Source organism: Oncorhynchus mykiss, chromosome 17 (assembly GCF_013265735.2).
Source record: "Oncorhynchus mykiss isolate Arlee chromosome 17, USDA_OmykA_1.1, whole genome shotgun sequence".
In the NCBI taxonomy this organism is placed as follows: domain Eukaryota; kingdom Metazoa; phylum Chordata; class Actinopteri; order Salmoniformes; family Salmonidae; genus Oncorhynchus; species Oncorhynchus mykiss.
In genome coordinates, this window is record NC_048581.1 from 65,758,541 (window position 1) to 65,830,629 (window position 72,089).

The 72,089-nt window shown below is 46.1% G+C and overlaps 2 protein-coding genes across 6 annotated transcripts in view; both read right to left on the bottom strand.

The window, feature by feature from the left end:
* Nucleotides 1–7,985: 7,985 nt before the first annotated feature.
* Nucleotides 7,986–52,100, bottom strand: LOC110494413 (myoD family inhibitor). Of its 4 annotated transcripts, none has more exons than XM_021569421.2 (5): nucleotides 51,989–52,100; nucleotides 50,223–50,373; nucleotides 23,228–23,365; nucleotides 9,317–9,643; nucleotides 7,986–9,141 (listed from the first exon to the last, which is right to left on the bottom strand). In XM_021569421.2, the coding sequence occupies exons 2-5, from the start codon at nucleotides 50,359–50,361 to the stop codon at nucleotides 8,885–8,887; spliced, it is 861 nt and encodes a 286-aa protein (XP_021425096.1). In that variant the 5' UTR covers nucleotides 50,362–50,373; nucleotides 51,989–52,100; the 3' UTR covers nucleotides 7,986–8,884. The 4 variants fall into 4 exon arrangements, with proteins under 4 accessions (XP_021425096.1, XP_021425095.1, XP_021425094.1 ...); XM_021569420.2 differs by having other exon boundaries at nucleotides 51,538–52,094; XM_021569419.2 differs by having other exon boundaries at nucleotides 50,223–50,402; nucleotides 51,538–52,094.
* A 14,887-nt stretch (nucleotides 52,101–66,987) lies between these two features.
* LOC110494414 (forkhead box protein P4) overlaps nucleotides 66,988–72,089 on the bottom strand; it is a 167,968-nt gene continuing 162,866 nt past the window's right edge. For both annotated transcript variants that reach the window (XM_036950464.1, XM_036950475.1), the window contains one exon: nucleotides 66,988–72,089. This exon is cut by the window's right edge and continues 1,468 nt beyond it. The gene's annotated coding sequence lies outside the window, so the exon portion shown is untranslated.

Consider the following 72,089-nt stretch of genomic DNA (forward strand, 5'->3'; position numbering starts at 1 on the left):
CATAGGGGGTTAGAGGTAGAGAGAGAAGCATGAGAGATGGGATTAAAAAGAGGAGAACAGAGTGAGATCCCCTCTTACTTTCTAACAGAAAAAATGTCCCAGCGTTTCTCCACATAGTGATGCATTGGCCCAAACAGGCATTCCTACTCAACGACTGTGGTCTGTTCTGCATGAGCCCAGTTGTTGATCTGTTTTCTCCACAAAGACAAGGAAGGGGGAGGAGGGAGGTGAACAGAACAGTGCAAAGACAAGGAAGGGGGAGGAGGGAGGTGAACAGAACAGTGCAAAGACAAGGAAGGGGGAGGAGGGAGGTGAACAGAACAGTGCAAAGACAAGGAAGGGGGAGGAGGGAGGTGAACAGAACAGTGCAAAGACAAGGAAGGGGAGGAGGGAGGTGAACAGAACAGTGCAAAGACAAGGAAGGGGGAGGAGGGAGGTGAACAGAACAGTGCAAAGACAAGGAAGGGGGAGGAGGGAGGTGAACAGAACAGTACAAAGACAAGGAAGGGGGAGGAGGGAGGTGAACAGAACAGTGCAAAGACAAGGAAGGGGGAGGAGGGAGGTGAACAGAACAGTGCAAAGACAAGGAAGGGGGAGGAGGGAGGTGAACAGAACAGTGCAAAGACAAGGAAGGGGGAGGAGGGAGGTGAACAGAACAGTGCAAAGACAAGGAAGGGGGAGGAGGGAGGTGAACAGAACAGTACAAAGACAAGGAAGGGGGAGGAGGGAGGTGAACAGAACAGTGCAAAGACAAGGAAGGGGGAGGAGGGAGGTGAACAGAACAGTGCAAAGACAAGGAAGGGGGAGGAGGGAGGTGAACAGAACAGTGCAAAGACAAGGAAGGGGGAGGAGGGAGGTGAACAGAACAGTACAAAGACAAGGAAGGGGGAGGAGGGAGGTGAACAGAACAGTACAAAGACAAGGAAGGGGGAGGAGGGAGGTGAACAGAACAGTACAAAGACAAGGAAGGGGAGGAGGGAGGTGAACAGAACAGTACAAAGACAAGGAAGGGGGAGGAGGGAGGTGAACAGAACAGTGCAAAGACAAGGAAGGGGGAGGAGGGAGGTGAACAGAACAGTGCAAAGACAAGGAAGGGGGAGGAGGGAGGTGAACAGAACAGTGCAAAGACAAGGAAGGGGGAGGAGGGAGGTGAACAGAACAGTACAAAGACAAGGAAGGGGGAGGAGGGAGGTGAACAGAACAGTACAAAGACAAGGAAGGGGGAGGAGGGAGGTGAACAGAACAGTACAAAGACAAGGAAGGGGGAGGAAGGAGGTGAACAGAACAGTACAAAGACAAGGAAGGGGGAGGAGGGAGGTGAACAGAACAGTGCAAAGACAAGGAAGGGGGAGGAGGGAGGTGAACAGAACAGTGCAAAGACAAGGAAGGGGGAGGAGGGAGGTGAACAGAACAGTACAAAGACAAGGAAGGGGGAGGAGGGAGGTGAACAGAACAGTACAAAGACAAGGAAGGGGGAGGAGGGAGGTGAACAGAACAGTACAAAGACAAGGAAGGGGGAGGAGGGAGGTGAACAGAACAGTACAAAGACAAGGAAGGGGGAGGAGGGAGGTGAACAGAACAGTGCAAAGACAAGGAAGGGGGAGGAGGGAGGTGAACAGAACAGTACAAAGACAAGGAAGGGGGAGGAGGGAGGTGAACAGAACAGTACAAAGACAAGGAAGGGGGAGGAGGGAGGTGAACAGAACAGTACAAAGACAAGGAAGGGGGAGGAGGGAGGTGAACAGAACAGTACAAAGACAAGGAAGGGGGAGGAGGGAGGTGAACAGAACAGTGCAAAGACAAGGAAGGGGGAGGAGGGAGGTGAACAGAACAGTGCAAAGACAAGGAAGGGGGAGGAGGGAGGTGAACAGAACAGTGCAAAGACAAGGAAGGGGGAGGAGGGAGGTGAACAGAACAGTACAAAGACAAGGAAGGGGGAGGAGGGAGGTGAACAGAACAGTACAAAGACAAGGAAGGGGGAGGAGGGAGGTGAACAGAACAGTGCAAAGACAAGGAAGGGGGAGGAGGGAGGTGAACAGAACAGTACAAAGACAAGGAAGGGGGAGGAGGGAGGTGAACAGAACAGTACAAAGACAAGGAAGGGGGAGGAGGGAGGTGAACAGAACAGTACAAAGACAAGGAAGGGGGAGGAGGGAGGTGAACAGAACAGTACAAAGACAAGGAAGGGGGAGGAGGGAGGTGAACAGAACAGTACAAAGACAAGGAAGGGGGAGGAGGGAGGTGAACAGAACAGTGCAAAGACAAGGAAGGGGGAGGAGGGAGGTGAACAGAACAGTACAAAGACAAGGAAGGGGGAGGAGGGAGGTGAACAGAACAGTACAAAGACAAGGAAGGGGGAGGAGGGAGGTGAACAGAACAGTACAAAGACAAGGAAGGGGGAGGAGGGAGGTGAACAGAACAGTACAAATACAAGGAAGGGGGAGGAGGGAGGTGAACAGAACAGTGCAAAGACAAGGAAGGGGGAGGAGGGAGGTGAACAGAACAGTGCAAAGACAAGGAAGGGGGAGGAGGGAGGTGAACAGAACAGTGCAAAGACAAGGTTATGGGGAAAACAAGATGAAGTAATCATTAAAAAAAGAAAGATGTTAAGATTATTGGCACCCCTGTTTCAATACTCCAGTAACCTCCCCTTGTGAGAATAAAGACACTGGGCATTTAGTTTTTAAATCATGAGATTGGAGAACACATTAGGAGGAATTCTGTATGGCGGAATGGTCTAAGATCCCTCCCAATGTGTTCTCCTATCTTATAAAACATTTTAGAAATGGCTCAGTGCCGTTATCCTCAAGGGGAGGGTACCAGAGTATTGAAAACAGAGGTGACAATTTTGACGATATATATTTTTCAAAACTTGTTAAACAAAATATTTTTCTGAGCAATTGCATTAGTATAAAATAATATAATTTCCTTTTTTCCCCATACAATATAGCTCATTATTTGTATTATTTATTTGAGTCTGTTTTGGAAAGACGTGGAGGGTGCTCAACCAACGTGAATTGAGATGCTCACCCTAAAAAAACATGTTTAATTTAAGCAAGGTTAAAAGATGAACGTTTCAGCATTCAATACATCAGAACAGTCTTTTTTTGCTCATCGTCATCAAGGGTGCCAATAACTCCCTTCAGGACTGTACAGTCGTGGCCAAAAGTTTTGAGAATGACACTAATATTAATTTTCACAAAGTCTGCTGCCTCAGTTTGTATGATGGCCATTTGCATATACTCCAGAATGTTATGAAGAGTGATCAGATGAATTGCAATTAATTGCAAAGTCCCTTTGCCATGCATTTCAGCCCTGCCACAAAAGGACCAGCTGACATCATGTCAGTGATTCTCTAGTTAACACAGGTGTGAGTGTTGATGAGGACAAGGCTGGAGATCACTCTGTCATGCTGATTGAGTTTGAATAACAGACTGGAAGCTTCAAAAGGAGGGTGGTGCTTGGAATCATTGTTCTTCCTCTGTCGACCATGGTTACCTGCAAGGAAACGCGTGCCGTCATCATTTCTTTGCACGAAAAGGGCTTTACAGGCAAGGATATTGCTGCCAGAAAGATTACACCTAAATCAACCATTTATTGGATCATCAAGAACTTCAAGAAGAGTGGCTCAATTGTTGTGAATAAAGAATGGTACCAACACATCCTCCGAGAACTTCTCTCAACCATCCAGGAACAGTTTGGTGACGAACAATGCCTTTTCCAGCATGATGGAGCACCTTGCCATTAGGCAAAAGTGATAACTAATTGGCCGGGGGAACAAAACATTGATATTTTGGCCAGGAAACTCCCCAGACCATAATTCCATTGAGAACTTGTGGTCAATCCTCAAAAGGTGGGTGGACAATCAAAAACCCACAAATTCTGACAAACTCCAAGCATTGATTATGCAAGAATGGGCTGCCATCAGTCAGGATGTGGCGGTCTTGAAGAGGAGGTCTTGAAAAAGAAGGGTCAACACTGCAAATATTGACTCTTTGCATCAACTTCATGTAATTGTCAATAAAAGCCTTTGACACTTATGAAACACTTGTAATTATACTTCTGTATTCCATAGTAACATCTGACAAAAATGTCTAAAGACACTGAAGCAGCAAACTTTGTGGAAATGAATAATTGTGTCATTCTCAAAACTTTTGGCCACGACTGAAGATACTCTATTTAGGGCCTATCAAAATAAAGTGTTACAATACACCATGATTGAATCTTAAAGGCAATATTCCAGTGTTAAATGGAGACTGTATTCATGGTAAAAGCTGCATATGTTGGCTCAATCAGAAATGACTTTTACATTTCTATGGTGCAATCTGTTACACTTCAGCGATACAGACGGAATAGAGCCCGTAGTCTGTTCAGAGAAGAGGCATTTCAGTAAATATGGACATCATGGTAGATACATAGAGGAAAGACCAGTCTGCATTGGTGCCTGATGACAAAAATATTGACACCGTTTCACTTCTAACACGGTCATTTTATTACACATGGTCCTGGGTAAACACTAAACACATGTATTGGACATAATGCTTGTATCAACTACTTTCACCAGAGCAAGCTAAGATTTCATCTTGACACCCATGAGATGTCTCAAGGCCCATTTCACGAGACAAGACATGAAAAAGGAAAAAGAGAGAGATTGTAGTGGAGCGGAACCTTGCACTGTCAGGGAATGCAAAATGTCACTGTTCACTTGGGCAGTATCAAGTTGATTATGTTCCAGTTCTATCCTAACTATTTAAGAGTTAACACCACAATTTGACTACATTAGATACGGTTCCTGTTTGATCCAGAGTGCATCCAAAACAACAAACATTATTACGGCTTCCTATACGTATACAGTTGAAGTCAGAAGTTTACATACTCCTTAGCCAAATACATTTAAACTCAGTTTTCACAATTCCTGACATTTAATCCTAGTAATAAAATCCCTGTTTTAGATCAGTTAGGATCACCACTTTATTTTAAGAATGTGAAATGTCAGAATAATAGTAGAGCGAATTATTTATTTCAGCTTTTATTTCTTTCATCACATTCCCAGTGGGTCAGAAGTACATGCTACCAAAAACGAATTGAGTGTATTGCCTTTAAATGGTTTAACTTGGGTCAAACGTCTCCGGTAGCCTTCAACAAGCTTCCCACAATAAGTTGGGTGAATTTTGGCCCATTCCTCCTGACAGAGCTGGTGTTACCGAGTCAGGTTTGTAGGCCTCCTTGCTGGCACATGCTTTTTCAGTTCTGCCCACAAATATTCTATAGGATTGATGGCCACTCCAATATCTTGACTTTGTTGTCCTTAAACCATTTTGCCACAACTTTGGAAGTATGCTTGGGGTCTTTGTCCATTTGGAAGACCCATTTGCGACCAAGCTTTAACTTCCTGACGGATGTCTTGAGATGTTGCTTCAATATATCCACAAAAAGTAAAACTTCCACATAATGCCATCTATTTTGTGAAGTGCACCAGTCTCTCCTGCAGCAAAGCACTGCCACAACATGATGCTGCCACCCCCATGCTTCACGGTTGGGATGCTGTTCTTCTGTTTGCAAGCCTCCCCCTTTTTCCTCCAAACATTAACGATGGTCATTATGGCCAAACAGTTATATTTATGTTTCATCAGACCAGAGGACATTTCTCCAAAAAGTACAATCTTTGTCCCCATGTGCAGTTGCAAACCGTAGTCTGGCTTTTTTCTGGCGGTTTTGGAGCAGTGGCTTCTTCCTTGCTGAGCGGCCTTTCAGGTTATGTCGATATAGGACTCGTTTTACTGTGGATATAGATACTTTTGTACCTGTTTCCTCCAGCATCTTCACAAGGTCCTTTGCTGTTGTTCTGGGATTTGCACATTTTGCACCAAAGTAGAGTTTGAAGATAGGCCTTGAAATACATCCACAGGTACACCTCCAAATGACACAAATTATGTTAATTAGCCTATCAGAAGCTTCTAAAACCATGACATCATTTTCTGGAATTTTCCAAGCTGTTTAAAGGGACAGTCAATTTAGTGTATGTAAACTTCTGACCCACTGGAATTGTGATACAGTGAATTATAAGTGAAATAATCTGTCTGTAAACAATTGTTGGAAAAATTACTTGTGTCATGCACAAAGTCCAAAGTCCTAACCGACTTGCCAAAACTATAGTTTGTTAACAAGAAATTTGTGGAGTGGTTGAAGAAATGAGTTTTAATGACTCCAACATAAGTTAATGTAAACTACTGACTTCACCTGTATCTCTCAAATTCCCACTTCTGATTTCCAGTTTTATTTTCCATTAAAAACAGTCTACATTGTTAAGACTAGGCATATTTCCAGGGCTTTACTCAACAATGACTTGGATGTACAATATGACACCTCTCTCTACATCATTTGTAATCCGGAATAAAACTTTAATGCATTTTTTCAATCTTACCTTAATCTCCATGTAGATGTACAGTTAGCTCTTTCATCAGAGATTCCTAGTATTCCCAATAAGGCATGTCTTTCATTACTAGTTACACCCAGTAATACAATACAGATTATCTATCTGTAAAGGCTGTAGTCTTTGGAATCAAGCAATTGGCTAGTTTGATTAGCCATAGCCTACAACCAAGTTTAAAACCTTCCACAGAATATAGGATATAAAGATTCAGCAAACTCTTTGATTTGCTTTGGTGTTTCTGAGAGACAAAGGGCCCTGTTCAATCTGCATCGCGGAAGTTCAGCTCTACAGCATGATTGACTACATTCACGGTAAACGCTGCAAATGTGGGCCCAATCAGAAATGACCTTAAAATGCATAGAGCTGAATCTGTAGCGCTTCAGAGTTTCAGATTGAATAGACTCCAAAGTCATAAGAGGAACAACACAGTTTTTGCTGAGGGCAATCAGGACCCACTGGGTATAAAATATACAAACATAATCATAAGTAGAAAAATACATTATATCTCGTGAGTTGCTGGGCAGAAAAGGGTATGTGTTGGAGTGTGCAGGATCTATTCTATTATGATAAAACTAATATACTTACCATTCCAAATGCTAGCATATGGATCATACTTAGCATAATATCCGCAGATATTCTAAATGAAATGACATTTTGAAGAACGACTGCTTTGCAGCGAGAGACGTTGGAACTGATAACATAGAAATGTGATTTCACATTGGAAGAGAAATGCAAATATCTAAACTAAAATCTACACAAAATAAGATGGATTAATAGAATTTTTGTTGCAAGGAGAGACAATCCAGGCCTGGAGTAAAGCAGAGGCCTTCCGTTCACATAATGTACAGTACAAGAGAATGAGCAGATCAGGTAAAAGCATTGAGAGTTTGAATGATCTCTTCCAGTCTATCAGTTAGTAACCATCTGTAATCCGTTTACAGCCAGACATATAGACAGTTACAGAAAGATGAAAGACGAGCTCTCCTTTCACATGTTTGAGTCAGATGGAGGCTGTGTCGATTATTTGGTCGGTCAACAACGCCCCTACAAACACTGCAGACTTTGGTTTCAGCCCAGCGCTATTCAACTCATCAACTAACCATAAGATCTCGATTAGCTGAATCAGGTGTGCTAATGCTGGCTATGGAACAAAATGTTTGTAGCAGTAGCTAGGTTTCCATCCAATTAGAGACAGATGCTCATGCAAATATTCTAGAATTCGCATTAAGAAAATATGCGCATATAAATCAGTGCCTGATAAAGCAGTGACACAAAATGTACTTTTCCGCTCCAGTTTTCATGTACCAAATATAAATCCAAATCTAACATCTAAAGTAAATCTAAAGTGTTTCCATTGCATTTTCAACTCTACCAATAGTTTAGTCACAAAAACTGCTGTGTTAAATAACTCTGGTCTTGGCAGATGAGCTCCAGCCACCAGCTCTCAGATACCGTGCAGGTAGGCTCGTCTACATGATACGATTATAATGGATAAGAGGGAGAATGTTTGTACTTGTCAAATAGCAGTCAAGCGTCGATCATCACTTCACCATTTCTCGCATAATACATTTTACCGCCACAAAAAGATCCCACCATGTCGGCATTTTTGTATTTTTTTTTTTACAAATCTTCACAGCTATCCTGATTTTTGTTAATACGGTATGACTTCACTCGCATAAACTTTGGATGGAAACGTAGTTAGTGTTGACGTGTTTCCATTGGTTTGTAGCCAAGCCCCCTACTCCCAGTCCTAGTCATCTACAGTAGACACACCTTCCACACAGGACCGTGCACGCTGAGAAAAACGCTTAGCACTAAAACTGGAAGCCTTTAACCTTGCCAAGGACAAACTAGGGTTCTGCTCCGATCTGAGCGACCATTTTCCTATTACTCTGCTGTCTTATCTACAGAAACACTGAAATCCTGTTAAATGGAGCCATTTTCTCATTTGCCTGCAAGGTCATTTTCATGCATGGAGAGATCCATTCATTGTGCTGCTGAGCCTCTGGAGAGAGGGGGTTCTGCTGTAAGAAGAGACAGCTCACTGAGACAGATCACTGAGGGTCCAAAGGAAGTCCAGAGAGAGAAGCCGTTCAGAACCATCACTGGAGCACAGCTAGCATGGTGTATACACATCTGCTTAGCAATGGGAGATATCCATAATTCTCCTTAACAAACTGACAGGCAACACATAAGAGAGGTGAGCAGGACAAGCCAAAGAGTAGTCCATGTCCTTTGATTGGTCAATTCCAATGGATTGTCCAAAACATTGACCAATGCCAGCACTTGATCTTGGTCAAAGCCAATGATATGTCCTTACATGGACCAATGGCAACTCTCAATATGTCCTCAATATTGGCCAATGATCCTGCCCCTCCACTACCCTGTCTACTGAGCCTGGGCTTTGTCTGTGTGAGACAGAGAGATATCACCCACTGCAGTTTGGGAGGCTCAGGAGGAGAAACAGAGACCACAGCACTCCATACAGATCTCCAGGCAGTCTGCAGACTCGCAGCACGCGTCGATGATCCCACAGTCCATGTCACATGGCAGCTCACAGTCGCCGCACTCCTCCGAGGCGCAGCAGCAGCAGAAGCACGCCGAGTTGTCCCCCGCACACGAACCACAGGTGGCACAGTCCAACACGATGTTACACAGAGTCAGGAACTCACAGAACAGACAGGCCAGGATACAGTGAACACAACAGTCTGAGGGAGAGACGGGGAGTTATTCATCTTTATTTGGCCTGCTAAGTTGGTTGGGAATGCATACTGTTTGGGAGAGGATGGGGGAGACGGGATGGAGAATAATAGGAGATGAGACATAGGAGGAGGGAGGAAGTGCAGGATACAGTGAGATAGACTAGATCAGGTAGCAACTCACCTTCCTGTACCTCTGTAGGTATCTGGGAGCTGTTACTCTTGGAGGAGCTCTTGCTCCTCTTGCTGCTCTGAGAGGTGATGGAGGGGTTGGACTGGAGCTTCTTGGAGTTCTTCATCCCCGACGAGGAGGAGGAAGAGGCTGCTTTAGGGAGGGAGCCAGGGGCAGGCCGATCACAGGGGCCTCCGTTCCTCACTCCGTTGGTGTGAGGGGCGTGCGTGCAGTTGGGTCCGTGTGTGTGAAGCTTGGCTCCGTCTCGTGGCTGGCTGGTTGGCTGTGTTAGGCAGGGTTGGGCAGGGTGGATGTGGGTGGATCGAGCCTGGGGCTGACCTGAGGACAGGAACAAAGAAATAAAATAAAAACATTTACAATAGTTGCTTTCGTTGTAATAGCGGGACACATTGGAAACGTAGTCATTGATACAGCAGGCCCCAATGGCTCCTGGGAAGGGCCATGTGTATTATGATGACTTCTGACCCGGCTCGTCTAGATGCTTACACGACAACCCACAGACAGACACTCTACGCTAATGTCCTCCTCCTCTCCTCTCCTCTCCTCTCCTCTCCTCTCCTCTCCTCTCCTCTCCTCTCCTCTCCTCTCCTCTCCTCTCCTCTCCTCTCCTCTCCTTGGACACAACATCATTACCGAGAATTCCCCTAAGAAATAGGCCTTCAGTTTGGCCAGGTCAAATTCACAGAACATTAAGAACCTATTCAAATCATTCACCAAGGACAACTGGTACTTCATGGTCTACCACTGGCAGCTGCACATTGCTAGGTGCACCCTGCATTCATATGTCACTCATGACTGTGATGCATATATGGTTGCTAGTTTTAGGGTTTTGATTTATGTGAACAGAGGGGCTGAAATGGCTTGGTTTTCTCTCCTCACAGTCTCAAATGTAGGCTACACACACACACACACACACACACACACACACACCCTGGTGTGTTTACAACCTACAAACCCTCTACTGTTCCTCCTTTAACTCAGACCAGGGTTGATCTTGGCTGTCCAACGTGCACCTCTTCGTATATTTTACTCTGAGCAGTGCCACCAATACTCATTTCCTGAGGTGTGAAAGCACACCACCTCTGTCAAAAGAAACACCTTGAAAAATATATGATATATTATGATAATATTTAATACCATCCTTTCGAGGCCCTAAATATTTTCTTGACCTGAACACACAGATGGAGAGAGGTGTGACTTCACAGGGTAGAAAACCACTGCAGGACATCCAGAGAGAAACACACACACAGACACACACACCGGGGGCTGAGATGCAGTGAGGCCTAGCGGGCAGTAAAACCGTCCATTAGACAATCATTCAGAGACAGATAACCCTGCTAGGGCTGTTTTGATTGGCCCATGGCCGGGGTCACACAACCAATCGAGTGTGATTAAAGATTCTTTCATTCAGCGTTTTCTAACCCCATTCCAGATGTCTGGCAACCCACGGGGTAGTGTGTGTGAGTGTGTGTGTGAGTGTGTGTGTGTGTGTGTGGGGAAAAAATATTGCGTCTTCTGAAGTATGTCATAAGTCAATACCTGCTGCTCTGCTGTTATGTCTCCTTTCTCCTTTTTCCTCCTTCTCTCCCCCACTCTCGCCCCCACTCTCGCTCTCCTTCTCTCTCCCTCGCTCCTTCTCTCTCCCCCACTCTCTCCCCCACTCTCGCTCTCCTCTCTCCCTCGCTCCTTCTCTCTCCCCCACTCTCTCCCCCACTCTCGCTCTCCTTCTCTCTCTCTCTCCCCCACTCTCTCTCCTTCTCTCTCCCCCACTCTCTCCTTCTCTCCCCCACTCTCTCCCCCACTCTCTCTCCTTCTCTCCCCCACTCTCTCTCCCTCGCTCCTCATCTCTCTCCTTCTCCCTCGCTCCTTCTCTCTCTCCTTCTCTCTCGCTCCTTCTCTCCCCCACTCTCTCTCCCTCGCTCCTTCTCCCTCGCTCCTTCTCTCGCTCCTTCTACCTCGCTCCTTCTCTCTCTCGCTCCTTCTCTCTCTCTCCTTCTCTCTCGCTCCTTCTCCCTTGCTCCTTCTCTCGCTCCTTCTCCCTCGCTCCTTCTCTCTCTCCTTCTCTCTCGCACTCTCTCCCCCACTCTCTCCCCCACTCTCGCTCTCCTTCTCTCTCCCTCGCTCCTTCTCTCTCCCCCACTCTCGCTCTCCTTCTCTCTCTCTCTCCCCCACTCTCTCTCCTTCTCACTCCCCCACTCTCTCCTTCTCTCCCCCACTCTCTCACCCACTCTCTCTCCTTCTCTCCCCCACTCTCTCTCCCTCGCTCCTCATCTCTCTCCTTCTCCCTCGCTCCTTCTCTCTCTCCTTCTCTCTCGCTCCTTCTCTCCCCCACTCTCTCTCCCTCGCTCCTTCTCCCTCGCTCCTTCTTCCTCGCTCCTTCTCTCTCTCCTTCTCTCTCGCTCCTTCTCTCTCCCCCACTCTCTCCCCCACTCTCGCTCTCCTCTCTCCCTCGCTCCTTCTCTCTCCTCACTCTCTCTCTCTCCTCTCTCCTCTCCCCCACTCTCTCTCCTCCTCTCCTCTCTCTCCTCCTCTCCCCCACTCTCTCTCCTCCTCTCCCCCACTCTCTCCCTCTCTCTCCTTCTCTCCCCCTCTCCCCCCTTCTCTCTCCCCACTCTCCTCCTCTCCCCCACTCTCCTTCTCCCCCCCTCTCCCCCCTTCTCTCCCCACTCTCCTTCTCTCCCCCCTATCCCCCTTCTCTCTCCCCACTCTCCTTCTCCCCCCCTCTCCCCCCTTCTCTCTCCCCTACTCTCTCTCCTTCTCTCTCTCCCTCTCCCCCACTCTCCTTCTCTCCCCCCCTATCCCCCCTTCTCTCTCCCCACTCTCCTTCTCCCCCCCCCCCTTCTCTCTCTCCTCTCTCTCCTCCTCTCCCCCCTTCTCTCTCCCCACTCTCCTTCTCCCCCCCCCCTCTCCCCCTCGCTCTTTGTCTCTCCTCCTCGCTATCCCCCGGTCTTTCACTTTAACCATTCGTACATTTTAAAGATACAGTACAATGCTGTGTAGTACATTACAGCATAACGGTTTGGTTCTGTCTAGAGGAGGAGAAGAGAGAGCGAGGGATGGTGAGTAGAGGAGGAGACAGGATGTGTGGCCACCATTGTTCTCCAAATGATCAGTAAGGAGGAACAGTCAGACCCATCTATAAACCCTGGACCCCAGAGAGAGAGAATCTGCCCTAAAAACCATGTCTCTGCTTTTCACTTCACTAGAAGACATGCACATGCACACAGACACGCACACACACAGAGAGAGAGACATAATTGCAGCCACCAACCCTAATCAGAGTCAGTTTTAGTGAAACCACACAGAGCGATGCCTTTACCCCACATCTCTCTGCTAGTCATTCTCTAAGTAGCACAGTGAAATGCCGTCCATGTCTGGTCACCAGTACATTCCTCTGGTTGGTAAAGACAACATCAGCAGGAATACAATATTGTTTGTTTACTGAAGGCCATTGGAGTCTTTAAAAAAGGATTGCTAGAAATGGAACAAGGGATAACTTCCTTCTAACTGGACAGAGAGAGTTTAAATGGTGTCTGGATATTATTAAGAGTGGTATGAGAGTTCATTCACCCCTCTCCCCTGTGTGTGGGTGTCGGTGGGGGTGTGTGTGGGCAGTAAACAGGCGGGTCTCTTGGGCATCTAGCAGCCAGACAGACAGACTGACTAGGTTTCAGAGGAGTCATGACTGTCTCCATATAAAGCCTAAGGACAAACAACAAGGCTGGCACACACACACACAGAGAGAAACAGCTCTTTGTGCAACACACCCTGCGATAGAGAGTGTGTGTCTATGTGTTTGTGAGATAGAGAAACAGACGACAGTGTGTGAGAGAAAGATCCGTTCTGCGGATATACACCCCTAAGCTTTGGCTGTCTTGTCTATTTTGGGTCAGGAGTGATGTAAGGGCGTGCCACACAAACACAATGATTCAGCAGCACATAGTTAAAAATAAGAACAAATAAAAAGCCAAATGACTGTGGGCTTAGCATGATGAAACTGGCACACCACAAACTGAAGGAGAAGGGGGAGAAACACAGAGCAGGAAGGAGGGTGAGTCAATAGTGTAGCCTGGGCCGGAGAATGCAAGAATATGTACAAAACAGTGTGTGAGAGAAACAGAGCGAGACATAGAGTGTTAATTTGATTGTTTATTTCACTTTTGTTTATTATCTATTTCACTTGCTTTGGCAATGTAAACTTATGTTTCCCATGCCAATAAAGCCCTTGAATTGATTTGAGAGAGAGAGACAGGGTGAGACTGGGAGAGGAAGAGAGGCCCAGTGTAGGCCCAGCCTGTTGCCTGCAGCGATGGGGGTGTGGTATGCCTGGCTTGAGAGAGGGTGAATCACAGTCGGCTGAATGCTCACCTCTACCTCCCCTCCCCTCCCCCCTCCCTCTCTCCCCAAATCCCTCCATTCACTCACCTCCCATTACCCTCCAAACTGCCAACCTCCTCCTCACCCCCCCCCCTCCCTCCAAATCCCACCACCTCCCTTCAGTCACCTCCCTCCCACCACCTCCCCTTCAGTCACCTCCCTCCCACCACCTCCCCTTCAGTCACCTCCCTCCCACCACCTCCCCTTCAGTCACCTCCCTCCCACCACCTTCCCTTCAGTCACCTCCCTCCCACCACCTCCCCTTCAGTCACCTCCCTCCCACCACCTCCCCTTCAGTCACCTCCCTCCCACCACCTCCCCTTCAGTCACCTCCCTCCCACCACCTCCCCTTCAGTCACCTCCCTCCCACCACCTTCCCTTCAGTCACCTCCCTCCCACCACCTCCCCTTCAGTCACCTCCCTCCCACCACCTCCCCTTCAGTCACCTCCCTCCCACCACCTCCCCTTCAGTCACCTCCCTCCCACCACCTCCCCTTCAGTCACCTCCCTCCCATCACCTCCCCTTCAGTCACCTCCCTCCCACCATTCTAGACTTGAGGCTATGATTACTACTGATCACTGCACCTCTCTACCTTTCCAACCTCCCTCCTCCTACCTCCCTCTTTTCCTCCCTCTCTCCTTCAGTGACTCAGCAGTCTGACCAGTAGACAGTAAACAGAGTGCTGTTGATGCCAGGCCAGCTGAACTCGGTCAGAGCTGTGAGGGACATGTTGGGAACCTGTTTTCCCTCCCTACATATAGAACAGAAACACCTGAGTGAAGCCCAGAACTGTTACTACAGATCACAGCTAATCACAACTAAGTGCTTTACATGGTAAGTACTGTCACCTTGTCCTTCCACTGTCACCTCATTCACCACCAATGGGACTTGATGAGGACTGGGAGGTGGGGGGTGTTAAAATGTGTGACCCCTCAAAAACACTGACCTCATAAGCCCCTGGCTGCTTCAGCTCATTTCAATAACAATCTCTACAGGGATGGGGACTCTAATCTCAGAAGAGCAGAGTGTGGTATTTCTAAAGAGTGGTATTCCAATGGAAGTGTGGCTTATTTCCCTATATAGAGTGGGCAATGGGGGCTGAGAGAGGATAAACGCCCTACTTAACTGGGAGAATGGGGTGAAAATATGGAGAGAGGGAGGGAGGAGAGAGGAGAGAGGGAAGGAGGAGAGAGGAGAGAGGGAAGGAGGAGAGAGAGAAGGAGGAGAGAGGGAAGGAGGAGAGAGCAGAGAGGGAAGGAGGAGAGAGGGAAGGAAGAGAGAGCAGAGAGGGAAGGAGGAGAGAGCAGAGAGGGAAGGAGGAGAGAGCAGAGAGGGAAGGAGGAGAGAGGGAAGGAGGAGAGAGCAGAGAGGGAAGGAGGAGAGAGCAGAGAGGGAAGGAGGAGAGAGTAGAGAGGGAAGGAGGAGAGAGCAGAGAGGGAAGGAGGAGAGAGCAGAGAGGGAAGAAGGAGAGAGCAGAGAGGGAAGAAGGAGAGAGGGAAGGAGGAGAGAGCAGAGAGGGACGGAGGAGAGAGGGAAGGAAGAGAGATGGAAGGAGGAGAGAGCAGAGAGGGAAGGAGGAGAGAAGAAAGGTGGAAAAGGTGAAAGGTAAGACAGAGGAGAGAGGGAAGGGGAAAGAAGGGGTCAGAAGTAAAGTTGGGGTTAGGTGTCACTCTTTCCAGGCTGTGTGTGTGTGTGTGTGTGTGTGTGTGTGTGTGTGTGTGTGTGTGTGTGTGTGTGTGTGTGTGTGTGTGAGAGAGAGAGAGAGAGAAGCAAGAGAAGGATGAGGAAAAGGAGAGATTAATCACAGACTACTGTGTGGGTGTGTGAAGGAGGAGGAAGAGGAGGATGAAGACAGATCAATCTCAGACTGGTGTGTAATTAAAGGCACTGTGTCACGATCCTGTTACATTTTACACCAGCGACACTCTAACCTGGTCCACATCCCCTTTAACGAGCCCATCATACTGACCTCACCAAGCTGTCAACTCAGCCTTTCCACTGCACTGTGGTGTGTGCGTGATTGTACGCCTTACAACTAAAACGTTAACTAAATATTGCTCCATTTCAGCTGTTATTAACTTGTCTGTATGGAGCATTTTCTGACTGAAGTTGTACAAATGAGTCATGAGGACTGATGAATCCCTGTGGGTCCTTAACTCTCTGTGTTCCACTGTGGCACCAGACAAAGGGAGTGAGTGAGTGAGGGTCTGACAGAGAGGTAGGTGGTGGTGATGGTGGTTAGAGTAGCAGCAGAGCAGACCTGAGGTTTGGATGAAAACAGTTAAAAACATACAAGAGTACCCCCAAAGGAGAGGTCATGAGTCAGACAGCTTTTCACCCCTCCCATGCTACTTACTGGCAGGGTGTATAGGACTGTGACAGGCCACTCACACTGACGTAAGAGCTTGACTGATGCTTTACTGAATCAATGTGCTAGAGACACAGAAACAAACCACTCAACTACTGAAGAGAACAGCATACACACACATGCAGGCACAGCACACACAAACCTGTGCACACACTCGTGCATGCACTGACGCACTTGTGCACACATGCGCCACATTAACACACACCCGTTAACGGCTCTCTCTGCACATTAGTCTCAGACAGCTTGTCAGAGGCCCAGCGCCAGACACATGCTACAGCCATGATGTCATCACTGTGAGACAGAGCATCTGGGTTGCAGAATGCAATCTCGCTTCTGTTTTCCTCCACACACGTGTCATTTACATGATGACATCACGGCACATACACACAGACATCTAGTCAACTAGTAGCAGCAAGAACCACAAGTTGATATTTGATATAATCAGTAGACAGGCCAAACTCTCCCTCTCTTTATGGCTGTGGTTGTAGCAGAGTAAGAGGATCTAGAAAGTTAGTCACAGTGTTGCTGATGATACAATAGTGTTCAATTTACGACTTCGACACACACGCATGCACAAAAACACACATACACACACACACTCACATAATACGAGCCCCCAGACTGACTCACCAGCCATCTGCATCAGCAGAGAAAAGCGGGCGTAACAGAGATGACATTGCTTTTAGATGCTGATCTAAGGTCTGTTTTGATTTCTTCCCCTAATGGTTAAGGTTAGGCTTGGGGAAGGGAAAGCTGATCCTAGATATGTACACCAGAGTGGGAGGAGGGTTTGAAAGGAGGTGTAGAGATGGATTGAGGGAGGTATAGGGAGGGAGGTATAGGGGGGTTGAGGGAGGTATAGGTGGATGGAGGAACGTATAGGGGGATGGAAGGAGGGAGATATAGGGGGAATGAGGGAGGTATAGGGGGATGGAAGGAGGGAGATATAGGGGGATGGAAGGAGGGGTAGAGGGGTATGGAAGGAGAGAGGAATAGGGAGATGGAAGGAGGGAGGTATAGGGGGATGGGAGGAGGAGGGATAGGGGGATGGAAGGAGGGAGGTATAGGGGGATGGAAGGAGGGAGGTATAGGGGGGATGAGGGAGGTATAGGGGGATGGAAGGAGGGAGGTATAGGGGGATGGAAGGAGGGAGGTATAGGGGGATGGAAGGAGGGGTAGAGGGGGATGGAAGGAGAGAGGTATAGGGGGATGGAAGGAGGGTGGTAGGTATAGGGGAGATGGAAGGAGGGCGGTATAGGGGGATGGAAGGAGGGCGGTATAGGGGGATGGAAGGAGGGCGGTATAGGGGGATGGAAGGAGGGAGGTATAGGGGGATGGAAGGAGAGAGGTATAGGGGGATGGAAGGAGGGAGGTATAGGGGGATGAAGGAGGGAGGCATAGGGGGATGGAAGGAGGGAGGCATAGGGGGATGGAAGGAGGGCGGCATAGGGGGAGGGAAGGAGGGAGGTATAGGGGGATGGAGGGAGGGAGGTATAGGGGGATGGAGGGAGGTATAGGGGGATGGAAGGAGGGAGGTATAGGGGGATGGAAGGAGGGAGGCATAGGGGGATGGAAGGAGGGAGGCATAGGGGGATGGAAGGAGGGAGGCATAGGGGGATGGAGGGAGGGAGGTATAGGGGGATGGAGGGAGGTATAGGGGGTGGAAGGAGGGAGGTATAGGGGGATGGGGCGTGGTATAGGGGGTTGGTAGGAGGGAGGTATAGGGGGGATAGAGGAAGGTATAAGATGGATAGAGGGAGGTATAGGGGAGAGGGAGGTATAGGGGGGAGGGAGGTACAGGGGGAAGGAGGTAGGTATAGGGGGGATGGAAGGAGGGAGGTATAGGGAGGTATAGGGGAGATGGAAGGAGGGATGTATAGGGGAGATGGAAGGAGGGATGTATAGGGGGATGGAAGGAGGGAGGCATAGGGGGATGGAAGGAGGGAGGCATAGGGGGATGGAGGGAGGGAGGTATAGGGGGATGGAGGGAGGTATAGGGGGGTGGAAGGAGGGAGGTATAGGGGGATGGGGCGTGGTATAGGGGGTTGGTAGGAGGGAGGTATAGGGGGGATAGAGGAAGGTATAAGATGGATAGAGGGAGGTATAGGGGAGAGGGAGGTATAGGGGGGAGGGAGGTACAGGGGGAAGGAGGTAGGTATAGGGGGGATGGAAGGAGGGAGGTATAGGGAGGTATAGGGGAGATGGAAGGAGGGATGTATAGGGGAGATGGAAGGAGGGATGTATAGGGGGATGGAAGGAGGGATGTATAGGGGGATGGAAGGAGGGAGGAACAGGGGATGGAGGGAGGTAAAGGGGGGATGGAAGGAGGATGGAACGAGGGAGGTATAGGGGAATGGAAGGGGAGGGGTATAGGGGAATGGAAGGAGGGGGTATAGGGGGATGGAAGGAGGGGGTATAGGGGGATGGAAGGAGGGAGGTATAGGGGATGGAAGGAGGGAGATATAGGGGGATGGAAGGAGGGAGCTATAGGGGAATGGAAGGAGGGGGTATAGGGGAATGGAAGGAGGGGGTATAGGGGGATGGAAGGAGGGGGTATAGGGGGATGGAAGGAGGGAGGTATAGGGGAATGGAAGGAGGGAGGTATAGGGGATGGAAGGAGGGAGGTATAGGGGGATGGAAGGAGGGAGGTATAGGGGAATGGAAGGAGGGAGGTATAGGGGGATGGAAGGAGGGAGGTATAGGGGGGATGGAAGGAGAGAGGTATAGGGGGATGGAAGGAGGGAGGTATAGGGGGAAGGAAGGAAGGAGGGAGGCATAGGGGGATGGAAGGAGGGGGTATAGGGGGATGGAAGGAGGGAGGTATAGGGGATTGGAAGGAGGGAGGTATAGGGGATGGAAGGAGGGAGGTATAGGGGGATGGAAGGAAGGAGGTATAGGGGGGATGGAAGGAGGGAGGTATAGGGGGATGGAAGGAGGGAGGTAGAGGGGAGATGGAATTAGAGAGGTATAGGGGGGATGGAAGGAGGGAGGTAAAGGGGGTTGGAAGGAGGGAGGTATAAGGAGATGGAGGGAGGTATAGGGGGATGGAAGGAGGGAGGTATAGGGGAATGGGAGGATGGAGGTATAGGGGGATGGAAGGAGGGAGGTATAGGGGGATGGAAGGAGGGAGGTATAGGGAGGTATAGGGGAGATGGAAGGAGGGATGTATAGGGGAGATGGAAGGAGGGAGGTATAGGGGGATGGAAGGAGGGAGGTATAGGGAGGATGGAAGGAGGGAGGAAAAGGGGGGTGGAAGGAAGGAGGGAGGCATAGGGGGATGGAAGGAGGGATAGGGGGATGGAAGGAGGGAGGTATAGGGGGATGGAAGGAGGGAGGTATAGGGGGATGGAAGGAGGGCGGTATAGGGGGATGGAAGGAAGGAGGGAGGCATAGGGGGATGGAAGGAGGGAGGTATAGGGGGATGGAAGGAGGGAGGTATAGGGGGATGGAAGGAAGGAGGGAGGCATAGGGGGATGGAAGGAGGGAGGTATAGGGGGGAGGTATAGGGGGGATGGAAGGAGGGAGATATAGGGGGATGGAAGGAGGGAGGTATAGGGAGGATGGAAGGTGGGAGGTATAGGGGGGAGGTATAGGGGGGATGGAAGGAGGGAGGTATAGGGGGATGGAAGGAGGGAGGTATAGGGGGATGGAAGGAAGGAGGGAGGCATAGGGGGATGGAAGGAGGGAGGTATAGGGGGGAGGTATAGGGGGGATGGAAGGAGGGAGATATAGGGGGATGGAAGGAGGGAGGTATAGGGAGGATGGAAGGTGGGAGGTATAGGCGGGAGGTATAGGGGGGATGGAAGGAGGGAGGTATAGGGGGATGGAAGGAGGGCGGTATAGGGGGATGGAAGGAGGGAGGTATAGGGGGCTGGAAGGAGCGAGGTATAGGGGCATGGAGGTATAGGGTGATGGAGGGAGGTATAGGGGGGTGGAAGGAGGGAGGCATATGGGGATGGAGGGAGGTATAGGGGGGATGGAAGGAGGGAGGTATAGGGGGATGGAAGGAGGGAGGCATAGGGGGATGGAAGGAGGGAGGCATAGGGGGATGGAAGGAGGGAGGCATAGGGGGATGGAGGGAGGGAGGTATAGGGGGATGGAGGGAGGTATAGGGGGGTGGAAGGAGGGAGGTATAGGGGGATGGGGCGTGGTATAGGGGGTTGGTAGGAGGGAGGTATAGGGGGAAGGAGGTAGGTATAGGGGGGGATAGAGGAAGGTATAAGATGGATAGAGGGAGGTATAGGGGAGAGGGAGGTATAGGGGGGAGGGAGGTACAGGGGGAAGGAGGTAGGTATAGGGGGGATGGAAGGAGGGAGGTATAGGGAGGTATAGGGGAGATGGAAGGAGGGATGTATAGGGGAGATGGAAGGAGGGATGTATAGGGGGATGGAAGGAGGGAGGAACAGGGGATGGAGGGAGGTAAAGGGGGGATGGAAGGAGGATGGAACGAGGGAGGTATAGGGGAATGGAAGGGGGGGTATAGGGGAATGGAAGGAGGGGGTATAGGGGGATGGAAGGAGGGGGTATAGGGGGATGGAAGGAGGGAGGTATAGGGGATGGAAGGAGGGAGGTATAGGGGGATGGAAGGAGGGAGCTATAGGGGAATGGAAGGAGGGGGTATAGGGGAATGGAAGGAGGGGGTATAGGGGAATGGAAGGAGGGGGTATAGGGGGATGGAAGGAGGGGGTATAGGGAGATGGAAGGAGGGGGTATAGGGGGATGGAAGGAGGGAGGTATAGGGGAATGGAAGGAGGGACGTATAGGGGATGGAAGGAGGGAGGTATAGGGGGATGGAAGGAGGGAGGTATAGGGGAATGGAAGGAGGGAGGTATAGGGGGATGGAAGGAGGGAGGTATAGGGGGGATGGAAGGAGGGAGGTATAGGGGGATGGAAGGAGGGAGGTATAGGGGAGATGGAATTAGAGAGGTATAGGGGGTTGGAAGGAGGGAGGTATAAGGGGAGGGAGGGAGGTATGGGGGGATGGAAGGAGGGAGGTAAAGGGGAATGGGAGGATGGAGGTATAGGGGGATGGAAGGAGGGAGGTATAGGGGGGATGGAAGGAGGGAGGTATAGGGGGGATGGAAGGAGGGAGGTATAGGGGAGATGGAAGGAGAGAGGTATAGGGGAGATGGAAGGAGGGAGGTATAGGGGGGTGGAAGGAGGGAGGTATAGGGGCATGGAGGGAGGGAGGTATAGGGTGATGGAGGGAGGTAGGTATAGGGGAGATGGAAGGAGAGAGGTATAGGGGAGATGGAAGGAGGGAGGGAGGTATAGGGGGGTGGACGGAGGGAGGGAGGTATAGGGGGAAGGAGGGAGGTATAGGGGGAAGGAGGGAGGGAGGTATAGGGGGATGGATGAGGTATAGGGGGTGAAAGGAGGGAGGTATAGGGGGTGAAAGGAGGGAGGTATAGGGGGATGGAGGAAGGTATAGGGGGATGGAGGAAGGTATAGGGGGGTGGAAGGAGAGAGGTATAGGGGGATATAGGGGGATGGAGGGAGGTAAAGGGGGGTGGAAGGAGGGAGGTATTTGGGGTGGGGCGTGGTATAGGGGTTTGGTAGGAGGGAGGTATAGGGGGAAGGAGGTAGGTATAGGGGGGATAGAGGAAGGTGTGAGATGGATAGAGGGAGGTATAGGGGAGAGGGAGGTATAGGGGGGAGGGAGGTACAGGGGGAAGGAGGTAGGTATAGGGGGGATAGAGGAAGGTGTGAGATGGATAGAAGGAGGTATAGGTGGATGGAGGTATAGGGGGTAATGAGGAGCAGGGGGATGGAGGAAGGTGTGAGATGGGGCTTGTACATTTTGTCCGTAGTCTAGTAACTCTTGCAGCACAGTGTATGGAGCTGGTTTTATGGGGGACATAAAATAAGAGAAGAATGTTGAATACAGACCCAGACTAATACGCACACGCACACACAAAAATCCCACAGAAACCTGTCTCATAAGTATTTCAACATTACCCGGCCCAATTCCCCCATAACCCTAAATACTGTCCTAGTATTACCCAATCTCTCTCTCTCTCTCTCTCTCTCTCTCTCTGACACAGCCTCTTAAACACACCATCATTACAGCTCCTGGATTTACTTTGTGGTAGCTCAGTAACTATCAGGAAGTAGCTCACGTTGCTTGGAGCAGAGGACCCCTGGCCGGACTACAGTGGGATGATGTGTGTGTGGATATGGGTTTTGGGGGAGACAGGAAGGTATGTGTGTATCAGTATATTTGTGTACAGTATCTGTATGTTATTGATGCCAGGGCTGCTTCTCCAGCAGGAAGTGAATGCAGTACTGTATTGGGGGACCATATGGTGTTAGGGGGTCAGTGAAGGACATTTGTTCAGCTCTGTGAACCACCTTTACCGTTTGGACTTCTTGTGACCCATCAACGAAAAACAAACCAGTGTTTCTAGCCAGGACCAGGCCTTGAACTGTGACCCCCCTAATCAGGTCTGACGATACACTGTAAGCCCAGGTCTATATTACTACATAAACTGTGGTTCATACTTCACAAAGATGCCCAAGAGAATACGGGGGAGAGACGGACACGTCCAAAAACTATACTGTCAGAGTCACCTGGGTACAGTAGTCATAGCGACTCCCAGCAATCACAGTTACCACCAAACAGAGAGGAAATAGTCAAATGGAGGAGAGGTGTTTCATTTGGCTGCAGCATGTGGCGTATTGAATGTAGACACGTGTGCTTTAGAAATTTGGAAACTAACAGGCAGGTATCCTAGTGGTTAGAGCGTTGGACCAGTAACCGAAAGGTTGCTAGATCGAATCCCTGAGCTGACAAGGTAAAAATCTCTTGTTCTGCCCACTGCTACCCAGTAGACCATCATTGTAAATAAGAATTTGTTTGACATGCCTATTTAAAAATAAAAAATATTTAAACTTTATTTTTAATTTTTAAATCCCTCTGTTGACAATTCAATTCACAGGCATGAGAGAGTGTGTATCTAACCTATTTCTTAGGGCTGTGTGTGTTCATTCAGGGTCCAGACGGTGTGACTCACAACACCGGGGCACAGTAATGGAGCCCAAACATTCAAAGCCATTTATGTATTTGTATGTGTGTGCGTGAGAGAGCGTGTACATATGTGCAGACAGACGTATGTGTGTGCGTATGCTTGTGTATGTACGTGTGTGTGTAACTCACAGGTAATGCTCTTGCTAGGTGTCGTCAGGTCCGGCTGTGAGAGACTGTTGTTGTTGTTGCCGTTCTCCGCGTCTCCTAGCAACCCCTCTGGTTTAACCTTTGGCCTCTCGATGAGGGGCTCCATGCTCCTGTCCAAATCTGGAGGTAACAGAGAGAGAGGAGAGACAGACAGAGGGACAGGACCAATGTTCCCTCTAAGCTGCGTGGGCGCACAGCTCCCCTCAGACTGCCACACTGAAGAAATGACGCGCAGAGAAGCACAAGATTGAACTTCACTCAACTTTCTAGAGTTTTCCCCATTAGTTAACACTATCACCGTTTCCCCGTTAGTTAACACTATCACCGTTTCCCCGTTAGTTAACACTATCACCGTTTCCCCGTTAGTTAACACTATCACCGTTTCCCTGTAACACTATCACCGTTTCCCCGTTAGTTAACACTATCACCGTTTCCCTGTTAGTTAACACTATCACCGCTTCCCCGTTAGTTAACACTATCACCGTTTCCCAGCTAGTTAACACTATCACCGTTTCCCCGCTAGTTAACACTATCACCGTTTCCCTGTTAGTTAACACTATCACCGTTTCCCTGTTAGTTAACACTATCACCGTTTCCCCGCTAGTTAACACTATCACCGTTTCCCCGTTAGTTAACACTATCACCGTTTCCCTGTTAGTTAACACTATCACCGTTTCCCTGTTAGTTAACACTATCACAGTTTCCCTGCTAGTTAACACTATCACCGTTTCCCTGCTAGTTAACACTATCACCGTTTCCCTGTTAGTTAACACTATCACCGTTTCCCTGTTAGTTAACACTATCACCGTTTCTCTGCTAGTTAACACTATCACCGTTTCCCTGCTAGTTAAAACTATCACCGTTTCCCTGTTAGTTAACACTATCACCGTTTCCCTGTTAGTTAACACTATCATACGTAATTTCCGGTCACAACTTGCAGACTTGTTTACGTGTTGCTGTGCGCTTGTGCGTTTTGTTGCCAACCTTACTTTGCTACCTGACAACTTTACGGTTTTTATTTTTTAATTATCGTTTACATTTTAGATTTTTCCCTCAACTTTTTTACTCCGGACGCTTTATCTGGACGTGATTCGTCAGGACCTCCACCAGCCGAAGCTAAGTAGTAACATTAACATGATGCTTTATCTGGACGTGGTTCGTCAGGACCTCCACCAGCCGAAGCTAAGTAGTAACATTAACATGATGCTTTATCTGGACGTGGTTCGTCAGGACCTCCACCAGCCGAAGCTAAGTAGTAACATTAACATGATGCTTTATCTGGACGTGGTTCGTCAGGACCTCCACCAGCCGAAGCTAAGTAGTAACATTAACATGATGCTTTATCTGGACGTGATTCGTCAGGACCTCCACCAGCCGAAGCTAAGTAGTAACATTAACATGATGCTTTATCTGGACGTGGTTCGTCAGGACCTCCACCAGCCGAAGCTAAGTAGTAACATTAACATGATGCTTTATCTGGACGTGATTCGTCAGGACCTCCACCAGCCGAAGCTAAGTAGTAACATTAACATGATGCTTTATCTGGACGTGGTTCATCAGGACCTCCACCAGCCGAAGCTAAGTAGTAACATTAACATGATGCTTTATCTGGACGTGATTCGTCAGGACCAGCCGAAGCTAAGTAGTAACATTAACATGATGCTTTATCTGGACGTGATTCGTCAGGACCTCCACCAGCCGAAGCTAAGTAGTAACATTAACATGATGCTTTATCTGGACGTGGTTCGTCAGGACCTCCACCAGCCGAAGCTAAGTAGTAACATTAACATGATGCCTTCTAATTGCAGTCGCTGTACTCATAATATACAGGAGAACGATCGCCTTATGGTGAGGATAGCTGAGCTGCAAGCCCAGCTTCAGAAGTCATCGTTAGGCAAGGGTAATTTCAAGGGTAATTTCAGTGTAGGAAAGGATGAAACGGCGTCTGTGCCACCAGTAAGTACAGATAGCAATATAAATCCCCTCTCACGGTCCCCGCAGCCGGACAACTTTCTCATGGTTTCTGGAGGGAAATGCTGTAGGAATGCTCAACTGGTGTTGCTCTTTCAGCCAACAGAAACTTTCAACTGGTTTTCCCCATTAAGCAGCGAGTCGGAGTCTGAGGCCGAGCCTTCTCTGGTCTCTACTCCTCCCGTTACAGGGTCTGAGACGCCGAAGCTTCCCACCATTAGCTCTGACAAATTGAAAACTCTAGTCATTGGCAACTCCATTACCTGCAGTATTAGACTTAAAACAAATCATCCAGCGATCATACACTGTTTACCAGGGGGCAGGGCTCCCGACGTTAAGGCTAATCTGAAGATGGTGCTGGCTAAAGCTAAAACTGGAGAGCGTAGAGAGTATGGAGATATTGTTATCCACGTCGGCACCAACGTTGTTAGGATGAAACAGTCAGAGGTCACATAGCTTCAGCATGTAAATCAGCTAGAAAGATGTGTCGGCATCGAGTAATTGTCTCTGGCCCCCTCCCAGTTAGGGGGAGTGATGAGCTCTTACAGCAGAGTCTCACAACTCAATCGGTGGTTGAAAACTGTTTTCTGCCCCTCCCAAAAGATAGAATTTGTAGATAATTGCCCCTCCTTCTGGGACTCACCCACAAACAGGACCAAGCCTGGCCTGCTGAGGAGTGACAGACTCCATCCTAGCTGGAGGGGTGCTCTCATCTTATCTACCAACATAGACAGGGCTCTAACTCCTCTAGCTCCACAATGAAATAGGGTGCAGGCCAGGCAGCAGGCTGTTAGCCAGCCTGCCAGCTTAGTGGAGTCTGCCACTAGCACAGTCAGTGTAGTCAGCTCAGCTATCCCCATTGAGACCGTGTCTGTGCCTCGACCTGGGTTGGGCAAAACTTAGCAATCTCACTAGGATAAAGACCTCCTCCATTCCTGCCATTATTGAAAGAGATCGTGATACCTCACATCTCAAAATAGGGCTAATTAATGTTAGATCCCTTACTTCAAAGGCAGTTATAGTCAATGAACTAATCACTGATCATAATCTTGATGTGATTGGCCTGACTGAAACATTGCTTAAGCCTGATGAATTTACTGTGTTAAACGAGGCCTCACTTCCTGGTTACACTAGTGACCATTTCCTTCGTGCATCTCGCAAAGGCGGAGGTGTTGCTAACATTTACGATAGCAAATTTCAATTTACAAAAAAAATTGCGTTGTCGTCTTTTGAGCTTCTCGTCATGAAATCTATGCAGCCTACTCAATCACTTTTTATAGCTACTGTTTACAGGCCTCCTGGACCATATACAGCGTTCCTCATTGAGTTCCCTGAATTCCTATCGGACCTTGTAGTCATAGCAGATAATATTCAATTTTTTGGTGACTTTAATATTCACAGACCCACTCCAAAAGGCTTTCGGAGCCATCATCGACTCAGTGGGTTTTGTCCAACATGTCTCTGGACCTACTCACTGTCACAGTCATACTCTGGACCTAGTTTTGTCCAATGGAATAAATGTTGTGAATCTTAATGTTTTTCCTCATAATCCTGGACTATCGGACCACCATTTTAATATGTTTGCAATCGCAACAAATAATCTGCTCAGACCCCAACCAAGGAGCATCAAAAGTCGTGCTATAAATTCACATACAACACAAAGATTCCTTGATGCCCTTCCAGACTCCCTCTGCCTACCCAAGGACGTCAGAGGACAAAAATCAGTTAACCACCTAACTGAGGAACTCAATTTAACCTTGCGCAATACCCTAGATGCAGTTGCACCCCTAAAAACTAAAAACATTTCTCATAAGAAACTAGCTCCCTGGTATACAGAAAATACCCGAGCTCTGAAGCAAGCTTCCAGAAAATTGGAACGGAAATGGCGCCACAACAAACTGGAAGTCTTCCGACTAGCTTGGAAAGACAGTACCTTGCAGTATCGAAGAGCCCTTACTGCTGCTCGATCATCCTATTTTTCCAACTTAATTGAGGAAAATAAGAACAATACGAAATGTATGTTTTATACTGTCGCAAACTAACTAAAAAGCAGCATTCCCCAAGTGAGGATGGCTTTCACTTCAGCAGTAATAAATTCATGAACTTCTTTGAGGAAAAGATCATGATCATTAGAAAGCAAATTACGGACTCCTCTTTAAATCTGCATCAGTTTGTTATATCTGAAGTACTTCTCTTGTCTTATCCGGTGTCCTGTGTGAATTTAAGTATGCTCTCTCTAATTCTCTCTTTCTTTCTCTCTCTCGGAGGACCTGAGCCCTAGGACCATGCCTCAGGACTACCTGGCATGATGACTCCTTGCTGTCCCCAGTCCACCTGGCCGTGCTGCTGCTCCAGTTTCAACTGTTCTGCACGCGGCTATGGAACCCTGACCTGTTCACGGGACGTACTACCTGTCCCAGACCTGCTGTTTTCAACTCTCTAGAGACAACAGGAGCGGTAGAGATACTCTGAATGATCGGCTATGAAAAGCCAACTGCCATTTACTCCTGAGGTGCTGACTTTCTGCGCCCTCGACAACTACTGTGATTATTATTATTGGACCATGCTGATCATTTATGAACATTTGAACATCTTGGCCATGTTCTGTTATAATCTCCACCCAGCACAGCCAGAAGAGGACTGGCCACCCCTCATAGCCTGGTTCCTCTCTAGGGTTCTTCCTAGGTTTTGGCCTTTCTAGGGAGTTTTTCCTAGCCACCGTGCTTCTACAGCTGCATTGCTTGCTGTTTGGGGTTTTAGGATGGGTTTCTGTACAGCACTTTGAGATATCAGCTGATGTACAAAGGGCTATATTTAATTTGATCAACATTTCCGTGTTAGTTAACAGAGGCAACGTTGCCCTGTTAACACTATCACCTTTTCCCTGTTAGTTAACAGAGGCAACGTTGCCCTGTTAACACTATCAACGTGTCCCTTTACTGTGGAAATCCTGATTAAATCAATATTAGCCACTTTTAATGCAACATACCAAAACAAAATGAACTATGCAAGACTTAGTATGCAAAACTAACTATGCAAGGGATTTTGTTGTAGGTAGAACACATCGGAGTAGGATTCTATTGCATTGACATGCCCTTACTCTACACAGACTGGTGCAGCATAACCAATCAGAGCTGCAGTAGGCCTATATACAAATGGATCATTGCCATATGGATCTGTGCCATTTACTTTGAACTGGACTGTGTTACAGCATGAGCAATAGTGAGTAGATGCACTTGTTTTGAGATCAAAGCCAGAGCTTAATTTCACCACGTGTGCACATTTAGTTCATATCCTTTGCTAGTTGGAGTTATTAGCCCAGTTATAGATAGTTTGTAGTCAGCAATAAGGGAGTGATTACTTCCTACAAGATTACAAAAGTGTACATTTCTAGACATTATGAAAATCAAGTTAGGTAAAGAGCTTTTTTTGTCTTAAAGGGACAGTGCTGTATTTTGAGACGACTGTTAAAATACTGTTAAACTAATTTAAACAGGTACAGCAGTAAACACGTGCCGGAAGTTACACTGAAGCTCAGCAGACCTGAAAATTGCTCAGTGATTAACATTTTTTTGAGGGAACATTGGACAGGACACACATTCATCTTGAGGTAACAGAGAGAGAAGAGAGAAACTGGGACAGGACACACATTCATCTGGAGGTAACAGAGAGAGAAGAGAGACTGGGACAGGACACACATTCATCTGGAGGTAACAGAGAGAGAAGAGAGAGACTGGGGCAGGACACACATTCAACTAGGGGTAACAGAGAGAGAAGAGAGAGAGAAGAGAGAAACTGGGACAGGACACACATTCATCTGGAGGTAACAGAGAGAGAAGAGAGAAACTGGGACAGGACACACATTCATCTGGAGGTAACAGAGAGAGAAGAGAGAAACTGGGACAGGACACACATTCATCTGGAGGTAACAGAGAGAGAAGAGAGACTGGGACAGGACACACATTCATCTGGAGGTAACAGAGAGAGAAGAGAGACTGGGACAGGACACACATTCATCTGGAGGTAACAGAGAGAGAAGAGAGACTGGGACAGGACACACATTCATCTGGAGGTAACAGAGAGAGAAGAGAGAGACTGGGATAGGACACACATTCAACTAGGGGTAACAGAGAGAGAACAGAGAGAGAAGAGAGACTGGGACAGGACACACATTCAACTAGGGGTAACAGAGAGAGAAGAGAGAGAGAAGAGAGAAACTGGGACAGGACACACATTCATCTGGAGGTAACAGAGAGAGAAGAGAGACTAGGACAGGACACACATTCATCTGAGAGAGAGAAGAGAGAGAAGAGAGCGAGAAGAGAGAGAAGAGAGAGAGAAGAGAGAGAGAAGAGAGAGAAGAGAAAGAGAAGAGAGAGAGAAGAGAGAGAGAAGAGAGAGAGAAGAGAGAGAAGAGAGAGAGAAGAGAGAGAAGAGAGAGAGAAGAGAGAGAGAAGAGAGCCTGGGACAGGACACACATTCATCTGGAGGTAACAGAGAGAGCAGAGAGACTGGGACAGGACACACATTCATCTGGAGGTAACAGAGAGAGAAGAGAGAGAGAGAAGAGAGAGAAGAGAGACTGGGACAGGACACACATTCATCTGGAGGTAACAGAACGAGAAGAGAGACTAGGACAGGACACACATTCATCTGAGAGAGAGAAGAGAGAGAAGAGAGCGAGAAGAGAGAGAAGAGAGAGAGAAGAGAGAGAGAAGAGAGAGAAGAGAAAGAGAAGAGAGAGAGAAGAGAGAGAGAAGAGAGAGAGAAGAGAGAGAAGAGAGAGAGAAGAGAGAGAAGAGAGAGAGAAGAGAGAGAGAAGAGAGAGAGAAGAGAGCCTGGGACAGGACACACATTCATCTGGAGGTAACAGAGAGAGCAGAGAGACTGGGACAGGACACACATTCATCTGGAGGTAACAGAGAGAGAAGAGAGAGAGAGAAGAGAGAGAAGAGAGACTGGGACAGGACACACATTCATCTGGAGGTAACAGAGAGAGAAGAGAGACTGGGACAGGACACACATTCATCTGGAGGTAACAGAGAGAGAAGAGAGAGACTGGGATAGGACACACATTCAACTAGGGGTAACAGAGAGAGAACAGAGAGAGAAGAGAGACTGGGACAGGACACACATTCAACTAGGGGTAACAGAGAGAGAAGAGAGAAACTGGGACAGGACACACATTCATCTGGAGGTAACAGAGAGAGAAGAGAGACTAGGACAGGACACACATTCATCTGAGAGAGAGAAGAGAGAGAAGAGAGCGAGAAGAGAGAGAAGAGAGAGAGAAGAGAGAGAGAAGAGAGAGAAGAGAAAGAGAAGAGAGAGAGAAGAGAGAGAGAAGAGAGAGAGGAGAGAGAAGAGAGAGAGAAGAGAGAGAGAACAGAGAGAAGAGAGAAGAGAGAGAGAAGAGAGCCTGGGACAGGACACACATTCATCTGGAGGTAACAGAGAGAGCAGAGAGACTGGGACAGGACACACATTCATCTGGAGGTAACAGAGAGAGAAGAGAGAGAGAGAAGAGAGAGAAGAGAGACTGGGACAGGACACACATTCATCTGGAGGTAACAGAACGAGAAGAGAGACTAGGACAGGACACACATTCATCTGAGAGAGAGAAGAGAGAGAAGAGAGTGAGAAGAGAGAGAGAAGAGAGAGAGAAGAGAGAGAAGAGAAAGAGAAGAGAGAGAGAAGAGAGAGAGAAGAGAGAGAGAAGAGAGAGAAGAGAGAGAGAAGAGAGAGAGAAGAGAGCCTGGGACAGGACACACATTCATCTGGAGGTAACAGAGAGAGCAGAGAGACTGGGACAGGACACACATTCATCTGGAGGTAACAGAGAGAGAAGAGAGAGAGAGAAGAGAGAGAAGAGAGACTGGGACAGGACACACATTCATCTGGAGGTAACAGAACGAGAAGAGAGAGAGAAGAGAGACTGGGACAGGACACACATTCATCTGAGAGAGAGAAGAGAGAGAGAAGAGAGACTGGGACAGGACACACATTCATCTGGAGGTAACAGAACGAGAAGAGAGAGAGAAGAGAGACTAGGACAAAGGCAATACACATTCACAAAGCCTTTATGAAGGCTACTTAAAAAGGCTATAAACTGTTCTACTTGATTTCTTCTGAAGTTATTGAATGTCTCCTCTTCCTCCAGACATGTTGCTGAGAACAGCTGAAACATCAATATTTTATCACTGTAGCTGCTTTGTTCTGTCTTTGATAGAGTTGCCAATGTACTCAAGGACTACCACATATAATACTCATACACATGGACCGAGAACACACACACACACTCTGTTTCATACTGTAGATTCCACTAACAGGACATATCCCTTCTGCCATTGGACGTCTACTGCTAGCCATTTCCAACCTTCAAGCTGTTCACTGGATGGGACAGACTGTATAATTACTCCTGTGTGATGTGTGTGTGTGTGTGTGTGTGTGTGTGTGTGTGTGTGTGTGTGTGTGATGTGTGTGTGCATCTGGAGACAGTAAAATCCAACCCCTTTTGACTGTTTAGTGGTGTATGTGAAACCTGCATTGTGTTTGTGAGGACATATATAGTGCATTAAATATATGTGAGGACATATGTATATAGTGCATTAAATGTATGTGAGGACATATGTATATAGTGCATTAAATGTATGTGAGTATACATGTTTTATATGCGCCTGCTGGAGCCAGGCGGTCCATAATGAAGCTGTAATTATGCAGGGCAACACGCACAGGTTGTGGGCCTCTGAGAGGTGCAGACTCATTCCTGGGCAAATGGGAGCCAGCTGGGTTTGATCTGCCATCACACACACACACACACACACACACACACACACAGACACACACACACACACACACACACACACACACACACACACACACACACACACACACACACACACACACACACACACACACACACACACACACACACACACACACACACACACACACACACACACACCATCTCCTGCGGAAGGCCTCAACCACCCCAGCTCTGTTTATTTACTCTACTCTCTCTTCTCTTCTCTATCCTGTCTCTTCCTCCCTCCTGCTTCTCAGTCTCTCACTCTTCTGTCCTCAACTCCTTTCCCTCTATTTTACCACTCTTTCCCCTATCTTTCTTCATCCTTCCCTCACTCCCTCCCATTGTGGTGAAGTAGGTATACATGGACTCCCCTAAGCAGTCAGCCGCTGCCTGCTAACAGTGACCACAGCAGCAGTTCTGATCTACTGCACCTCTACTCACTATTTATCATCCCCATACATTTAGTTCTCACTTAAGATACACAACTTCAAGCCACACACTTCATGACCCCCTCTTCTCTTTCTTTCTCTCTCGCTACTCTTCCTCCCATCTGGACCATAAGACTCCTACTCTCATCAGAAACACACAGGGAAGGGGAAACACATTAGACTACATTATAGAGTGAGACAGATCCTGTTCAAACAGCTTTTCAGAGTGTTTGTTTGTAGAGGAGCCAGAAGGTCCAGGAGAGAGTTCTGAGCAAAGATGCCACGTCTCTACCGCAGACGCCACGTCTCTACCTCAGGCGCCACGTCTCTACCGCAGGCGCCACGTCCCTACCGCAGGCGCCACGTCCCTACCGCAGGCGCCACGTCTCTACCGCAGGCGCCACGTCTCTACCGCAGGCGCCACGTCCCTACCGCAGGCGCCACGTCCCTACCGCAGGCGCCACGTCTCTACCGCAGGCGCCACGTCCCTACCGCAGGCGCCACGTCCCTACCACAGGCGCCAAGTCCATACCGCAGGTGCCACGTCCCTACCGCAGGCGCCACGTCTCTACCGCAGACGCCACGTCTCTACCGCAGGCGCCACGTCTCTACCGCAGGCGCCACGTCTCTACCGCAGGCGCCACGTCACTACCACAGGCGCCACGTCTCTACCACAGACGCCACGTCTCTACTACAGGCGCCACGTCACTACCACAGGCGCCACGTCTCTACCGCAGGCGCCACGTCTCTACCACAGGCGCCACGTCACTACCACAGGCGCCACGTCTCTACCGCAGGCGCCACGTCTCTACCGCAGACGCCATGTTGTTTCTCTGTGGTTTATAAAAACCCAAGGTGCCTCACTCGCTAATATTTTCTACTTTTTTAACAGCTTATTTAAAACTGCTGTTGGGAGAACTTTAAAAGCCATCTTTAAAACTACTGTAAACGTCTGCTTTTACGGAAAAGATTGGTTCCTTTGTCCGTAACCACATGTTGCAGTATATTCTTTACCTGTGTTGTTGCAAAATCAAATGTATTACCACACTCTCATTGTGTGTTAACTTTGCTAAAAAAAGTTTCTGGGAAGCGGTGTCTGTCATGACTTCCGCCGAAGTTGGCTCCTCTCCTTGTTCGGGCGGCGTTCGGCGTCACCGGCTTTCTAGTTGGCTCCTCTCCTTGTTCGGGCGGCGTTCGGCGTCACCGGCTTTCTAGTCGGCTCCTCTCCTTGTTCAGGCGGCATTCGGCGTCACCGGCTTTCTAGTTGGCTCCTCTCCTTGTTCGGGCGGCGTTCGGCGTCACCGGCTTTCTAGTCGGCTCCTCTCCTTGTTCGGGCGGCGTTCGGCGTCACCGGCTTTCTAGTCGGCTCCTCTCCTTGTTCGGGCGGCGTTCGGCGTCACCGGCTTTCTAGTTGGCTCCTCTCCTTGTTCGGGCGGCGTTCGGCGTCACCGGCTTTCTAGTTGGCTCCTCTCCTTGTTCGGGCGGCGTTCGGCGTCACCGGCTTTCTAGTCGGCTCCTCTCCTTGTTCGGGCGGCGTTCGGCGTCACCGGCTTTCTAGCCATCGCCGCTCCATTTTTCATGTATCCATTTGTTTTGTCTTGTTCCCTGCACACCTGGTTTTCATTCCCCAATCAATCTGCATGTATTTATTCCTCTGTTCCCCATCATGTCTTTGTGTAAGATTGTTTGTGTTACATTTGTATTGTTGTTTTTTCTGTGTTATTTTTCACTAAGATGTTTATTGTTAGACATAATTCTTGTGACTGTTTTGCACGTTTTGCACTTTTGCCTAAATAAAGTGTGCGCCTGTTCTCAAATCTCTGCTGTCCTGCACCTGACTTTGCTACCAGTACGCACACATCTGACAGTGTCCTTACAAACAGTACACATGAACTACAACACTGTAGCCATTTTCAAGGTGAGAATGCCTGCACTGTTATTTCCTCTTTCCTTTATATTTTAGCGAGCAAAATCCAATCTCTCAGGTAAAGAAGCCGGATGTGGAGGTCCTGGGCTACCATGGTTACATGTGGTCTGTGGTTGTGATGCTGGTTGGGCATACTGTCAAATTCTCTAAAATGACGTTGGATACGGCTTATGGTAGAGACATTAGCATTCAATTATCTGGCAATAGATCTGGTGGACATTCCTGCACTCAGCATGCCAATTGCACGCTCCCTCACAACTTGAGACATCTGTGGCATTGTGTTGTGACAAAACTGCATATTTTTATTGCCTCCAGGACAAGGTGCACCTGTGTAATGATCATGCTGTTTAATCAGCTTCTTGATATGCCACAACTGTCAGATTATCTTGGCAAAGGAGAAAGGCTCACTAACAGGGATATAAACAAATGTGTGCACAAAATTTTAGCAAAATAATATTCTTGTGCCTCCAGAAAATTTCTGGGATCTTTTATTTCAGCTCATGAACTATGGGACCAACACTTTACATGTTGTGTTCATATTTTTTGTTCAGTATAGATAGAAAGAATGATACAACAATAGAGTGAACAATAGATGCCACTGATTTTCAGACACACATACTTCAGAACCACACACACACTCACACACAGAGAACAGTCAGTGTATTGACGGCGGCTCCCCTGGCTAGTGCTTTAATATCTGGTTCAGGCCCTGATTGACTATAATGGAAGCAGCATGGCGGCCGCTGCTTTTGAAATGTCTTCCACATGCGGAGGAGGAACACAGGGAGTGTGTGTCTCTGTATATGGGGCAGTGTGTGAGTGGGGGAGAGACAGGGTGTAGAGGAAGCATTTCCCCTCTTCTATGATCCTGCTCACATCCAGGTCAACACTCGCAGTGAGAACACACACACACACTTTTCCTATTTATCCTAGCGTGTTGTTTTGCTGGCTTTGATATTAATAATAATGATGATGATTAGTTTCTCTGTGTAAACATGTTTACTTCTACCATGTTGTTTGAGGGTTTTTGATGTCTCAAAAGTCAAATATGGATTTAGTTGAGTGTATTGTCTGAGACCAGCCACCCGGACAGCTGATGAAACTGAGGAGTATTTATGTCTGTAATAAAGCCCTTTTGTGGGGAAAAACTAATTCTCAAAAACCCCTGCCCAGTCATGTGAAATCCATAGATTAGGGCCTAATGATTCTATTTCAATTGACTGATTTCCTTATATGAACTGTAACTCAGTAAAATCATTGAAATTGTTGCATTTATATTTTTGTTCAGTATATCAGCATTATATCAATAATTATATCATTCAATATCTTGTTCTATCGTTCTTTTTATCTATCCTGTACCAGTTCTTATGGTTTCTCGTAGACATGAGGGTTAAACACCAAAACAAGTGGGTTGTGCCTCCAAGCCCTTGTCTGCCCTTAGTAAGCCACCACCATTGGACCAAAACAAATCTGAACCAAATATCAAATGTGACTAGAGCCAATTCTATGCTTGCACTCATGCCAAACCACCAAACCGTGAAGTGATTTCCGAGATCTGAGAATGATGAATCTCTAATTCAAATCAGACCAAAGTAATCAAGCAATGCTGGAGCTAGCTGTGTATACACACACATGTTGGTGTGTGTCTGTGTGTGCGTGTGTGTTCGCGTGTGCGTGCATTAGTGGGAAAAATCAACACAGATACATATCGGGATATTATTTTTGACTCGATGGGGAGGAGGATGGGGTGGTGATGGGTCATTGGATCAGCACAAACTTCCAGTACGGACTGTTTGTTATGTAGATGTACAAAGGAGTGAAGATGGACGCCGTTTAAATACTATGAGGGTGGTTGATTAATCAAGAGTGAGGCGGACTTGTGGTTAATGAAGATTGGATGCAGGTGAGCAAATTAGAGAGTGACCGATAATCGGTTGGGCCAATATTTGTTACCGATATTAGCCTTTCCTTGACTATCGATGCAGCCGATGTCCCCTACGTAGTATGAGCACACTAGCCCCTTGTGTAAAATGTTGCAAACTGGTGAGGAACATCTGGCTGGACTGCATCTTGTTAGCTAACCACTCATGCTGGATATATTTTATCTTAAGGACACTTGATTGATGACACACGACATGTATACATTTTGAAAGTGTTCAAGGAACGGTTCAAGGAACAGAACCGAAAAGTAGAATATTTTTAAAGGACCAGTGATCCATACTGTTCTGGAAAAGAACCGTTATTTTGATGGGAACCGGTTAGTAATGTTCCTTTATGTAACAGACATTTTTTTCTAGTCCCACAACAAAATGCAGTAAAGCGCCTATGCAAAGCCCTCACTGAAACCTGTGTGTGTTTAAGCACAGAGAAGAATGGATTAACCTTTTCAATGCTAGTTAGGGATACTATAGGCCTAGTTATCACGTAGGATTTATTAACTACAAAAAGGTAAGATGTATTTTACATTTTGGTACCACTCTGCACACACACAAGCTGGTTAGCTAGCTGCTCAAAAGGACATTCAAAGTTCCTCCATATAAGCCAATCCTCCTAGGTATAATTCTGTGTAACTAATTCATATAATGCATGTGATAACTAGATGCCCAGTGATTCAAGCCTCCTCAACCCTCTCTCGCTCTCTCCACACTTGTACAATTTCAGTTGCATCTTGCGCCATAGGCTACACTTGTCTGTCCATCACACATGTAAACAACTAGCTTGCCTGCTCTATCCACACTGATTGGTGAAGTAATTCAATTAGCTAAAAATGTTTAAAAAAATACTTTACTTCATAGGTTAAAAAACAGAAAATAACAATATAAACCTGTACTTTTTTGGGGTTCAAACCCGTTCAGAACTTTATTTTGCTGGTCGGAACTGTGGAACGAAACAAAAAAGATTGTGGTTCTGTTCAGAACTAAACTATTGGAAAATGATTTTGCTTCCAACCCCTGATGTCCATATATAGGCTACAGGACATTACAAAACAACATACTGGCCGCCAGATAGCTAGAAAATTTGAGGCTAAGGTCAGCTCAACTACTTTATTTGTTATAACACATAGCAAGCAAGCCGATTTTCTCCAAAAATGTTCACTGGGTTAAATGACTTGTATTCTCTTAGTTGACAAATTGTTGCGTGTAAGAGAGGAGTGTCTTGAGAGTGACTGGTCTGAGACCGTCTTAAAGAGACAGCACACTTTATGAAAAAAGAGATCAGGCTGCTTCTATGCAAATGTTGTTGAGGCAAATATAATAGGCTAATATAAGTCCCAAATTGAAGGGAAACTGTGTGATTGTTTGTCATCTGTAGCACCATAGATTCCACTGAAATCAGCCAAGACAAGCTCAATAACTCAATGCATGCACACACTCCTATTGAATATGCATTCACCTGTATTGTGAGTAGGTCTATGGCATCTTGATTTCACCCAGCTCTCACAGCCTCACGTCACAATGAGACGTCCAGCCATGTTTCTCAAAAGTCACATTTTATAAGTTGTTCCAAACATAAAATGTTGAAGTATTTAAAGTTAGGTTTAGGCATTAACTCCAAATTCTTAAGGTTAGGAATTCACTCCGGATGGTTAAGGTAAGGGTTAAGGATTGGGATAGGCTTCAAACAAAAATATCAAAAATAACTTGCAATCTGCCATCATCGTCCGCAATGCCCTAGCAAAACTGAAACCTACTTGAAGGTAACAGCGCTCACTGTTGCCCAGTGGCCAGTTTCCACGTCATCTCCCGACATCCTCAGACATGGATGGACGTCCAATACTGACTTGTGTCAGTTGTATCCTGTGCACGTGGCGAATACACTTAGAAACTTATGTAGTTAGATTGTCTCAGCCCATATATGGAGTTCCTGCTCCAGGCCACATTCCAATATGACTGTCTAGGCCCATATATGGAGTTCCTGCTCCAGGCCACATTCCAATATGACTGTCTGGGCCCATATTTGAAGTACCTCCTGTAAGGATGCATCCCAATAAGGAAAGACAATGCCTATATATAAGTTCCTGCTGTGTCGTCTGAAGCTTAAAGCTCCCCTCCCCAAAACTGCGTTATAAACTACACTCATGAGCGGCAATACACAGGAATATCACCATATCACAATAAAGCTGGACCATGTGGATGATAGAAACATGAGCTAGCAAACTCTGTAACGTGTCAAATTTGGCCAAAGAAGAGAGAGACGCTATTACTCTGACTCCATGAGGGGTCTATACTGATGTATAGACAGGTAGGTTGTTACTCTGACTCAATGTGTGGTCTATCCTGATGTATCAATGGGTAGGTTGTTACACTGACTCCATGAGGGGTCTATTTATTTTTTATTTTATTTCACCTTTATTTAACCGGTTAGGCTAGTTGAGAACAAGTTCGCATTTACAACTGCGACCTGGCCAAGATAAAGCAAAGCAGTGCGACAGAAACAACAACAGCCTTGTCTCAGGATGGTAAGTTGGTAGTTGAAGATATCCCTCTAGTGGTGTGGGGGCTGTGCTTTGGCAAAGTGGGTGGGGTTATACCCTTCCTGTTTGGCCCTGTCCAGGGGTGTCCTCGGATGGGGCCAAAGTGTCTCCTGACCCCTCCTGTCTCAGCCTCCAGTATTTATGCTGCAGTAGTTTATGTGTCGTGGGCTAGGGTCAGTTTGTTATATCTGGAGTACTTCTCCTGTCCTATTCGGTGTCCTGTGTGAATTTAAGTGTGCTCTCTCTAATTCTCTAATTCTCTCTTTCTCTCTTTCTTTCTCTCTCTCGGAGGACCTGAGCCCTAGGACCATACCTCAGGACTACCTGACATGATGACTCCTTGCTGTCCCCAGTCCACCTGGCCGTGCTGCTGCTCCAGTTTCAACTGTTCTGCCTTATTATTATTGGACCATGCTGGTCATTTATGAACATTTGAACATCTTGGCCATGTTCTGTTATAATCTCCACCCGGCACAGCCAGAAGAGGACTGGCCACCCCACATAGCCTGGTTCCTCTCTAGGTTTCTTCCTAGGTTTTGGCCTTTCTAGGGAGTTTTTCCTAGCCACCGTGCTTCTACACCTGCATTGCTTGCTGTTTGGGGTTTTAGGCTGGGTTTCTGTACAGCACTTTGAGATATCAGCTGATGTACGAAGGGCTATATAAATACATTTTATTTTATTTGAACACAGAATTACACATGGAATAAACAAGCATACAGTCAATAACACAATAGAAAAAAAGAACGTCTATATACACTGTGTGCAAATGGCGTGAGGAGGTAAGGCAATAAATAGGCCATAGGAGCAAGTGATAGATGAGCAGATGATGATGTGCAAGTAGAGATACTGGTGTGCAAAAGAGCAGAAAATAAAATAAAAACAATATGGGGATGAGATAGGTAGATTGGGTGGGCTATTTACAGATGGACTATGTACAGCTGCAACGATCGGTTAGCTGCTCAGATAGCTGATGTTTAAAGTTAGTGAGTGGAATATAAGTCTCCAGCTTCAGCGATTTATGTAATTCGTTCCAGTCACTGGCAGCAGAGAACTGGAAGGAAATGTGGCCAAAGTAGGTGTTGGCTTTGGGGATGACCAGTGAGATATCCTTGCTGAAGCGCGTGCTTTGGGTGGCTGTTTTTATCGTGACCAGTGAGCTGAGATAAGGCTGAGCTTTACTTATCATAGACTTATAGATGATCTGGAGCCAGTGGGTCTGGCGACGAATATGTAGCGAGGCCAGCCGACTAGAGCATACAGGTCGCAGTGGTGGGTGGTATAAGGCGCTTTGGTAACAAAACGTATGGCACTGTGATAGACAACATCCAATTTGCTGAGTAGAGTATTGGAGCTATTTTGTAGATGGCGTCGCCGAAGTCGAGGATCGGTAGGATAGTCAGTTTTACTAGGGTAGGTTTGGCGGCGTGAGTGAAAGAGGCTTTGTTTTCAAAATAGAAAGCCGATTCTAGATTTGATTTTGGATTTGATATGTTTAATATGAATCTGGAAGAAGAGTTTACAGTCTAGCCAGACACCTAGGTATTTGTAGTTGTCCACATATTCCAGGTCAGAACCGTCCAGAGTACTGATGATAGTTGGGCGGGCAAGTGTGGGCAGCAAATGGTTGAAAAGCATGCATTTGGTTTTACTAGCGTTTAAGAACAGTTGGAGGCCACGGAAGGAGTGTTGTATGGCATTGAAGCTCATCTGGAGGTTAGTTAACACAGTGTGCAAAGAAGGACCAGATGTATACAGAATGGTGTCGTCTGCATAGAGGTGGATCAGGGAATCACCCGCAGCAAGAGCGACATCAGTGATATATACAGATTAAAGAATCGGCCCGAGAATTGAACCCTGTGGTATCCCAATAGAGACTGCCAGAGGTCCGGACAACAGGCCCTCCGATTTGACACACTGAACTCTGTCTGTGAAGTAGTTGGTAAACCAGGCGAGGCAGTCATTTGAGAAACCAAGGCTATTGAGTCTGCCGATAAGATTGGCTGAGAGTGTTGACAACATGTAAACTATACATCTTTAAAAAAAATAAATCTATTTTTTATGATATCCAATTGGTAGTGGTAATCGGGAGAGGCAAAGGTCGACAGCCATGCGTCCTATGAAACACAACCCTGTCAAGCCGCACTGCTTCTTGACACACTGCTCGCTTAACCCGGAAGCCAGCCGCACCAATGTGTCGTAGGAAATACTGTCCAGACGGTGACCGAAGTCAGCTTACAGGCGCCTGGCCCACCACGATGCAGTACCTTAGACTGCTGCGCCACTCAGGAGGCCCCCTGTAAACTATTTTTTGTCTCCAAATGTTTATTGAAACCATAAATAAACGTGCACAATGAGCATTTTTTATCTCTCAAATACATTGTTACAGTTGTTGATTAGTGTCACGACTTCCGCCGAAGTCGATGCCTCTCCTTGTTCGGGCGGCGTTCGGCGTCGCCGGGCTTCTAGCCATCATCGATTTACTTTTCATTTTCCATTTGTCTTCTTGTCTTGTCTTGTCTTCCCACACACCTGGTTTCAGTTCCATCATTACATGTTGTGTATTTAACCCTCTGTTTGTTCCCCCCATGTCCTTGTCCAGAATTGTTTATTGTAAGTGCATGTGCACGTATGCTGTGTGACGGGTTTTGTTACCCATTGTTTGTTTGTTCTATTTTACGGTGGCTTTTATTATTAAACTGCTCCGTTGGAACACAGTTTTTGCTCTCCTGTACCTGACTTCCCTGCCGCCAGTACTCACCTATTATAATTAGCTAGCTAGCGAATTTTTGCCATATTAGCATTGAAATGAAATCAGTAAAAACACCTCAAAACAACAAGATAAAACTAGCTGAAACGAGCCACCTACGATTCCCCACATGGTAGCTTCTTGTCATTGTTGCTAGTTAACAGACCGTTCAGAACATTACAACACACGGCTTCCGGTCCCATCGATGCGCGCACATCATTTGTGACGTTGTCAACCAACCCTTAAATAGAAAGAGACTGGAGACTGTTAAGCTGTATTTTTTCATTAGCAGGGAGAGAGAGGGGTAAAGGGGAATCCTTAGAGGCAGTAACATGGCACCCAGCTCTAAAGTCTACAGTTGGCTAAACTCTTTCAGCGGCCATCTTAGCCCCAGCCTTCCTCTCCTCACAACTCTTACACTCTATTTTCCTCCCTCTATCTCCCCCACCCACTCTCGATCTCTCTCTCTCTCTCCTGTTATCTGAGTGTTCTTTATTAACTGGAAGACAGAAAACAGAGCATGAAAGAGACTGGGATTGGAGCCTGGCATATGAGTGGGTGAGTGAGTGAGTGAGTGAGTGGAGTGTGGAGGGGATGGAGTGTGGAGGGGATAGAGTGTGGAGGGGATAGAGTGTGGAGGGGATAGAGTGTGGAGGGGATAGAGTGTGGAGGGGATGGAGTGTGGAGGGGATGGAGTGTGGAGGGGATAGAGTGTGGAGGGGATGGAGTGTGGAGGGGATGGAGTGTGGAGGGGATAGAGTGTGGAGGGGATAGAGTGTGGAGGGGATAGAGTGTGGAGGGGATAGAGTGTGGAGGGGATAGAGTGTGGAGGGGATAGAGTGTGGAGGGGATAGAGTGTGGAGGGGATAGAGTGTGGAGGGGATAGTGTGGAGGGGATAGAGTGTGGAGGGGATGGAGTGAGGAGGGGATAGAGTGTGGAGGGGATGGAGTGTGGAGGGGATGGAGTGTGGTAGCAGAAAGAGAAAAGAGACAGAGGATTTACGTGGAGTCTTTGAAACTCCCTAAATCCTCTGTCCCTGTCTCTGTCATACAGCCTTTACTAATGCCCCTCTGAAGCAGCTCTACACTGAGAAAAACTCTGCTGTGTGTGTGTGTTTGTTTGTGTTCGTGACTGACAGAAGCAGAGTCTCTAGAGAAGCAGAGATGCTTATAGAGTTTAGAAAGATTCCACAACCTGACTGTGTAGGGATCTACCTCTGTGTCTTTGATCAGGCCAGGCAGAAACATAACATCACACTGGCTAGGTTTCAAAATACACCTTGTTCTGTATACACAGTAGTGCACTAGCATTGACCATACCACCAAGTGGAGCCTGATCTGGTCAAAAGTAGTGCACTAGATGGCTGCCATCTGACATATGTCCATTCATTCACTCTCTCAATGGATTATTCTCCCTTACAGAGAAGTTTAGGCCATTCACATCTGCCAGTTTCCTGGAGTCAGTGCCCAAGACAAGTCCTGTCATCCTTCAAGCCCAGGGAGTGAGTGAGCACGGACCATTATCCAAACACCTGTATCTCTGTCCCAGAGCGAGCAGCCATCCATAGTAGAGGTCAACCGATTAATCGGAATGGCCGATTAATTCGGGCCGATTTCAAGTTTTCATAACAATCGGTATTTTTGGACACTGATTTGGCCTATTTAAAAATATATATTATTTTTTTTTTTTACACCTTTATTTAACTAGGCAAGTCTGTTAAGAACACATTCTTATTTTCAATGACGGCCTGGGAACGGTGGGTTAACTGCCTTGTTCAGGGGCAGAACGACAGATTTTTACCTTGTCAGCTCGGGGATTCGTTTTTGCAACCTTCCAGTTACTAGTCCAACGCTCTAACCACCTGCCTTACATTGCACTCCACGAGGAGCCTGCGTGGCAGGCTGACTACCTGTTACACGAGGGCAGCAAGAAGCCAAGGTAAGTTGCTAGCTAGCATTAAACTAGTTTTTTATAAGATAATCAATCTTCACATAATCACTAGTTAACTACACATGGTTGATGATATTACTAGTTTATCTAGCGTGTCCTGTGTTGCATATAATCGATGCGGTTAATTTCTCATCGAATCACAGCCTACTTCGCCAAAACGGGTGATGATTTAGCACTGTCGTTGCACCTAACCATAAACATCAATGCCTTTCTTTAAAATCAATACACAAGTATTGCAAGCAGTCAGGGTATATGCAGCAGTTTGGGCCGCCTGGCTCGTTGCGAACTGTGTGAAGTCCATTTATTCCTAACAAAAACTATAATTAATTTGCCAGAATTGTCATTATTATGACATAACATTGAAGGTTGTACAATGTAACATCAATATTTAGACTTAGGGATTCCACCCGTTAGATAAAATACGGAACGGTTCCGTATTTCACTGAAAGAATAAACGTTTTGTTTTCGAAATGATAGTTTCCGGATTCGACCATTTTACTGACTAAAGGCTTGTATTTCTGTGTGTCATTATGTTATAATTAAGTCTATGATTTGACATTTGATAGAGCAGTCTGACTGAGCGGTGGTAGGCAGCAGCAGGCTCGTAAGCATTCATTCAAACAGCACTTTTGTGCGTTTGCCAGCAGCTCTTCACAATGCTTCAAGCATTGAGCTGTTTATGACTTCAAGCCTATCAACTCCCGAGATTAGGCTGGTGTAACTGATGTGAAACGGCTAGCTAGTTAGCGGGGTGCGTGCTAATAGGGTTGCAATCGGTGACGTCACTCGCTCTGAGACTTGGAGTAGTTGTTCCCCTTGCTCTGCAAGGGCCGCGGCTTTTGTGGAGCGATGGGTAACGATGCTTCGAGGGTGGCTGTTGTCGATGTGTTTCTGGTTCGAGCCCAGGTAGGGGCGAGGAGAGGGGCGGAAGCTATACTGTTACACTGACAATACTATAGTGCCTATAAGAACATCCAATAGTCAAAGGTATATGAAATACAAACGGTATAGAGAGAAATAGTCCTATAATAACTACAACCTAAAACGTCTTACCTGAGAATATTGAAGACTCATGTTAAAAGGAACCATCAGCTTTCATATGTTCTCATGTTCTGAACAAGGAACTTAAACGTTAGCTTTTTTACATGGTACATATTGCACTTTTACTTTCTTCTCCAACACTTTGTTTTTGCATTATTTAAACCAAATTGAACATGGTTCATTATTTATTTGAGGCTAAATTGATTTTATTGATGTATTATATTAAGTTAAAATAAGTGTTCATTCAGTATTGTTGTAATTGTCATTATTACCCCCAAAAAATTAAAAATTAAAAATCCTCTGATTAATCGTTATCGGCTTTTTTTGGTCCTCCAATAATTGGTATCGGCGTTGAAAAATCATAATCGGTCGACCTCTAATCCATAGCATTGACATGCAGAGCAGAGATCCCTCACACATATGACCTCTCAAACCATCCAAACGTCCAATGATCAATCCAGATGCCTCCAGTCAATTAAGCTTTGTCATATAATGTTACATCCAACCCTGAATAACAATAAGCTCCCATAATAATTACGCATGCAAACATATACACACACACAGCATACACAAATCCTACACGCACACACACAAAGAGACACAGAGAAACACAGACCCTAGCTGTATGTCTGTAATGATGTTGGTCACGGCGTGTGGATGGTAAACAGGTGGTGTCGCTTAGCAAAATATATCTCATGGATTAAAGGCCACCAGCAAATACATTTATCACACACATTTTGTTTTATTATCCTTGTGGGGACCAAACAATTGATTCCCATTAATAATCCTATTTACCCTAACATTAACTCCTAAACCTAAACCCCAACCTTAACCCCCAACCTTAACCCCCAACCTTAACCCCCAACCCTAACCCCCAACCCTAACCCCCAACCCTAACCCTAACCCCTAACCCTAACCCCTAACCTTAACCCCCAACCCTAACCCCCAACCCTAACCCCCAACCCTAACCCTAACCCCTAACCCTAACCCCTAACCCTAACCCCTAACCCTAATTCTAACTGTAATTGTAACCCTAAACCAAAACCCGTAAACATATAATAATAGGCTAAATGTTCCTACGTGTCTGAATTGTCCTTGTTATACTATCCTTATGAGGACTTCTGGTCCCCACAAGGACAGTAAAACCAAACACACACACACAAATGCAACCCCACACCCTGTCAAACAATACAGAACAATTCCCACAATAATTCCTCAGGGATCCTTAAGAGTGTGTGCATGTGTGTGTGTTGTAATTAAGAAATTAATAAGACAAAAAAGGAAAACAATTAGTCATGGAGATACACTCACGTCCTCTGTGGCATCTCCTCAATGAACCCGCACACACACACACACACACACACACACACACACACACACACACACACACACACACACACACACACACACACACACACACACACACACACACACACACACACACACACACACACACACACACACACACACACCATAGCCTAATCTGCCCTGAAACCCAGCCAGGACTCAAAGACACACTTGAGAGAAAAGCGCTTTCTGAAGGGAGTGCTGGATAGAGTCCAGAAAGCCAGATTATTGTTGCTTAGAGAGAATGAAGCAGTGTAAGCTCATTAAAGACTGAAACTGTCTGCTGTTTAACAGGCCTAAGAGGAATTTAATTGTGTTACTTTGTCTCAGAGATTCTTCTTCTGGGAAAAACTCAAGCTAGTGTTTAGTTAGCGTCTCTTTTGTGGCATGCATCTAAACACACACAGAGGTCATGACAGGTCAGGTTCTCTTTGATGCGTAGAAACACACACAAACACACGTTTGAGAGACCACGCATCTCCGTTCGGTAAACGGAATCAACAGAGAATCTTTGCTAACGAGGGTTCAAAGGTCTCCATTATAACCACATTTCCTATGCAACCGTTAGACACACCACCTCAGGGTTGCTCTGTGCCTTCAGTAGATTCTCTACACTCCAAGGACCCGTTATGGTTGAGCAGCAACACAACCTCTGCATCGCTGCTTTCCTGCATTCTGCAGAGGAGGAGCTACACTAGGCCAGCTCAGCGAGGGCCAAGTGTGTGTCAGAGTTGGAGAGGTTGGGAAAACAGACTCTCATGCTTTTTCATAGTTCAACTATGTCGTAAAAATGCCTCAAACTGCACCACGTTTATTTCCGTCAGTGAGAGAAAGCAAATTACACACACAGCCTCTAACACACATGAAGAGAAAACACACACAGCCTCTAACACACATGAAGAGAAAACACACACTAACACACACAGCCTCTAACACACATGAAGAGAAAACACACACTAACACACACAGCCTCTAACACGAGGGGAAGAGGGAGAAGGGATAAACTTGTTGGTATTTAGATGGTAGAAATACTCCCATGTAAACAAGCTCACTGATTGCATCTTTACAGCCGAGTGAGAGAAACAGAGAGAGAGAGAGAGTATGTAGTCATAGAGGGCAACGCCTGGACAGCAAGCCTTGAATCAGCAACCCTGCAGTTAGCTGTACAGGGCACCTGTGCTGTCAGCCCTCTAGGCAGATGCCGTAGAAGGAAAGAGTAGACCGTTACATTGCCATATGGAACCAGGGTGGTAGCAGATTTTCTGGGCAGAGCACAGCACAAATAGACCAAATAAGTCAGGACCACTCTCCACACACAAACACACATCCCTGTGGTGCCAGCCCAGCTAGAAGAAATCAATGGGCCCTGTGTGTGTGTGTGTGTGTGTGTGTGTGTGTGTGTGTGTGTGTGTGTGTGTGTGTGTGTGTGTGTGTGTGTGTGTGTGTGTGTGTGTATTCTCCTCGTCTGATACACACGGGGTGCAGTGCTGGTCTGGGATTCTGGGAGGGTGAAGTTAGGGGTGGGGGTGGGGTGTGGGGAGCTGGTGGGGTGTGGGGAGCTGGTAAGTGATGAAAGCAAGTCCTTGTTGCCCTCTATGGAAGTGAAGCCAGTTCTCATTCCATTCCTCATTCCGCCCTCCCATCCCTTCCTTTTCTTCACCAACCTAAACTCATATCCGTCCTCCCAAATCAACTCACCCCCTTTACACCCCTTCTTAGGTGGTTAAGGGTAACTTTTACCTGGAGCTAGTGGTTAGGGAGACCTGCATGTTGGGACAACATCTGTGAAGACTGAAACTAAAAACAACAACTTAATTACCTTAAAAAATATGACTCATTATCTGATGTCCTACTTACATTTCTGATGGTCAGCCTCAAAGGTCCGTGTGTGTTGAGGGGGGTATACAGTGCATTTGAAAACTATTCAGACCCCTTTCCTTTTTCCACATGTTGTTACGTTACAGCCTAATTCTAAAATTGATTAAATACATTTTTTCCCTCATTAATCTACACACAATGCCCCATAATGACTAAGCAAAAACAGGTTTTTAGAAATTTTTGCAAACAGAAATACCTAATTTACATAAGTATTCAGAACCTTTGCTATGAGACTCGAAATTGAGCTGAGGTCGAAGGAATTGTCCAAGACAGGATTGTGTCAAGGCACAGATCTGGGGAAGAGTACCAAAAAATGTATTCAGCATTGAAGGTCCCCAAGAACACAGTGGCCTCCATCATTCTTAAATGGAAGATGTTTGGAACCACCAAGACTCTTCCTAGATCTGGCCGCCTGGCCAAAACTGAGAAATCTGGGGAGAAGGGCCTTGGTCAGGGAGGTGAACAAAACCTGATGTTCACTCTGACAGAGCTCAGAGTTCCTCTGTGGAGATGGGAGAACCTTCCAGAAGGACAACCATCTCTGCAGCACTCCCCCTATTAGGCCTTTATGGTAGAGTTGCCAGACGGTAGCCACTCCTCAGTAAAAGGCACCCGACAGCGCACTTGGAGTTTGCCAGAAGGCACCTAAAGACTCTCAGACCCTGAGAAACAAGATTCTCTGGTCTGATGAAACCAAGATTTAACACTTTGGCCTGAATGCCAAGTGTGGAGGAAACCTGGCACCATCCCTACAGTGAAGCATGGTGGTGGCAGCACCATGCTGTGGGGATGCTTTTCAGCGGCAGGGACTGGAAGACTAGTCGGGATCGAGGGAAAGATGAACAGAGCAAAGTACAGAGAGATCCTTGATGAAAACCTCCTACAGAGCGCTCAGGACCTCATACTGAGGTTAAGGTTCACCTTCCAACAAGAAAACGACCCTAAGCGCACAGCCAACACAACGCAGGAGTGGCTTTGGGACAAGTCTCTGAATGTCCTTGAGTGGCCCAGCCAGAGCCCGGACTTGAACCCAACTGAACATCTCTGGAGAGACATGAAAATATACCGTACAGCGACGCTCCCCTTCTAACCTGACAGAGCTTGAGAGGATCTGCAGAGAAGAATGGGAGAAACTCCCCAAATACAGGTGTGCCAAGGGTAGCAGGGTAGCCTAGTGGTTAGAGCAGTGGACTAGTAACCAGAAGGTTACAAGTTCAAACCCCCGAGCTGACATAGTACAAATCTGTTGTTCTGCCCCTGAACAGGCAGTTAACCCACGTTAACCCACTAGGCCATCATTGAAAATAAGAATTTGTTCTTAACTGACTTGCCTGGTTAAGAGGCTACCTCCTCCCTCACACCCATCAATAAATCTCTCCACAAATAAATCTCACTATGACCAATCAGGCTTTATGTTGGCTCTTTGTTGCCCAACTCCAAACCTCAACCGGAAACCGAAAAGAGGGATAGAAGAGGGCATGAAGCCCTGAGCTGTCCCTACAAGACCAAAGGTCGCCATTCCTTCAGGCTCTTTGTTATACTGCACACACACAGTATCCCTACTGTACTTCATACTGTTGCTTTGACAGGGAGCTGAGTTAGGTGTCCTGGTAGGAAGAGAGTACAGAGACAGATCTGGTCTTCATTATGATCTACTGTACAGACTTTCACTATGTCTACTCCACTGGGAGAACAAACACATCGTTCAGGACTTGTTTAACACACACACACACACACACACACACACACACATACACAATACAGACATACTGTACAGACGTACTGGTCCCTTTCAACACTCCATGTGTGGACAGTCTCTCTCTCACACATGAATGAATGTATGCACGTACACACACATGCACAAGCATACATACACATGTGCACACTGCTCTGCTCCCTATCTTAGTTAACCTCATACACAAACACACTCCAAAAGCATCCAGACAATCACTGTTGATGGTAATCACTTCTCCCGTTCACCGAGACAGGCATGTTCCAACCCACTACACACACAGTTTTTCTCCCCCTCTTTCAGACTCCAAGGATGGGATGGAGAGGAAGGATACATGTTTATAGTGTTTGAATAGGGCCTCCTTCCTTTCTGTCCTTTCCTTACGTACAGGATGGCACTTGATAAAGCAGCGTAGCTTAGCATCATGACATTCCCCTAAACCAGGGGTGTCAAACTCATTCCAGGGAGGGCCGAGTGTCTGCCGGTTTTTGGTTTTCCTTTCTGTTAAGACCTAGGCAACCAGCTGAGGGGAGCTTCTTACTAATTAGTGACCTTAATTCATCAATCAAGTACAAGGGTGGAGCCAAAACCTGCAGACACTCAGCCCTATGTGGAATGAGTTTGACACATGCCCTAGACCTTCAGTACTGTCAATGCCACAACAGTTCACTCACCTGTGGTGTGTGTGGGGGTTGGAATAGGGGTGGAGGCTGGTATGTCCGTGGAGGGGTTGGGGTGCAGAATGGGGGGATGTGGGTCCCTATCATCAGGGGGCTCAGGTGAGCTGACAGGGGGGCTCCTCTCCTCATCCATGGGTGTGGCACACTAGGGGGTGGGGGGAACAGGTGTCAAGCCTGACAGAGACACAGAGATACACAGAGAACCCTGTCAGACAACACAAAAGAGAGAGAGCGAGAGAGAGAGAGAGAGAGAGAGAGAGAGAGAGAGAGAGAGAGAGAGAGAGAGAATTGACCATGCTTAGAACCCCAATCAGCAGAGCACTCCAGCATGGAGACAGAAAAAGGATCATAAAATCAAACTACCATACACTGTGTGTATCTTGACCCTTTCCTCCGAATGTTTCAGGAAAGTTCCAGAATCCTAACAGAGTATGCAGAAGTTGGCCAACATCGGGGGATTAGAGAGCACCAGCTCAGCTGCATGTGCGTGACCATCTCTGTGGGACAGCTGTGCTCTGGCGTGCTTATGCTCCTCAAGCAACACAGACTGCAAGGCCTCTGTCACAGCTCAGTATGGAGCACAACCAGCCAGCCATTGACATGTTCATATTGCATGTATTGCACTCACATGGGAGATTCATTTTATTTCAGAAAACCCATCTCCACTTCTTCCTTCTCATGACTGTCTGGACGCATTCTAGCACCTTCTGGGCTAGAATTTATTTTGCCCTGGTCGAGATAACTGACTAACCTTTAATTCAATGGGCTTCTACACTTTTGGCACTTTTAGTCATCTAAACGGGCTGTAGCCTACACTAAACACTTACAGTAGCATAGTATGTCAAAATATGTGTCAAAATATTGTGTCTGAAATATGTGCCATCTCTATACAAAGATGATCTGCTAATAAAATGAAAATGGTATCAAACTTTGAATTACTTTTATTTTACATTTAAGGATGTTAGACTGCTGTGTTGATCCTTGATCACAATTAAAGGCATCTGATCCTTACCTTAACCCTGACCTGGGCTTGAGGAGAAGAGGTACTGGTTCAACCCTGAACCTAACCTTAACCTAATGTTAACCAATTCTGAAATTAAAAATCGGTTGCAGGTCAGAAGTGTCCATATAGTTCTCATTATATTTACATTGCATTACATGCCTGACGGATTTATTTCTCCTGACGAGTCCATGCACGCTCACCCTGAGCCAGCCGACTCAACCCTGTGGTCCTGTTCAAACTCGATTTATATTGAAGCAAAAGGCGACAAGTTAGACAACATAGGTAGAACTCCTCAAAACCACTTACCTTACTGTTGGCCGCGACACAGGGCACTCGTTGTTCGCTAATTCATTCTCTGACCCCTTTCCCAGGTAGACTAGATTCTCCTCTCTGACTTTCCCGTGCTCTCTGCTCTACTCTCCTCTAACTTTCCCCTCTCGTTGTCAGCACAACTCTTCTTCTCGTCTCCATAAACTCCTTCATGCGTAATTTTAGGACATGTCTTGATGCAGAAGTGGACTGTTAGGATTTTTTCGAAACGTTTTTCCTCTCTTTCCAACCCCCCTCGGGGACTCTATCTCCGTCTGTCCCGTTCCTCCGCCTGTCAGTGTGAATGTGGGTTCGAGCTCTACGGGCAGTCTCCAGAACAGTCTTTGTCTCGGGTTCAACTTTCCCAGCCCTTACAGAGGTTTGACATAGGCTACAATGCTCTCTTTACAAAGTAAAAAAAAATGATTTTATAACTTTCCAAACTCACGAGTTGTCTGCTGCTGTAGATGATTCAGCGTTGAAACTTTGGATGTCATCAGACTTGCCCGTACTTCACGCACTCCTCCTGCCTGTCCCTCCTCTCTCTCCCCTCAAACGCTTGTCTGGGGAAAGCTCCAGTCTGTTAGAAAATAAACTACAGTCAACACTGATTACCGTGCTTCCTCCAGGCACGAATTTAGAATTACCCCTAAACTAAAGCCGCGGATTGACTAACATGGGATCTCAGATGAGTTATATTATTATATCGACGCATACCTCGAAGTGATAATTAGGATTATGATAACAAGGTTTATTATCACCATAGTAGGATAATATAGCTAGGCCTAGTATTAAGCAATAATTATAAATGATCAAATGTTGAAATTGTTGGACTAGCCTATGCATAAAACAGTAGCCTATATTATGATGTATAAAACAAGCCTAATAATAGGTCTAATAATAATCATAAATCATTATTTTTTTTAATCATTTTTATAGGAATAGTATTTGTGTCAGATCCTCTCATGTTAACAAATGGTTCATGTTCAAAGTGCGTTTAGGTAGGCTACACAAACAATTAATTGTGCATAGCCTAGGCTAACCACAAATGTGATTGCCACGCATCAACAGTTGAAAAGGCCAACCTCGTTCAGATGAAAAGGCCATCCTCATTCATTCCCGCCATCCTCGCGCCCGCGCAGGGGTCACTTTTATTAAATGTGCGTGCGCACCAAACATACTCTAACCTTGCGTGCGCCATTTCCCCGCAAATGTGGTTATTTATTAGTTTTGAACTCTCAGGAAAGTGTATGCATCTCCAAGCACAGCACAGACCATGCCTTAGCACAGCTTCTATCGGTTGATCAATTGTATTGCAAGCAGATATTGCTCTTATGGGGAAATGGAGGCGTTTGGTGCAGGGGGATTATTATAGTGCCTAATACAAACATTAGAACATTAACACTAATAATAAAACAGATGCATTTGCCATTGGTAAGGACATGTTTTATTTGTACTTTTATTATATAGGCCTAAATCATAATCATATATTGCAGGATGTCTCCTTTTCTGACATGACTTGTTTATTTCCGCTGTACAGCAAATATTAGCAAACCACTTATCCATCGCTCATTCAATAGCCAAGCATGCTCGAAAGTAAATAGACCAGTAGTTTACTTAACATGTTTGACAGTATGGATAAGCTATACTTATTGCTGTGTGGTATGAGCATGGTCTCATAGACTAGGTGTAACATAGTAAATGTAAATCCAGGACACTCAAAGTAGTATTATATATTATAGTTGGTATGGTTATATAAAACAGTATTATATATTATAGTTGGGACTAATAAACACCTCCCTCTGCAACTGGATCCTGGACTTCCTAATGGGCCACCCCCAGGTGGTAAGGACGAGACAGCCTACAGGGAGGAGGTCAGAGACCTGGCTGTGTGGTGCCAGGAAAACAACCTCTCCCTCAACGTGATCAAGACAAAGGAGATTATTGTGGACTACAGTAAAATGAGGACCAAGCACTCCCCCATTCTCATCGACTGGGCTGTAGTGGAGCAGGTTGAGAGTTTCAAGTTCCTTGGTGTCCACATCACCAACAAACTATCACGGTTCAAGTATACTAAGACAGTCATGAAGAGGGCACGACAAAACCTATTCCCCCTCAGGAGACATTTGGCATGGGTCCTCAGATCCCCTAAAGGTTCTACAGCTGCACCATCGAGAGCACCTGACTGGTTGCATCATTGCCTGGTAGGGCTACTGCTCGGCCTCTGACCGCAAGGCACTACAGAGGGTAGTACGTACGGCCCAGTACATCACTGGGGCCAAGCTTCCTGACATTCAGGACCTCTATAACAGGCAGTGTCAGAGGAAGGCCCAAAAATTGTCAAGCGGTAATTGATCAAGTGGTACCGGATCGCCAAGTCTAGGTCCAAGAGGCTTTTAAACAGCTTCTACCCCCAAGCCATAAGACTCCTGAACATCTAATCAAATGGCTACTCATAATATTTTCGTTGCCCTCCCTCTTTTACGCTGCTGCTACTCTCTGTTATTATCTATGCATAGTCACTTTAATAATTTTACCTACATGTACACATTACCTCAATTACCTCGACTAACCGCTTCCCCCGCACATTGTACCGGTACCCCCTGTATATAGCCTCGCTACTGTTATTTTACTGCTGCTCTTTAACTATTTGTTCCTTTTATTTATTTAACTGCATTGTTGGTTAAGGGCTTGTAAGTAAGCATTTCACTGTAAGGACTACCCCTGTTGTATTCGGCGCATGTGACAAATAAAAATGTATTTGACATTTCATATGTTGAATGCACTGATATTTGTCAATATGAAGAGACAGAATAGGATGTCACATATCTCATTATATTGAATGAGTCCATGTCTGGCCATAGGAAATGTCCATGTGTGTCACATTCGTCATAACGAGGAGACCAAGGCGCAGCGTGATATGAATACATTCTTCTTTATTTAAACGAAGAACACTAAACAAACTAACAACATAACAACACGACCGTGAAGCTGTAACACGAGTGCTGACATGCAACTACACATAGACAATAACCCACAAAACCAAAATGGCAAATGGCAACCTAAATAGGATCCCCAATCAGAGACAACGATAAACTGCTGTCTCTGATTGGGAACCAATTCAGGCCACCATAGACCTACATATACCTAGACATACTAAAACCCCATAGATATACAAAAAACCCTAGACAGGACAAAACACATAGACAATACAAAAACTAAACCAACCACCCTTGTCCCACCCTGACCTAACCAAAATAATAAAGAAAACAAAGATATGGTCAGGGCGTGACAATGTGTGATATTCGGAGTAGTCTAATCCCAGTATAATACAATGTCTGGAACACACTGGATCTGGGATCAGAATTTGTCAGGATATGGTGCAGATCCACAAGACTCAAAATATGCATTGGAAATGGTCTGTATTCTCTAGAATATAAAAAAAAGTGTAATGTAAAGATATCCCCTAATATATCCCCTTTGAGTGTAACTCTAACCCTAACCTCTAGCCTTGCTAGCGTTAAGCAGCTAGCTAATGATAGTGTTGGTCACGAATTCGTATCATAACATACATTTAGCAAATGCATAAAACAGCCTATTGTACATTTTACAAATGTGTAACATAGGCTATTGCACGAATTGTCATTTGTAGCACATTGCACAAATAGCCATTTGTAAGATACTATACAAACTGTAAACATATCATACGAAATGAATGATTGACATCCACTCATTAATACATACAATACGAAATGTAACATATCATACTCAATGTGGTATGCAGATTTACTTACAGAATAATACAAAATGCTCTGAGACCAGGTTGCAGCGGGAGCAGGAAATATTTCATCTTAGAGCCTATACCGAAGCAGGAGAAATAAACACAGCCATGTACTAATAAACTAAATATTGAACAACAATTCGTATTTTGAAAAGAAGTGTGGGCTGATGCATTTATACTTTTAAATTGTTCGAATAGATTATTAGTCTAGCAGAATGCAAGGCCAGTGTTTGACTCTCGCTATAGGCATCATGCATTTTTTTGTTTGAAAGTCACTGCAAAGGATGAACACATTCTGCCCACACCTCTTCAGAAATGTGAACGAATTTGCCATACAGCAAATTCGTTTTTGTTACCATAAAATTGAATAGAGGGAGATTTCCTACTATTTCTACTATTTGTTGTGTAGTGGTAATAACTTAAACCTGTTATGTCAGAAAAGGAGAGACATGTCCTGCAATAGGATTCTGATTAATCAAAGTCAAATAAGCATATCAGGTGACATGCTTCTATCTCCTTACCAACGGCAAATGCATCTGTTTTATTATTAGGCCTATGTTTGAATGTTTTTATTAGCCTACCATTATTACAGGCTAATAACCGTGCATCTCCCATTTATCCCAAACAAACAGTTGATCAACCTTCTAAAAGTTGTTTACAAGAATGGTTTGACATTTGCATGAAGATACGCTCACTTTTCCATCAAGTTCAAAATGGATAGATACCAACTTTTGTGGGAAAACTGCCCCATGCAAGGTTTAGAGTATTTTTTGTGCTCATGCACCTTTGATAAATGAGGCACCTGGGCTGGTAGCGAGACTGATGAGAGTTTGGTGTGATTGACGTCTGGAGGACTGGCGAGGCCACCAGGTAAATCGGTGCGGTTAATCAAATGATGCATTCAAACAAAACAGACTGCATTTTTCAGAGAGAGGTGCCTGAGGTTCAACAACACACACATGCCCAATCATATTCAATTTGTCTCACAAATAAATCACTCCTGACACTGAATCCTGACACTAGGCCTGGGCCAACTGTAGCCTATCATATCTCTTATGAAGAGGTTGTGGCTACCGCACAGCTGTTATGAACAATTGTAATTTCATCAGTAAAGCAGTCAAATTATATTCGTTGACACAATTCACCCATTTGAAGCAGCTGAATACAAATCAGCCTTAGCAGGAAGAAAACAGAGAGATCCCTGAATGTGCATATTGAGGGCTGATTACATACACTCAATTTGTTTAAGACATTTACATGCTTTGCAAGAGGAACGATTTCCCTAATAATCCTGTTTACATAGAAACATCTGAAATCACGCTACCTGATGGGACTTTTGATAAGGGACAGTTCGAAATGATTGTGGGAGGGGGGGGTGTAGCATGGGTTTTGGGGGGGCACAGGGCAGTTTCCCCTGGACTACATTTGTCCTTTTGCAGCTTTTACTCCGTATTTTCTCCATCCTAGCTACATTTCCTCATCTGCTTGCATGTGCCTCCCCTATATTTAGGTGTTTGGTAATTCCCTTATGCACTGTGCTTTTCCATGCACAAAATATTACTATACTACAGATCAATATACACTGAGTGTACTCTCCAATATTCACCCTCTCCTATTCACCCTCTCCAACATTCACCGTCTCCTATTCACCCTCTCCAATATTCACCGTCTCCTATTCACCCTCTCCAATATTCACCGTCTCCTATTCACACTCTCCAATAGTAACCCTCTCCTATTCACCCTCTCCAATATTCACTGTCTCCTATTCACCCTCTCCAATATTCACCCTCTCCTATTCACCCTCTCCAATATTCACCCTCTCCTATTCACCCTCTCCAATATTCACCCTATTATATTCACCCTCTCCAATATTCACCCTCTCCAATATTCACCCTCTCCTATTCACCCTCTCCTATTCACCCTCTCCAATATTCACCCTCTCCTATTCACCCTCTCCAATATTCACCCTCTCATATTCACCCTCACCAATATTCACCCTCTCCTATTCACCCTCTCCAATATTCACCCTCTCCAATATTAACCGTCTCCTATTCACCCTCTCCTATTCACCCTCTCCAATATTCACCCTCTCCTATTCACCCTCTCCAATATTCACTGTCTCCTATTCACCCTCTCCAATATTCACCATCTCCTATTCACCCTCTCCAATATTCACCCTCTCCTATTCACCCTCTCCAATATTCACCGTCTCCTATTCACCCTCTCCAACATTCACCGTCTCCTATTCACCCTCTCCAATATTCACCGTCTCCTATTCACCCTCTCCAATATTCACCGTCTCTTACTCACCCTCTCCAATATTCACCGTCTCCTATTCACCCTCTCCTATTCACCCTCTCCAATATCCACCCTCTCCTATTCACCCTCTCCTATTCACCCTCTCCAATATTCACCCTCTCCTATTCACCCTCTCCTATTCACCCTCTCCAATATTCACCCTCTCCTATTCACCCTCTCCAATATTCACCATCTCCTATTCACCCTCTCCAATATTCACCCTCTCCTATTCACCCTCGCCAATATTCACCGTCTCCTACTCACCCTCTCCAATATTCACTGTCTCCTATTCACCCTCTCCTATTCACCCTATCCTATTCACCCTCTCCAATATTCACCCTCTCCTATTCACCCTCTCCTATTCACCCTCTCCAATATTCACCCTCTCCTATTCACCCTCTCCTATTCACCCTCTCCTATTCACCCTCTCCAATATTCACCCTCTCCTATTCACCCTCTCCAATTTGAACCGGGTATGGTAGGTGCCAGGTGCACCAGTTTGAGTGTGTCAAGAACTGCAACGCTGCTGTGTTTTTCACGATCAACAGTTTCCCGTGTGTATCTAGAATGGTCCACCACTCAAAGGACATCCAGCCATACTTGACACAACTGTGGGAAGCAATGGAGTTGGAGGCACACGTACACAATCTACAGTATGTCTCAATGGTCTTAGGGATTAAAAATCCTTCTTGAACCTGTCTTTTTCCCTTTGTCTACACTGATGGAAGTGGATTTAACAAATGACAACAATAAGGGATCATAGCTTCACCTGGATTCACCTGGTCAGTCTATGTCATGGAAAGAGCAGATGTTCCTAATGTAGTGTACACTCAGTGTATACGGTATATATGTATTTATTTGATGTATCTTTTGCCTCTCGGATCCTTCTAGGCTTCAGCCCTGTAAACTCTTGCCTTATCCTGGCCCTGCTTTTCCAAAGTGAGTATGTTTACATACATACTAATAATTGGATATTAAACTGATTATGGTATGGCATTAGTCATGTTAACGCGTTACTCTGCTTATCTTAATTGGTGTAATCAAAGTAAGCATACACCAATTAAAAGCTGTTTTTCTGAGCAGTGTTTTGAACTATTAGGACGTGTAAACAGCATAATCAGCGTTCCAGCGGTGTATTTGATCTACACATGTGCCAGCACCAGTAGTGTGCCTGGTAGTGCACGCCTGGAAGTGCACGTCTGGAAGTGCACGTCTGGAAGTGCACGCCTGGTAGTGCACGCCTGGAAGTGCACGTCTGGTAGTGCACGCCTGGAAGTGCATGTCTGGTAGTGCACGTCTGGTAGAGCACGTCTGGTAGTGCACGCCTGGTAGTGCACGTCTGGTAGTGCACGTCTGGTAGTGCACGTTTGGTAGTGCATGCCTGGTAGTGCACGCCTGGTAGTGCACGTCTGGTAGTGCACGTTTGGTAGTGCACGCCTGGTAGTGCACGTCTGGTAGTGCACGTTTGGTAGTGCGAGCCTCCCTCATATACTTGTGTGAAGAATCAAATATGCTTCACAAAAATAACATGGTTGCTGATTGGCAATTGTCTGTGTTTAAGTCCCATCAGGTAGCCTGATTTCAGAAGTGTCCATGTAAACAGGATTATTAGGAAAGTCGGTCTTCTTGCAAAGCATGTACATTTTTAAAATGAACTATTACATTCATCTGACTATTCATAATAGTCCTATTATTGTGTGCATGCAAATAACATATTCAATGTCCCTGTTTGGTCCTACTGATGTTTTTAGGCCAGAGGCTCCTCTGAAAGACCACGACTAATGGAATGATAGGGTCTGCACAGTGCTAATGTAGTTCTTCAACCCAAAACTAAAGTATTGCGTAATTGTTCAGCTGCTCAATTATGTTTATGTATTATGTCCACGAGAGATACACAGTGCATACTCAACTGTTCCAACACAAGCCTTTACTATAGTAACAAGAGAGATACTCAGTACATACTCAACTGTTCCAACACAAGCCTTTACTATAGTAACAAGAGAGATACTCAGTACATACTCAACTGTTCCAACACAAGCCTTTACTATAGTAACAAGACAATGTTTGAGAGCTGCCAAACATCAGTTGGGTCCACACTGTCTGGTTACTGGCCCACAATAGGGTGTGTTGAACTCTATTATCACACTCCTCTCTGGTCTGCACCACATGATTGGGGCCAGGAGTTTTTCCTGACACCATGACTCTGACCAGGTAAAACTCCTGGTCCCAGACCTTTTCCTGGTCAGGTCGCATGGGACATTTTCCTGCCTTACTCCTGAGACATGATGTGTTGCCATTTGCAGCTCAATACGCCAGCTCATCATCTGGCATCCAGCGAAAGATGTCACTGGCCCGAAAAATTCCACACCTCTGCCTTCTCTGATCAAATCACTTTCCAGTGGATGAAACATAAAACACAGCACAGGGATCTGCTACTGGGCGTGCAGCTAAACAGATATAGCATCAGACTACTTGTTAATATATTACACCAGGTTAGCCTAGATAGGGTCTGGACTCTTGGCAGTATGCTCAAATGTTGGACTAGCCGCATGTCCATGCAGCTTATATACTGTACTGTACTACCCTGTGGAACACTTCCCCATATATTTGGGATGGAAGCCTGCATATTTCTCCTAATGCATATAACTGGGTCTACACAACAGTGGTCCATGGACTCAGCTCTACTTTAAACAACATGAGGTATGGAAAGGTCTGGCAAACAGGTTTTGGGGTACAGTATTGCTCTAAAGATGAAGGATTTACACCATGAAAGCCAGTTGTTCTCATCTGGTGGCTAACGCCTGGAGGTGGTCTTCTTTTTCAGCACTACAGATAACACAGGAAGATGCAACACAACATACACAATACAACACACTGACCTCCAGCAGGCAGGGAGAGGGCAAGATAAAGAGGGAGTCAGGGGAAGGGTGTATTATGGAAGGAGAGGACAGGGAGGGAAGGAAGGGGAAGGGTGTATTATGGAAGGAGAGGACAGGGAGGGAAGGAAGGGAAGGGTGTATTATGGAAGGAGAGGACAGGGAGGGAAGGAAGGGAAGGGTGTATTATGGAAGGAGAGGACAGGGAGGGAAGGAAGGGAAGGGTGTATTATGGAAGGAGAGGACAGGGAGGGAGTCAGGAGAAGGGTATATTATGGAAGGAGAGGACAGGGAGGGAAGGAAGGGAAGGGTGTATTATGGAAGGAGAGGACAGGGAGGGAAGGAAGGGAAGGGTGTATTATGGAAGGAGAGGACAGGGAGGGAAGGAAGGGGAAGGGTGTATTATGGAAGGAGAGGACAGGGAGGGAAGGAAGGGGAAGGGTGTATTATGGAAGGAGAGGACAGGGAGGGAAAGAAGGGAAGGGTGTATTATGGAAGGAGAGGACAGCGAGGGAAGGAAGGGGAAGGGTGTATTATGGAAGGAGAGGACAGGGAGGGAAAGAAGGGAAGGGTGTATTATGGAAGGAGAGGACAGGGAGGGAAAGAAGGGAAGGGTGTATTATGGAAGGAGAGGACAGGGAGGGAAGGAAGGGGAAGGGTGTATTATGGAAGGAGAGGACAGGGAGAGAAGGAAGGGGAAGTGTGAATTATGGAAGGAGAGGACAGGGAGGGAAGGAAGGGGAAGGGTGAATTATGGAAGGAGAGGACAGGGAGGGAAGGAAGGGGAAGGGTGTATTATGGAAGGAGAGGACAGGGAGGGAAGGAAGGGGAAGGGACAAGACAGGGAGAAAGAAAGAGAGTCACTGTGCAAGACTTAGAAAGAGGAGGTCAGGTTAAAAGTGAGAATTCGGTAGAGCTAAACGAGTTGGCAATATTGTGTGTGTATGCGAGACTTTGACCGCCGCTACAGATATCTGCAGGGACGTTTTGGGGAGTATTATTTTAAACTTTTGACGCTGATTGTTTTCAATGGGTTTGAATAGTCTGGCGTCACTGGGGAGAGGAGAGTGGGAGAAAGAGAGGAGAGGAGAGAGGGTGAAAATGTGGTTCCAATCACTCACAAAGATGCTTTTGTTCTGCGGCTGAGGCCCTCACTCTCTTAGTGAGCCCTCAGGAGCCTGCAAACTGGAGCTCTCCTCTCATCACAGGCCTTATTATACTGAAGATGACTGCACTTCCAGTTACAGTTTGGGTGGTTGCTACAGCATGGACCTGGGAGGGGCATTTATTACAACTAGCTGCGAACTAGGTGACATAGGGTGATATAGGGTGACATTTAGGTGACAGGGTGACATTTAGGTGATATAGGGTGACATTTAAGTGACATAGGGTGACATTTTGATAGCACAAAAATGCTTTTTAAATTATCTTAATACCAATTGTATCCAACATGAGTATATTTAAAAGCCATTATTCCATTAGCATACTTTATTGGTATGTTTGTGTGTATGTCACACATTTTGTCCTGACCACAGAGTGAGAGCACAGTAGGCCTCTTCTCTTAATTTAACCCAACCAAACTGATCCAAGCCGAGGAAAGTAACCAAAATAGCTGTCATGTTTTGTTTAGAGTGAGTCAACATACAGGAGAGCAAAAACAGCCTCCACACGTACGCACGCACGCACTCGCACACACGCACTCGCACACGCACGCACTCGCACGCATGCACACACGCACACACACACACACACACACACACACACACACACACACACACACACACACACACACACACACACACACACAGAGGCAGCGAGAGGTCTCTGTACAGTATGAGCTGCACTCAGTGTTTCAGTGTTCCTCTCAGAGCTACAGCTAATAGCTAGCCAAGGCCCTGCCGGAGAGGCTTTATCCTCTTCCTCTAACACACACACCTTCACACACACTCATACGCACGTACCACGCACACACACATGCGAACCAGCATGAATGCATAAATACATGCTCACATACACACCTGCTACATGAGCACATAAATTCACAAGCCAATAGAATGCACACAGACACATAAACTCCACCCCTAAAGAGGTTTGGCTTGTACAGTACTTCTCTCCAGATAATAATAAGAAATACTTTAATATAAATTAGTTATACGTCTACGGCAAACAATACTGAACCAAGAATGAGATGTCTGTGTGTTGCCCTGCACCTTGGCTCACCTTGTGTACCGTACAGAGTTTCTCTTTAGTATGCATACGACAGGGTATGTTTGTGCGTCTTTAGTATGCATACGACAGTGTATGTTTGTGCGTCTTTAGTATGCATACGACAGGGTATGTTTGTGCGTCTTTAGTATGCATACGACAGGGTATGTTTGTGCGTCTTTAGTATGCATACGACAGGGTATGTTTGTGCGTCTTTAGTATGCATACGACAGTGTATGTTTGTGCGTCTTTAGTATGCATACGACAGGGTATGTTTGTGCGTCTTTAGTATGCATACGACATGGTATGTTTGTGCGTCTTTAGTATGCATACGACAGGGTATGTTTGTGCGTCTTTAGTATGCATACGACAGGGTATGTTTGTGCGTCTTTAGTATGCGTACGACAGTATATGTTTGTGCGTCTTTAGTATGCATACGGCAGTATATGTTTGTGCGTCTTTAGTATGCATACGACAGTATATGTTTGTGCGTCTTTAGTATGCATACGACAGTATATGTTTGTGCGTCTTTAGTATGCATACGACAGTGTATGTTTGTGCGTCTTTAGTATGCATACGACAGTATATGTTTGTGCGTCTTTAGTATGCATACGACAGTGTATGTTTGTGCGTCTTTAGTATGCATACGACAGGGTCTCTCCCAAACCAAACGTTACAGGGATTTAAGCGCCAAGAACACATTTCCTCCCTTGTGACTAACAGAACAGTTCACAAAAAGCACCAGATTAAATCAAGTTTAAACTTTCCAAAAACAGTAAAAAATAAAAAAAAACATCCCTGTGGCAACAGATCCACAGTGGCGCGCCGAGGTTTACAGATAAGCTTAAGGGCATGTTTCAAACCCTGAGGAGAGGAAGATGGGGAAACGTAGTGAATGAAAGAGGTGGAGAAGGAAGGATGGAGAGAGGAAGAGAAGAGAGGGTTAAGAGAAGAGAGGGTTAAGAGAAGAGAGGGTTAAGAGAAGAGAGGGTTAAGAGAAGGGGAGAGAGGGTTAAGAGAAGGGGGAGAGAGGGTTATGAGAAGAGAGGGCTAAGAGAAGGAGGAGAGAGGGTTATGAGAAGGGGGAGAGAGGGTTAAGAGAAGGGGGAGAGAGGGTTAAGAGAAGGGAAGAGAGGGTTAAGAGAAGGAGGAGAGAGGGTTATGAGAAGGAGGAGAGAGGGTTATGAGAAGGGGGAGAGAGGGTTAAGAGAAGGGGGAGAGAGGGTTAAGAGAAGGGAAGAGAGGGTTAAGAGAAGGAGGAGAGAGGGTTATGAGAAGGGGGAGAGAGGGTTAAGAGAAGGGGGAGAGAGGGTTAAGAGAAGGGAAGAGAGGGTTAAGAGAAGGAGGAGAGAGGGTTATGAGAAGGGGGAGAGAGGGTTAAGAGAAGGGGAAGAGAGGGTTAAGAGAAGGGGGAGAGAGGGTTATGAGAAGGGGGAGAGAGGGTTAAGAGAAGGGGGAGAGAGGGTTATGAGAAGAGAGGGTTAAGAGAAGGGGGAGAGAGGGTTATGAGAAGGGGGAGAGAGGGTTATGAGAAGGGGGAGAGAGGTAGGGAAACGAAAGGAACCTGATCTCTCTCAGCTGGGCTGGAATAACACACCTCCACCCAGTGGCTGTCTGAGTCTGTCAGGGGTGAGGGAGTTCTGACTAACACACATACACATGCACACACACACACACGCATACGCACACACACACACACACACGCACACACGCACACACACGCACACACACACACGCATACGCACACACGCACAGAAATTGGGTCTGAATGTATCTGTGGTGTGAGTTGCTTCTGACTATCACAGCATATTTGGATCCACAATGAAACATTGTGATTAAAAGGTACCTGTTACTATGTATGTTTTAAAGATCATACTGTAAAACATGTACTGAGGTGCTGACATTTGTACATCTTGGCCATGTTCTGTTATAATCTCCACCCGGCACAGACAAAAGAGGACTGGCCACCCCTCATAGCCTGGTTCCTCTCTAGGTTTCTTCCTAGGTTTTGGCCTTTCTAGGGAGTTTTTCCTAGCCACCGTGCTTCTACAGCTGCATTGCTTGCTGTTTGGGGTTTTAGGCTGAGTTTCTGTACAGCACTTTGAGATATCAGCTGATGTACGAAGAGCTATATAAATACATTTGATTTGATTTTGATCTAAATGTTCTACTGTATGTGTTAAAGATCATAGTATTACGTGTCCATCTCAATTTTCCCTCAGGAACAATAAAGTTGATTTTATATTATCTCTCAATCATATCTTAACTGTGTACGGTTAAAGGATCCACTGATAGGGAAATAAAAGACCTACACCCAATGGCTTTCACCAATCCAACCTGGTCAGATCAGTGATGACCAGATCAGTGATTACTTGATCAGCAGTCAAGGAAGGAAGGAAGGAAGGAATCATGTCAACAGTATGTGAACAGGCCCAGTGTCCTTCAGGCTGTGTGTCTACTAGGAAGGAAGAAAGGAAGGAATCATGGTCAACAGTATGTGAACAGGCCCAGTGTCCTTCAGGCTGTGTGTCTACTAGGAAGGAACAAAGGAAGGAATCATGTCAACAGTATGTGAACAGGCCCAGTGTCCTTCAGGCTGTGTGTCTACTAGGAAGGAAGAAAGGAAGGAATCATGTCAACAGTATGTGAACAGGCCCAGTGTCCTTCAGGCTGTGTGTCTACTAGGAAGGAAGAAAGGAAGGAATCATGGTCAACAGTATGTGAACAGGCCCAGTGTCCTCCAGGCTGTGTGTCTACTAGGAAGGAAGAAAGGAAGGAATCATGTCAACAGTATGTGAACAGGCCCAGTGTCCTCCAGGCTGTGTGTATACTAGGAAGGAAGAAAGGAAGGAATCATGGTCAACAGTATGTGAACAGGCCCAGTGTCCTTCAGGCTGTGTGTCTACTAGGAAGGAAGAAAGGAAGGAATCATGTCAACAGTATGTGAACAGGCCCAGTGTCCTTCAGGCTGTGTGTCTACTAGGAAGGAAGAAAGGAAGGAATCATGTCAATAGTATGTGAACAGGCCCAGTGTCCTTCAGGCTGTGTGTATACTAGGAAGGAAGAAAGGAAGGAATCATGTCAACAGTATGTGAACAGGCCCAGTGTCCTTCAGGCTGTGTGTCTACTAGGAAGGAAGAAAGGAAGGAATCATGGTCAACAGTATGTGAACAGGCCCAGTGTCCTTCAGGCTGTGTGTCTACTAGGAAGGAAGAAAGGAAGGAGTCATGTCAATAGTATGTGAACAGGCCCAGTGTCCTTCAGGCTGCATGTTTAGAAGCAGTTGCTTCTGTTGTCTGGTTTGTTTACCCCTCCTGGTGGCCACACATTGTATCACAGCAACAGCTGCTGACCGACTCACTCAAGGGAGAACTAGTATCAGCTTACCCTTCCCAAACCCTAACCTTGACCATTAGGGCGGAAACACAAAACTGGATAAGGGTCAGGAGAGAGAAGGCTGAGGACTTCCTCACTGTTACCACTGTGATATTAGAGCATGTAGACACAAACAACTGATAAATGAGCACTACAACTGAGGGCAAACAAGGTGAGCACTACGTCATGCAGTCAAAGTGGTGAATATGATTTGTTAAATGTCATCAGCTAAATGCGAGACTGGTAGAGGATGGAATGTCTCTCAGCAGACAGCAGACTCCATACCTCTACTAGTCCAGATGGTTCCCATGACACACACAACACACACTAACTGAGCCCTGCGCTCACACTCTGTCCTTTTGCCTCAATAACGATGGGGTGATGAGTGAGTCCACCTACAGTATGTGCTGTGTTGGTGTGTGTGTATTGTGTGTGTGTGCTCCTTGCCAGAGCCAGTGTTTGTTCTGACGCCTCGCCCTGCCTGCCACTCTAATTCAGAGCACATTTCCCTCTTCTCTTCTTCTCTCTCTCTCTTATACACACAATGGGACTCTTTCTAAAACTCTGTCAGTGTGAAACGTTGGTGAGCTGGGGAGAAAGAGAAGTGCAGGAGTAGAGAGAGTAGTGGATACAGCTATGGTGTAGGCAGCTATGGTGTAGCCAGCTGTACAGTATGAGGTAGGCACTTGCTTGAACCATGGCTCCATCCCTTTACCTCTAGGATGAATCTGTATGTGTGTGTGTGTGTGTGTGTGTGTGTGTGCGTGTGTGTGCGGGCATGCGTGTGCGTGGGTGTGTGTGTGTGTGTGTGTGTGTGTGTGTGTGTGTGTGTGCGTGCGTGCGTGCATGCATGGGCATAAGGGCAGTCTCCTTCCACCTAGCCAGATAAAGAACATCACGCTGACACAGTCAGACAGTGTAATAAGTATTTTATTGCATTTTATAATGCCATTGTCAATAATTAGTACAGATTACATGCAACTAGACCTACTGTACAGCTGTTTTATTGTCTGCATGGACAGACACAAGAAGATTCAGGTTACAAATACACAGATATATGTGTGTGTTTTATACAGCATGAGGAAAAGGGCAGTGACTGGCATTACATGGCCACCCAGGGAAGGGGGAAAGGGCAAAGGGGAAAGGGCAAAGGTCTCGGTGGCAGTTGCCTTTTTTAAAACCTCTTTTAGACCGTCTGAAAAACCACCGCCTGCTCCTACTGTACCCCTTCGCCTGGGTCACACTTACAAAGTAAACAAACAGAATGAAATAAAAAGATAAGAGGTAAACAGGTAAACTGAAACTAAGTAACGTTACAGAGAGTCACTGCTGAAAATGTACACACATTCCTAAGATACAACCAGAGGACAGCTGAAGTGGTAGTTCCATTTTTCTGGGCCGTGAAGTTAATAATACCATCGGGCAACACCCCTTTAAGACCTCTTCTCCTCGACATGACACCTCAGAGCTGTCCAATCATAGAGCGGGGGCGGGCCCATGTAGGTCCCCGGAGTCACTAACGATCCAATAGGAAGAGTGCTTGTCTGAGAGATGATAGTGATAGCGTAGAATGGTTCGAGGTATGGGAAGTAGCTTGTGGTATATTACGTTGCTAATACAGGACATTCACCTTGGTGTTGCTCTAGAGCATTGCCTAGGGTTGGTTTGGTTGCGGTTGTGGTAGTCTGTTAGCTGATGTGCCACGGCCACTCACTGAAGATTAACTGGATTTCTGAAAGCCATTAGAATGTGTGTGTGTGTTTGTGTCTGTGTCGTTGTGTTTGGGAATGCAAGAAAACAAATATTCTGATTGGACAAAAGTCACCAGGTGTGTGACTCAGGGCCACGCCCAGTTGCCCTGTGGAGTGATTGACAGCTGTGAGGCTTAAAGGTCATCAGGAATGACTGGGGTCAGGGATCAGAGGACACATATTGGCACCTTAAGGACCAAAAACGTCACCTCAACACTGCTTCATCTTCAAAAGCAACATATTTTCTTCAATTCTTTTTCTCTTTTTTTTCTGAGGTTTTGGTCCTGTCTTAGAGAAAAGTCCTTCTGAGGTATCATCAATACATAATGAAGTCAACTTTTTACATTGTTTTCAGTAAGTTTTTCTTTTTCTTTCCTTAAAAATGCATAAATGCAGTACAGAGACAAAAGTATCAAAATAGACCTAGCTAAGATAAATATACAAACAGGTGTTACCTAAACCACTTATCTAACTTTAGTTATTTCATTTTTTAGAGATAATACACTTAAAAAATCATCGTCCCAGACGTTTTTATGAAGAAAACTGAAAAAAAGGACAAAACAAAAACTATTAAACCCAGATACCTGCGGCACTTAATATGATAAAATACATACACTTCAGCATTAGCAATACAGTATAGGAATCAGAGCTGGAAGCTTTACAATAGCTAAACAGGTGCAGAAAATGAACGCAACAGAAAATCAAAAAGACATAATGGGAAAGAATGCCCTCGAGAGCTAAGCCAAGCGGTAATATACAATAATACATCATAACAGCAAAGCCAGAGAAGGAACAGAATCGTCTATGACGATCTGTCAACACCATCAACGAATGTCAATCTACATCTTTATAAAACAGCGTGGTTTACAGGTGTACCTTAAAGCACAAGAATTCAAAGATCATTTATATTTACTGAATGCAGCAGTTCCTCATTCATGAGAGTTTGGATCATAACAATAATAATAGTAGTAATGATAAATTCCTTTGTAAGCGTGTGTTATTATTGCCCTTCTCCCAGCGAGTGGCGATTGAGGGTGTACAGTGTACAGTAAGCTCTGTGTTTGTCTTTGGATAGTATCTTTAGTTACTCAGAGCCGCTCCTCAGCTCTCTGAACCACAGGGGCCACCAGGGGCCCGGCTCCTAGTGACAGCGGCCACTATTCACCATGAGGGGACAGCTCCATGTCACAGGGATTATATTCCCAGCTCTGACTGGTACTCAGGGCCCTTTGGACTGAACACTGACAACAGACTGTAAGAGAGTGTGTCTTTTATCGCTGCCATCTTACAGCCGTTTTCTGCATTAATGTGAAGTGCGGGCCGCTGGCGTGTGGCGGGCACTAGTGTGTGTGTGGCCCACTGGCGGGTGCCGGGCACTGATATATTCTAACCCGCCTCCCTCCTGACAATCAGCTTCCTGCCCCATTGAATCGCCACTAACGACCGGACTATCATTGGCTGCTGGCAAAGCCTGCTCATCAATATGCGTGCATACAATTAGAGCACCCAATTAAGAGGCTGTTCACGGAGCCATATGCTAATGAAAGCACAAAGACAGCCAATAATACCCAGCTGAGAGTAGACCTTTTAAACCACTTCACTCTTCACTCTCAGGAGAACGCACCGGTTCTCTGTGGTTTTAGGAGAGGTAGTCATCTTTAACGGGATGCAACGTTGTTGTAACGTCTCTTTGTTTTTGCGCTCATGCTCGTGAATTTGGAGTCCAGATAGCCAGACAAGCTTTTTCAGACCCACAAAATGTGTAGTAACAGTAAGCTGTGTTTTGGTATATTTCACTATTATTATTGAGGAAGAATGGGAAAAAAACAGAAATATTTAGGGTCTCCAGTCTCCCATTTGCTTTTATTGTGTGAACCATTTTGAAAAGGAGGTAGTGTTATTTTTGGTTTTTTCTCTCGTTTCAAGGTGTCCCTCTCCCACTTTGTTTGTTATAAATCAATCTGATGACGTGAAGCATCATAACCCTACTTAGACAGGAGACAGTGCTGTTTTACACAGGAAGTTAATACAAAGACTCCTCTATTTAAAAAAGAAAGCAAATGGTCTGAAGTGAAGAGTTGATTTGACAAAACTCTTCCCCGAATGTTGTTTTAGAAAAAAAGACATAGGTTGCATGTCCCTTGGCGTGTTCCTTTTACATATGCATGATTTTGTCGTTTGTTAGTCCCTCTTTGCTGTAAATATCACAAGTAGTCATAATGGTATGTCTGTTCTGAATAGCCCTCCCTCCCTGTCCATTGATGTGATGGTTGGGATGACAGCCAGCTTCAAACTGTCTTTATCACAACTACTCACAGCACATCTGAGACTGGGGATATGAATGTGTTTCTATAGCAATGTGAGAGCATGAAGACAATATAGGAGTGAACAATTATCATTGTTCCTATGTATCATAATAACACTGGTCCTTTTTGGTATTTGTTAAACTGTTGTGTCTGCTAGAGTATACTGTAGGTGAGCAGCACAGAAGGTACAGTAAGTAAACCGTTCACCGCTAAACCGTTCCCCGCTAAACCGTTCACCGCTAAACCGTTCCCCGCTAAACCGTTCACCGCTAAACCGTTCCCCGCTAAACCGTTCACCGCTAAACCGTTCCCCGCTAAACCGTTCCCCGCTAAACCGTTCACCGCTAAACCGTTCCCCGCTAAACCGTTCACCGCTAAACCGTTCCCCGCTAAACCGTTCACCGCTAAACCGTTCCCCGCTAAACCGTTCACCGCTAAACCGTTCCCCGCTAAACCGTTCACCGCTAAACCGTTCCCCGCTAAACCGTTCACCGCTAAACCGTTCCCCGCTAAACCGTTCCCCGCTAAACCGTTCACCGCTAAACCGTTCCCCGCTAAACCGTTCACCGCTAAACCGTTCCCCGCTAAACCGTTCACCGCTAAACCGTTCCCCGCTAAACCGTTCACCGCTAAACCGTTCACCGCTAAACCGTTCCCCGCTAAACCGTTCACCGCTAAACCGTTCACCGCTAAACCGTTCACCGCTAAACCGTTCCCCGCTAAACCGTTCCCCGCTAAACCGTTCACCGCTAAACCGTTCCCCGCTAAACCGTTCCCCGCTAAACCGTTTGTTATTCAGTCTAACTGGTACCCGGGTCAAGAAGATAACATTCTGCTGCATAGCACGAAGGGTTGTTTGAATTTATAGTGTTGAGTTTCACAATGAAAGCATTGGTTTGGTTGAGGAAATTAATCCAAACATGCATTATTGCAGTGCAATAACAATGTATTTTTGGGGCCCGGTATCCCTGGTTAATGGACAACAGACAACAGCCCACAGTTAGTTTTTTGCTGGCTTCTAGTGTCAAATAAAGGGATATAAATGTTGTGTTCAAGTGCCTTATGAGGGTAAGATAATGATTTGCCATCTTTAACTGTAAAGCCTATCTTAGGCCTGCCCACAGCGGAGCCTCTCTTAGGGTTGTGTTTGAAACACAGGTAGCCTGAGCATGGAGAGATACACATTTAAATCCTAAGCGCTTTCTTTCTTTATCGAAGGAACTGCAAGAGGCTGTTTGTTAATACTGTTTTTGGCCTTCTACCATAGCATACCTAACGTGAGTCGTCATTCGCACCAGTTAACACGCATGTAAAAAGCTTTTAACATCACCAAATTCTATTTAGCATTTTATACTTTGGTTTTTGGAATGGTCAGTACTGTCATGAACAAATTCAACGCAAGAGTTACGATAATACAATGATAACTTAGATTTCAGGTGTTGGTTGTCTTTTGGCCAGTTCTTTAGAGGAAAAACTCAAAAAGGGGAAAAATAAACTACAGGGTTTTTGGTTTTCTACACATTTCTTTGGTTACCTGTAACAAAAATAAAATGGGAAAAAAGCAGAAAATACATGAAAATAATGTGTTTAAATTTGGTATGGCACTGCAGAGAAGGTAATGCTTTTATGCTCACTGAAAACAAAAGATTTGTAATCTCACGTGCTATTCTTTTAGTCCAACTCACACAGTGAATTGCAGATAGCTTCTATACAGTAACTATAGTAACAATAGAACTTTGAACTGAAACTGAGTTGCCACATTTTGGTGTCCCGCAGAAAGAATTCCCCTTATTTCTTTAACATTTTGGACACAGTTCCAGATGGAACCTTTGTGGGATGAGGTATTCTCTGACCGTAATAATATATTTTTTAAAGCATTGCTTTGTATCACAGCTGATGTTTCTCAACTAACTACGAGAAGATAAAATAAAAAGGAATGAGTTGAAAAGGAATAATA

Bases quoted from the DNA above. Each gene is read 5' to 3' on its own strand.
- LOC110494413 (XM_021569421.2), bottom strand. From the start codon at position 50,361: ATGGATGAGGAGAGGAGCCCCCCTGTCAGCTCACCTGAGCCCCCTGAT. The intron at 23,366-50,222 runs GTGAGTGAACTG...TGTTACCTCCAG, and splicing joins AACCCCCACACACACCACAG to ATTTGGACAGGAGCATGGAG. The intron at 9,644-23,227 runs GTGAGTTACACA...TCCTGTCCTCAG, and splicing joins ACCTAGCAAGAGCATTACCT to GTCAGCCCCAGGCTCGATCC.